The 72,089-nt window shown below is 37.5% G+C and overlaps 2 protein-coding genes and 1 long non-coding RNA gene across 4 annotated transcripts; 1 reads left to right on the forward strand and 2 right to left on the reverse strand.

The window, feature by feature from the left end:
• Positions 1 to 1,679: 1,679 nt before the first annotated feature.
• Positions 1,680 to 18,405, reverse strand: CBX6 (chromobox 6). The gene is made up of 5 exons (XM_039335488.1): positions 18,027 to 18,405; positions 17,852 to 17,895; positions 17,568 to 17,633; positions 17,333 to 17,399; positions 1,680 to 13,410 (listed from the first exon to the last, which is right to left on the reverse strand). The coding sequence occupies exons 1-5, from the start codon at positions 18,093 to 18,095 to the stop codon at positions 12,445 to 12,447; spliced, it is 1,212 nt and encodes a 403-aa protein (XP_039191422.1). The 5' UTR covers positions 18,096 to 18,405; the 3' UTR covers positions 1,680 to 12,444.
• A 180-nt stretch (positions 18,406 to 18,585) lies between these two features.
• On the forward strand, positions 18,586 to 28,756 carry LOC120304656. Its single transcript, XR_005555784.1, has 2 exons — positions 18,586 to 21,791; positions 26,421 to 28,756. It is a non-coding gene; the product is annotated as an uncharacterized LOC120304656 (long non-coding RNA).
• CBX7 (chromobox 7) lies at positions 26,559 to 56,865 on the reverse strand. Of its 2 annotated transcripts, none has more exons than XM_039335491.1 (6): positions 55,892 to 56,865; positions 54,074 to 54,117; positions 37,370 to 37,435; positions 36,469 to 36,535; positions 35,498 to 35,840; positions 26,559 to 32,549 (listed from the first exon to the last, which is right to left on the reverse strand). In XM_039335491.1, the coding sequence occupies exons 1-6, from the start codon at positions 55,958 to 55,960 to the stop codon at positions 32,392 to 32,394; spliced, it is 747 nt and encodes a 248-aa protein (XP_039191425.1). In that variant the 5' UTR covers positions 55,961 to 56,865; the 3' UTR covers positions 26,559 to 32,391. The 2 variants fall into 2 exon arrangements, with proteins under 2 accessions (XP_039191425.1, XP_039191424.1); XM_039335490.1 differs by lacking the exon at positions 55,892 to 56,865 and adding an exon at positions 55,192 to 55,560.
• Between the last annotated feature and the right edge of the window lie 15,224 nt (positions 56,866 to 72,089).

Below are 72,089 nucleotides of genomic sequence, written 5' to 3' on the forward strand. Positions count from 1 at the left end.
AGTTACTCAAGCTGTACAAAGTCATTGGCATGACAATCAGCTTAGGAGAAATTAGTATCATTTCCTATTAATGTAGGTGTACCAGATACTTTCACTCTGTGTCAACATTTACCCTCCAGTTATCCTCTGAAATGAAAGGAAGGCATCTCTCAGGGAAATAGATATTCAGGAATATTAGCCATAGCTAGGCATCATCATCTATCATCAGCACGTAAACACACACTTAGCCTTATGTTATATGTATTTCATTTCAGTCTCTTTGTAACTCACCAAATACTCTGTCTTGGACATATGCAACAGAATAACTATCAAGAATTTTTAAAAAAACCTCACAGTTAATAAAAAATATTCTGCATGGCCACCCAAATCCTTCAATATGGAGTAAAAATATGACAAAAAATGTCATATTACTAGCTTGACAAAATACCAGGAAGGGATAGGGAAAAACCTGTTGGAACTACTGCCATAATGCTAAAGATTCTTGAAATGGTCGTTTTGGCTTATTTATTGCCTATGCTAGACTCACTTCAACATCTCCCAGTAGATTTTTGTTCCAGTTACTTCAATAAGGAAATTGCAATAGCAGGTATTTTGGTGATATACACTGCAGAACAGCATGATTTTAACATGCATCAAACAAGAGAATAAGGAATTTCTTTCAAGAAGATGTCCATAATTAATACTAGGTTCTAGAAGGGTGCAGACTCAAGCAGGATCCAGGGTAGTCTGTTGGAAAATGACTTATTGCAAACATAAAGTACATGAAATACTTCTGCTTTCTGTTAAACAAGGGTGCTATCTCTTACTTGTAATTCTATTATTCTTCACCCTCTGCTCTTATCTATCATTACCGTGATCATCTAATCCAGGGTTGTCAAACTGCTGACCCGCGGGCCAAAAGCGTCATGCCGAAACCGCGCCCACCCTATTGCCAGCAATGGAAAAAAAGCTGCGATATGTTGCAACACATCATGTGACATTGCGAGTTTGACACCCTTGATCTAATCTCTACTGTATTCCTGTACAGCATATGATTTCTCATTCCCTTATTTCTATTTTTCAATCAGTGATCCTATTGTTTCTGCTCTTATTTACTAATGTCTATATTTTTTTTCCCTTAATCTTTGAATGCCATTTATACAGCTGTGCCTACCTCTGGATTATTCTCCCCTTTTATCTTTCTTCCATTTACAATCAAATAGGGTGTTCAGAAAAATAAACCTTTGAAGAGAAACAAGTAAAATTTGAGATGAATTTTCCTTTTTTATAGACAGCTGTTATCTTTATGACACATAATAATCAATACAGGAAAAAAATCTTTGGTTCAAATATCTTACTTCTTCAGTACTGTTAGATTTAAAATTTTACAATCCATCCAAATCGATGATTAAAAAGGTAGTGGATACTTCTGAAAGTGTTCTGAAAACAATAAAATTTGCAAACAAAGCCAAATGGAAATCAATTATTGTTTCATAAGATGGAGGAAGAGGAGGAAAAAAGAATTGCCACTAATTTTACTGAAGTGGCTGTAGGCAAAATAATTATATGTATATTGAAATACGCCTATATGGTAATGGCTGTAGCACAGATTTTGCTACAAGATAATCAGTGAAATCAAGAGATCAGATCTGCCTTTGGTGTAGCAATACAAGATGGTTGAAAAAATTGAGACAAATAGCTTGGAATGTAACAATTTATTGGGGTTTCTCTTTTCAATTTCCCCAGTTCTGGCATTGATACAATATTCAAGAGCAACAGAAAGAACAAATGTACAAGGATACAAGAATAATTAACGTAACTTCCCCCCACCGCAAACTCGAAGCAACCCCCTTCTCTAATAAAAATGTCCATAGGTGATTAAATCACCCACTGTGTAATGCTTCCCAGCCATCCACTCTAGACAGTTTAGCCAGTTGAACACTGGATTTTAAAAAGCAACCAAGCAAATGCAAACACTATATTTAAAAAGTAATTAAGACAACATAATATTAGATAACATTTAATTCGTGTACAACTGTTTTATTAAATGTATTTTTCTCATAATACAAAATAGTCACCAGATATATAGCTCTTGTTTTTAAAGCCTATTTTTATGCCAAGAGGTAAGAACTTAATATATTTAAACTTTAGCTTACTCTTCACCATAAGGCCTCAACTTTGTAAAAACTAAATGCCCAAGCTTATGCAGATTCACTCAAATATCTGAACATTTGTAAGACCCACAGGAATACTCCAAACATGTTACAAAACTCTTATGTGTTATTAAGGACCACAAATCCATTAATTCCCTAAGGGATTTCACCATACACGAGCATCAGTTTTGGCAAGATTGAGACCTGGTCTTGGGAAGCCTAAAAATGTATGCAATAAAGGAATAAGCATCGATTCTATACCTCCCTGTAAATTCTTCATGTGAATGTACAAGATTTTTCTTGAATAGAACCAATAGGACATATTGTGAGATATATTTCAAGCGGTTTGGATATAACATTCAAGAATTTAGGAGGAATAAAACATCAGGAACTTCATTAGAGGTTCTGTTAGCTATATTAATCTCTATGTGGTAGCACTAAGATTATGAAGCAAATCATAAGATTTTTACATATCTTTCCATCATTTTATTCCTGCATTTGCCTGCTCCCATTATTATTATTTTTGCATTCCAGGTCCTATAAACTCTTGGATTTAAAATTATTAGGGCTTGCAGTATTCAGATTCATTTTCAAAAAAGTATTTTGGAGAACATGAGAGTGAAAACATAATCTCTCTACAGCTCTTTAAAGCACCAGTACATCACTGAGATGATGTGGCTGCTTTAAAAAACTGCAGACAAGTGCTACATTCCTGCCCTTATATGCTCCAAAGTGCTGTTTTGGAATTGATCCCAAATGAGGCAACTGTAAAAACATCTTTGTTATCAAATTAGATATCTGCCTTAGTGCTGATAAGATCTTATAAACACCACAGAACTATCTCCCATTACTAACTGCAGCCTGCAAAGACAGATACAGATAATTGTAATATTTATCTGGCTTGACAGAATAATGAAAATGCAGCAGAACCAGGGAGTGCTTTCCTGACCATCAAATGTGAAATGTGGAAAATTTTCCTATTTGGTGAAGTGCCTCAAAATATAACAAAACTAGTAAATACATATAACTATTTCCAAATGCTGCAAAATTAAAGAATCTTAACAGGCTCTCTGCTACAAGCCATTCTTATAAGTAGGAATAGTTAATTATTTGATAGACACAATCAATCACTCTTAGATAAGGGGGGTCCTTTAACATGGCACAAAAAGTTTGCCAATATGATAATGCAGAGTTTAAATTATGTGCTTACAATATTTTTAAGTGCTATATAAACCAGGAACCAGGTTTTTCATGGTTCTAAATGATCTAAATGAATCCAATCAAAGGAATCAGTTTACAATAATCTCCCAAGCAGTTTCACCTCTAAACAATAATTTACTGTCCACTGCAAAGATAAATTCATTTAAAAAACTGTATACTCCTTGGTTTTCTCCTACTTCTCTGTCTTGCCTATTCATATAATACTAGATGTGGTCTCTTTCTCCTAGAGCAGGGGTGCCAAACTCACCACATCACGTGACGTGTCATGACGTATCACGACTTTTTCCCCATTGCCAGAGCTGGGGTGGGCGCGGTTTCAGCATGACGCATCTGGCCTGCGGGCCGGCAGTTTGACACCCGTCCTAGAGTATACTCTTTCTAGTAAGTATTGTAAATAAAACTGCACTGCAACTATCTTCCATCTTCACAAGCAAAGAATGTGACGCCTGTTCAGATGTTCTCTGCAGCCCTTATGGTGCAAGTGCCAGATAAGGACCACTCATTAGGAAATTACGAGAGTCGGGAACCAGACCTCTCCGGGGCATGCTTTTTCCTTGTCAATATTTTAACTGTGATATATAGAAAAATTCAAGTACAGGGAAAAAATTATCCACCCTACTGAAGAATAAAGAATGCAACCAGGTAAATCCCAAGGAACTTAGGAAGTCAGAAGGATTTACATGAGTACTGTAGAGTTTTTGTACTTAAATGAACAATTGTTGGACTACAACTCATTGCAAGACTGACAATGAAGATGCTGTAAGTTACATCTGTCAACCTCTAGAGGAATTTACTTTTCCTAATACCATAACATTACCTTTTCATAATATACAGTAACTGAGATTGCATTGGTTTTGTTCAGCAATTTCCTTAACAATTAAGTCTTATGCATTTCAATGATATTATGTGAGTGCATGTGTACATATGCATTCACAGAACACTTACAGGTATGTATGCAAACGGAATTTTCACAAAAAAGTAATCTAGAGTTTGCAGGATTCTAAGTTATACAAATTAAGAACAATTGCATATATTTATAACAAACAGGGGCTTGAAATACTCAGTTTCAAGTTCACAAGAGTTGTTTCAAATTTAAAATGGATTGCCTGAACTTTTCCAAAATTATTTTGAGCTTGAAACCATTTCAAATTCAAAGAATAAATGTTGAATATCAAAGAGCTCACATTGATTTCAAAATATCTCTGGAATGGTCAGAATTGTTTCATACTTAAAATATTATGAATCTGAAACTTTGTGCATCATCCCTAAAAATAATACATGACACTGAAAATATGCTATCATTACTCAGAATTCTGCTAAGAAGTAATTTTGACATTTTTTCCATCAAGCTTTGCTTATAGTTAGCAATCATTTAAAAAGGAATATAAATAATCCAATGTTTTTAGATGTTGAATATCAATTGTACAATTTACCAATTGTAAAATTACAAACTTGGGGAAGGTTCTGATTCTATGTCAATGTCAAGTCTAGATGCATACGTGCAGGATAACTTCATCTACTTTTCAGTTTTAGAAGTTCCTTCAAAATATATAGTATAAAAAATATTCAGGACTTGGTATAAACAAAGGGACATAAAAATTACACTGGGGCTTGAGCTCAGTCTCAAGCATCACCCACTGAAACTTCTCATCTCAGAGGGATCATGCCTATAAGCCAGACTGAATAAATAGCTAACACAGTGTAAGGCAGTTCCATGTTTTTCACGTCATTTAATCATTCAGAAGTAACCCTGATAAATAATCTTTAAATCAATAAAAACAGATCATGCATAGGTCAGATTAGAGGTTGTATCAAGCTGAAAAAAAGCCACGTTGGGAAGGAGAACTTTCCAATCCCAAACTTCATCTCTTAAGATTTTCAATATGTAAGTTAAGTGAAACCTAATATTTAATTACGGAAATATTAAAAGGAAGTATAAATATTCAGAAGTGTTTATAAGCACTGAGAACAGCAAGCTTCCCTTCTTCTTCTTAAAACCAATTTCAGCTAGAGAAAAAAGGAGATCTCAAAAATAAAACTAAACAGCTTATAAATCACAGCATTCTTTCAGACCACAACTAGATATTCCTAGTTCTCAAAATTATGGTCATACTACTGGCCCAAGCTGTCTTTATTATCACAAAGCATGGTGGAGGGTTAAGTGGAGGATTATTTATTGATATATACATAGTACATATACTTATATTGAAAATATCTCAGCTTTGCACCATCAGCAAACAGTCAAAAAAGCAGCAAAGCAAGCAACACTGGAACGTGAATACATCAGGTAAAAGAGTGCAAGGCCTTGGGGCAAGAAGGAGTATGAACAGAGACACCAGGGCTCCAGTAGTGGAACCTGACCAACTGGAAATACATTCCAAATCTATTACATTACATGACCCGATAGGAATCCTAAAACTGCTGGATCCCAATGTTTTCCAATTTACTTTATAAACGTAACAATTCCCCAATAGGGGCAATATGTGAATTCTCTTGTTTTCCTCTCCGTATCAATTACCCAGAATTAGACTATATAGAAGATGGACAGCAGGAAATGCAGCAAAGAAATCAAATTTCTTCTAAACAGAAAAAGACAAACACTGAACACTCAACTCAGATAATATCCCACCCCTTTTAAATAGAAATTAAAATAGACGGATTATTCTTCTGTAATTTATTTCAGATAATTTATATAGCCACCTATCTGAGAAGCAGCAGCTCTGGGCAGCTAACATCATTTTAAAAATCAATTAAAAACAACTAATCATAATAGTATACAAAGAGAGATAATCTTCAAATGGGCAGGGCTGAGTTATTGAGCAACAAAAGAAATTATCCTCTCGAGAAGGATCAACAGAACCTGAAGAGGGGCTTCTTGTTGCCATACTTTAATCTTTCACAGCCCATTTCATGTATCAAGCCAATCAACAACCTAAGACTGTGCTGTGGTTGTATTTATCTCCAGAAGGCATCTGGGAGCACTCAGGAGTATGAATACAATATCTGTCTGCAACATCATACGGTGGCTGTGTCTTTTTCCAGGATCATGGGAGCTGCCACACGATACTGAGAAACTATACACCTAGTTTAAGGAGACACAGAAAGTTCTATGTGCTGTATAGCCTTCTCTAGTCTTATGCTCTCCAAATAGGTTGACTTACAAGCCTTCTCAGTGTTATACCTATCCAGAGGCTATAAGAAAGTATGATTAGCATGGAGTGAAATAGCAATCTCAGTGGGCAAAGATATTATAGTTCAACTAGTAAAAAATAGCTGAGAAAGCTTTTGTAAGAGTAAATAGATGAAAAAAGTTATCTTTAAAATACAGGCACAAATCTGGCTACATTAGGGAGCAGTACTTTGTTTCCTTGGGAATATATTTAATATTTCTTAAGTAGATGTCAATTTTCCATTAATCCTTGTTGCAGGTTATGAGACATTAAAAATTAAGAGCCAAAATAAAAATGCTAATTTCCATGCAAGCAAAAACATGAAAATTATAACGAATACTATAGCACTACACTAGAATAGTAGAACATAATCATGTTTCAATAAGAACAGCTATCCTTCCCCAGTCTTGTCCAATGCCTGCCCTGTGATTTCCACATCAATGATCTGATCTGTATCTGCCCGTATGACTAACATGGTATTCACACATTTAGATTGCAAGGACAGTAATAGAAAATTGAATATAGGCAATACTGTTACAGTGCCATTGGGTCGTGTGAATTCTTTCCTAGCACTTGCTCACACTCAGCTTCTACAATCATCACTTTATAGGTGATTTTTATGGATAACATAAATACACAATTATCACCTTGGGCAATTGTGACTTACATCATATTATCCTTTCATTATATATCTTCCTTCAATATTTTAAGATTATATTTGATTTGCATGGCTACATTTGCTTTTTTCTTCTCATTTTCCATATGTCTCAGGATGAAAATAATCACCATGGCCCAAACTATCAGAATTAGTTTAGTGCAGTTTTTCCCATCTTGTGGTTCTCCAACATTCTTACTCTAACTACTAAATGACTGGGAATTTTGGGAGTTGCAATTCCAACACATTTGGACTGTGCCAATGTTGGGAAAATTGCTTTAGTTTTTGCTTTCTTCAACAAAGCTCTGATCATATCTCTTAATGTAGGAAAGCTATTACCCACTTGTAAAAATCTTGGTTATACAAGTATGAAAGATGTAATGTGGATTTGGTTAGAAAAAGAATTTCTGGTATACCAATCTCAGTATCAATGAACTGATTTTATCACTGAATGTTTTGCCAGATTATAAGGGCATGTTTCCTTCACAGCTACCAAACACACATACATCTTGCTTGTCAGAGATCCCAGATCTTACTGAAAACCACAAAGCAGCAACATGTCCCATTCAATTCAGCAGATCATCATGAAGTACAACTGATAACTTGCATGAACAAGTTAATAATAAAATGCCACATAGTCCCGCCTGACAAACAGAACAAGGCTAAATTCTGGCTTCATAACTATGGAAGGAGGCATTCTCCCTACTCCTTCAAGTTAAGGGTAACAGAAGGAAGAATTTTCTCTAAGATTTGCTTCCTCAGTTGAGAAGCTGTACCTCTTCTTACATTCTTTGCTCTTCCTTCCCAATTTAAATTATCTGAATGCCATCCTCTCTACCACTCATAAATGTAAAAATACTCTTTTCTTTAAGGACCAGCTAATATCACTACTTTTGTGCAATTACTGCATTTAATATTTTTAAATCTCTATCCTCCTCTGACTGTAAAAATCTTCTCTTTTTTAAAAAAAGAACTTTTCCTTTTTTCTTTTTTTTCTTTTATTTGCAAAACTAGTCTTCTTTCTCAACCCCTACCCCATCAAACTCTCCTAATAATAAAAGTGGCCACAAGCATGGCACAGATACAAAGAAAACCCATACATACAACTCATATGATATCTTTGCACAGACTGTATGTATAGAAGGGCTTTTATCCTTTAACATATAAGGAGAAATTAAGATTCAAGGTAATAAACAAAGCTCAAATCATTAAAACACAACAATAGCTCTATATTACCCTCTAGTGGTTTGACTGCATTATGGAACAAGGTTTTCTTTTAACAGAAAAGATTGACACAATTTGCTTTTATAGAGCATGTGCCAAATTAGGAAGGGAAAAATAATCTAAGGCAAGAATAATATTGCATTCCAGTATTACACACAACTGGTCTCCCCCTGTTCTTAAAAGTGATGATTCTTTCGATGTGAAGAATTTTTCTAGCCCCTGGAAGCAGGCAAGAGCAACTAGATTGGTACGTTGCTGACAGTACAAAACTCCCCAAATTAATTAGAAGCTGCTACAAGGCTATTTTATAGTCCAAACAGCAGGCATTTCTTTGCATCAATCTGGCTCAAATCCCTTATACCTCTGTGAATGAATTACTCTAGTTCACAACGTTAGCTCATTCTTAAAATAGTCTGCTGGTTGTAATGAGATAGGAGCGATAACAACAATACAACTAACAATTAGCACCATAATCTGTTTTACCAAACTAGCTCAATAGCAACCTGCCAGAGATTTCTTACTCAAACACTACTTGTTCAAATATTTTCAGCTAAATCTCCAGTGATCAGCACAAGCAAGGCAAAACTAGACAGATCAACTGACTGCAATTGCTACTACTCCAAAAGATTTAAGGAATAATAATTAAAGAGAAGGAGTGCACAACTTCCATTAATTCAAGAGCTACATCAGATGTAACATGTGACATACAAAAATGGGAAAGGCTAGGCCCCATCTGAAAGGAGGGGTTCAGGAGTACAGTAGGTGCTACATTAGTATGTTGAGTTTTAAAGCAATAGTTGTATTCCTTAAAACACTTAAAATGAAGAACAAGCCCCACAAAGTTATGCTGGAGGGCGACATGCAACTTTTGGATCATAATTTTTCCACCCCTAATTTACTGCTTTCATTTTTAAACACTTGCTACAGTGGCAATTATAGCAGTCGAAGAACTGCTATTCAAGCAGCTTGGGATAAGTCCTAGAGTCTTTGACTTCTCCTCAAGCAGTTTTTCATGTTATGAAAACAAAGAATCCTTATTTGTTTTCCATGTATCATAATAAAGAACAAAATGTACGGAGGAAATTTTATGCCTCAAGAGGCAGTAAACATGTACATGTTAGTTTTAAGCAGATATACCTCCTGAGCAAGTATTTAGTGCATAAAACGTATACCCAATATCTTCACGTTAAAAGAGGAAGGAGAAATCATTTCATCTCCTCCTTTCATTCTCTCCAGTTACACACTCCACTATTTCTAGTAGTTAGTCTCTTTTTGGATGGAATAAAATCAAACAAAACTTGCGACTTGTTTGATGCATTTGGAGGAGCTATATGTTGAAATCGGCCCCTTTGTTAATGACTATTTTTCTTAATACCTCTAAAAAAGTTAAAAACCATATTCTATGGAAACTCACAGAAACTGAAGTGACAAGAGACTCCGAGGAACAAGGGGAAATCGGCCAAGAGATTGTGTGCTAAAGTATCTGAAGAGTTTCCTACTGAAATTCCTTTTTACAATGACTATCTAATTTGTTTCTAACAAAATGCCACAAAAATAAGCAATTGTAGAACAGAATTGACTATTCAATCACCCTTATATTTCCTCTTGAAATTTCATAAAATAATTCTATTTTTCTCTCTTAAAGTCTTTTTTTAATACAAGTCTCCCTGTTCTATCCCTATTATATATCTCTATCCTCAGCCCAGCCCAGCCCAGCCCAGCCCAGCCCACCCACCTTTGAAGCCATTAAAATAAACTCTCATGATAATGCCTCCTATTCTTGAGGCAATGCAATGGAACAGCTTGTTTTACTGATTTCACAAAAAAATTACAAACAGTTAATTCCAAAGCATGCATCTGTGGAATAACAGAAAGCCTTGGAGTTATATATATTAGCGGGAGGAGCATGGAGGTAATAACCCTGCACACCTTGTAGATTTCATTCATTTTTTAAAAAAAATTAACAGACACTAAAGAGAATGCATGACTGGATAACAGCAAAACTTGAATATCTCTTCAATATTCACCACACTCAAACTGTCACAAACAACACAATGCTTAACATCATAAACTTTGCTTTTGGTAGGCATCTATGTATAGACACTAATATTTAGGGCTCTAACACTCATCTGCTCTCAATCTTTTTTCTAACAAAGTTCTGACTTCTTAAGCATGGATATAAACAAATGGAATTCTGCAAAGTCCTCGAAGGAAAGAGAGGAATGTTAAAAAGAAAACACGGGAAGGAAAAGGATGAAAAAGTCCTTTCTAATTGAGAAATTAAACCACTGCTTTTTAAAACCTTCTCAATCAAGCATTAAATGCCACAGTATTTGCAGCACCAGGCTTCACATGTATTGTTAATTAACTTTAAAAAAACAAAAAAAAATGAAACAAAAAAAAATCCCTAAGCAGACTAAAAGACAATTGTTCAGACTGGAACATAGAGAAGAGACATGCCATTAAGAACAAGAGTTAGTTATTTCAGTGACAGCACAGCATGCAGTTGAGCCCTTAAGAATTACCTCAAACACATCCTTCCCATCATAATGTAACAATGTATAAATAGTTTGCTGGACAGCACTACATACATACCCACATATGCCACTATTAACAAATTGGAGGCATAGTATAGGGGAGGAAAAGTTTGCATCAAAGCTAGAACATGTGACAAAAGAACAATGAAGTGGAAATTTGAAGAAATTATTTACTACTTCAGTGAATGTTAGTCATCAATATATGGAGTCAGTGAATGTTAGTCATCAATATATGGAGTCATTGTTCCTAACATTTGTAGGTGGTGGAGGTGGAGGCAATACAGCAAAAACAATTATTTGCTTTCAAGGCAGAGTATTTAGGTTTCAGTATGAATGAATTAAAGGAAAGGAAGGTATTGCAGGCGGGTGGATGGGAGGAAGAGGCAAGCATACACTAAACATACATACTATCTCCCAACAAACATACCAAGATCCAAGAGACATATAATAAATATTGTTTACAATATGTTCTTAGCACCTTTGGTTGGCAACTGTACAGGCAACTTGAAATCTTAGGAACTGCAGAAATGAATGTTCTTCCATCTCTTTTACTGAGAAAAAAATAGAAAGAAGGAAAAGCACAAGCAAGCACCTTTTCCCTACTTCGCTGAAAGAATAGTCGGTTGCATCTCAATGCACTTTTCTAAAGGAGTATTAGGCCCCACTTTTTTTGGGAAATAAGATTTAAAAAAAAATAAAGCTCATGCATCTCATATGTAAAGAAGAATAAATGATGCAAGATAAGACTAACAGCTTCATAAGGCTGAAGCAGCTTTAGCTTAACAGTAAAAAAAATACAAAATGTATTACAATCAGGAACTAATGGAGACATAATTCAAGGCTAATGAAAAGGGGAAAATGGGCCTAAGCCATCTGTAAGTGCTACACAATGACCTTATTTGCACTTCTAATACATGCACAGTGGAACAACATTCAGAAATGCACTGCAGGATTAGGCACACCCAATCCCTATGAAGTTCCATGACAGTTTCTAAGTTCTGTAGCAGTTTCCCATAACAAGGGTGACACTTTCCTTGGATATTGTCAATCCAAATTATCTTTGTCAAATTACAAATATACAGGAAAGGTGACAGGAATAAAGTGGCAATTTATGGAAAATAAACTCCCCACCTTTGAGTTTGGCCAAAGGGTTACTTCTGTTTTTCCTTTGAACATGAGAGGAAAATATATCTTTCACTTAATATACCCACCATTCTCCCAGGCTCTTATTTATCAGGCTCCTGTCAAAAAGATGCAATTTTTGAAGACCTCCAAATATACCCAAAAGGAAAATGTATTTCCCAGCATGAGTCCTAATAGCTGTGACTTTGGAGAATTTCAAACACATCTATTTCCATTCCTCTATCAACTTAATTTCCAAGCAAAGAGAAAGAACAGATGAGAAGGGAGAGAGAGAAGAAAGCAAGCACTCATATCATGCATGGTCTTACAGTATAGCCTCCTTGACCCCTCCCCCAACATTTGTGAAAGAGGAAGACACCTCTTTATTTGCCTCCTCCTCCTCCACCACCTCCGGCTGCTGCCACTTTTTCAAAATCTTCAGCATTGCAGAATTCCTTGATTGTGACCGTTAATAGATTGCTGGTGACATCAGTAACTACCACATTAGAGCATGGAGACATTTCGGGTCGCCAATCACCAGCCTCCTGTTCTGGGTCAGAAGACAATGGAGAGGATGGGATCTGACCTATTCCATTCCCTCTGGAAGGTGACTGCTTACTGGTCACTGCTGACTCAGGTGGAATTGACAGATCGAGGACCTCAGATTCACGCCAGTCAGGAATGGCAGGATTTAGAACCTCAGGGAGCAGCTTTGGTGGGGAATCATCTGGATCAGATGAGGAGTGTGGAGCTGGTGAGGGGCAATCAGAGGAGCTGGAACTGCGGGCATCATAGGCAGAAGAGCCCACGAGTCCACAAGAAGCACCTTGAGAACCTCCTGCCTCTGTCTTCCCCTCTAATGATGGGCATGGAATAGATGGCTTGTTATACAGAGGGAAGTTTCCAAATTTCATGTGGCGGATCTGATTACGAAGCATGCTCTCACTAAACTTCTTGCTCTTACCAATTACACGATTTCGGGAAGGGATCTTAGAACGAGCCAAGTTTCCTCCCCCACTTGCTCCTTTGCCACTTTTATCAATGACTTTCAGATTGAGAATGATACGACTACGCTTGGGCTCACGAGGTTTCACTTTGCGATTGATGATGCGTACAGTCTCTGAGAAAGGAGAGACAGGGGGGCGGATGCCAGTGCTCCCACCCACTCCACTGTTCTGTGGATCCGGGCGGGGCAATGGGCGCCGGGACATACGGTGGCATCTTCGGATGTCCTTCTTGAGCCTGTGCACTGCAGCACTGGAGTGCAGTTTCGGTGAGGATGTGCTAGAACTGGGCTTGACAGAAAAATGTACATCCCCAATGTGTAGGGTATCTGCTTGGGCTCGAGCCTGCAGTGGATGGGATAAAATGAAAAACATGGAGTTAGACTGGAATAAAATATATTCTATGTGCTGAAGTCCAGGATTCTTAAGAGTTGGGAACACAATTCTACAATTCTAAACACAAAGCCAAAAAAGATGAAGTGATGAATGACTCCTGGATTTAAAATACAGCTTCCTTGTAGTTCAAATTAACAAGGAAGTTTTGCCTAAGCTTAGTCTAACCTAAACATGATATGGTTATAAGCAGGACAATCCCAATTATAATTTAGCACACTAGATGTTAAGGAACCAAAGAGCCAAGGGTTTATATTAATTAACAGTGACATTAGATAGTTAACTTTGATACATACATTTGAGCCCAGAATAAAGTACGAATCAGTTTGTCCAAATTTTAAAAACTACAAAGGTAAAGCTTACAAAATTAACAGTTTATAAGTTTCTGTGAACATACTGTTAGCTAAAATATCCTGACATCACTAGAGTTTTCATGCAAACCCTTTTTCAAACCATCCAAATAAATCAGTGTTCTTAACTATTCACTAAAGAAGTGAGACAGGATATAAATATTTTATTTATTTATTTATTTTGCCATCTATCTAGCCACAGGGTTACTCTAGGCAGCCATAGTAATATCTGTTGGAAACAATATCAAATTTGGAAAAAGACACTATTAAACAAGAAGCAGTATTTCAAGTAAAAAATATTTAACCATTAAAATGTAATTTATTTATTTCATACAGAATTGTTAAGAATATAGGCAATTTGTTACAAATGTAAGATCTGGAAACTTTTGATTTTAATAAAGAAAAACATATTTGGACTTTTTGATGCATAGATGACTAGCAACAGCCCATAGATAAATTAAATCTTCTAGACAGTGTCAATTATTATGATGCCTAGGCACTTGAAAATGAATTGACTCCTGCAAAAACAAGCAATGTAATATAATATACTTTTCCAGAATTTGCAAAAATATTATTTCTGATCCTAAAATATTGTAATTTACTTAGCAGCAATAATTTATCTTTTAGATAGACCTTCTCTACTTAATACTATGCTAGAAAAGCCACACATTAGCATATAGAATTAAGATTGAAAAAGCATTCAGTTAATGTTCGGGTTAAATCAATGACTGGTAGTCCTTACTTAGCTACTGTTCAAAGTTATGATGGATCCCCCAAAAGCTAGAAAATCACATACACACACACACAAAAAACCCCAGTTCTGGAGTTTTTATGATGGCATAACCCCCCTCCCCCCAAATATGGTCACATAGTCGCATTTCAGGCACTTGGCAACAGATTCACCTTCACGACTAGTTGTGTACCCTGGTCACATGACTGCAATTTATGGTTTTTGCGAATTTCTGGCTTTTTCAGCCAGTTTCTGGCATAAAAATGCTCATAGGAATGAATGGATTTGCTTAACAATTGTGGCGCTTTTTAAAGGATGGTGTTCACTTAATGACCACTACAAAAGAAATGTGTACAATCAGGTTGGTCACATGGGTGCCTTAATTTTACAACCATCATGATTTACTATGGAAATTCTGGGCTCAATTAGAGTCATAAGTTGAAGGCTACTGTACCATATTAATTAGATACTTATGATTTAAAACCCAAATTAACTATTGTTGTAAATCCTGGAAATATTCATTACATACTTTACAGAGAAAAGGATTACAAATTCCTGTTCAAATTATTAGACTCTGGCATCACATATTAACTATTCAGGTTAATCAGAATTTTTCCAGTTTTAAGAAATACAGAGCCACCTTGTAGGGGAGATGGGCAGCATCAACTTTAATAAATAAAAATATACTTTTGATGCTTAATATCTGTCCAGCCTATAATTGATCTCTTCCTGAACTAAAAATACCAGTTTTCCAACATGAAATAAATCTTTCCTATTTCCCTACTTAGTTTAATTCATATAAACCATTTTAATATTAAAAAAGAGCTGAAAGTATGTAGTAAATCCTTCTGCTTTTCAGGTAGCATTCAGTTCCTTAAAAATATTGAAAGTGATTTTTGTCAGTTCTTCTGAAAAAATAAATTCTTTGGAAAATAGAGGGCTTTTAAGGTTTTTGGATACTACTAACAGTAGCACCTTTAAATAGACTGTCTGGTCCAGAAAGTTTATTTTGCAGGCAGACATACATAAAATTACTATCAAAAACTCCAGAATAAATGGAATTTGCAGAGTTGCTATGTATACCCACACTATTTCTTTACTTTTTTGTCTTAAGAATTCAAACTTTTCAAGCTTTCACACAATCCTTGCAAAAAGAATCATAAATCACTTGTCTGATTTTTATATGAAAAAAATGGTTGACACTTTTATTTCAATATGATAGAAGTATGTTGGAGTCAGAGTAGAGCTGTCCTCTGGTGCTTTGAAAAATAAGTTGACCCTCTCTTCTTTGTGGCAGCCCCTCAAATGCTGGACTACTGCTATCATGTCACCCCTAGTTCTTTTTTTCTTTAGACTAGCAATACCCAAATCCTGCAAGGCCTGTTTTAGTCTCCAGGCCTTTAATCATCTTAATTGCTCTTCTCTGCACTTTTTTTCAAAGTCTCAACATCTTTTTTGTAATGTGGTGACCAAAATGGATGCAGTATTCCAGGTGTGGTCTTACTAAGGTTTTATAAAGCGGTACTAATATTTCATGTGATTTTGATTCCATGCCTCTGTTTATACAATCAAGGATTGTATTAACTTTTTGGGCTGCCGCCGCACACTGCTGGCTCATATTTAAGTGATCGTCCAGTAGGACAGAGTTCCCCACCTTTCCGGCTTTGAGGATCGACCGGGGGGGGGGGGGAGGAATGATTCTGCACAAGTGGCCAGCGAGTGTGCATACGCAGCTCCATTTGCATGAGGGGTGTGCAAGCATGCCCTCCGCTGATGCAAATGCGGCATGCATACATGTGCTCATCCAAGTGGCAATGCGCGCACACACTTGTCCATTCTCACAACCTGACTGCAAACCCTTCACAGCCCAGAGGTTAGGGTCCCTTGCACTAGGATTCAAAGGTCCCTCTAACGTTACTGTTTTTGAGCCAGGTTTTGCCCAATCTGTACTTATATCTTTAGTTTTTCCTGCCTAAGTGTAAAACCTTGCTTTTCTCCACATTAAATTTTATTTTGTTGTATAGGATCCATTGTTCAAGTCTGTCAAGATCCTTTTCCATCCTGAGCTTGTCTTCTGGAGTGTTGTCTATTCCTGCCAGCTTAGTGTCATCTGCAGATTTGATGAGTTTCCTTTCTATTCCCTCATCTAAATCATTTATGAAGATATTGAAGAATACTGGGCCCAAGATGTGGTACTCCACTGCTTACTTCCCTCCATACAGTGTGACAACTTATGAATGTTCAAACATGCAAAGACTTTAACTTATGCTGATCTATGACCATAATAAACCATTGGTTATTTATTTAAATGATTTATAAAGCTGCCCACCTCAGAGTAGTGCCTAAACTAGCATACAATGTCTATGTAATTTTCTTGGTAACAACATAAAAATTATTTACCATTCTACTGACATTTTTAAAAATCTGTGGTTTCTGATGATCTCTCTTCCAATGATAATTGGGAGTAACTTCTTTGGTTTTTTTTTAAAATCAAACAGCTACTATCACATTCAAAATAAGGTCATTTTTTAGAAATCTGACAAATTAAAAAGGATGGCTTATAGCCATTGGTGTATGATTCAATGAAACCAACTTCTCTTTTGTCATCACACTGATCACAACATTTAACAAATGTACATTGTCAGATTTATCAGTTAGAGACTGTATTCAATCATAATGAAGAAGACCAAATAACATTTGATTTTTATCTATTCCTTTCCAATTTCACTTTTTAATATTTAGACAACTGAACCCCAAAACCTTATCACCATCAAGTTATTAAAACAGAAGTTACCTTTAGCAGAAAAGTTTTAGGCTTAGGTCCTCTCTTCTTAGGTCCATAAAGCTCACGCTCACGTTCCCTTGTTGAGGTGGAGAAAAGAAATTAAACTCTTTTTTTTTTTTAAGAAAAAGCCCAAACATGAACAATTAAAAAGAGAACATTCTTCTAAAATAAACATTTTAACTTCTTGACTACAGGAAATAAAGCCACAGCAATTCCTCCTCTGATTTTTCAAGAGGCAACTCACTTTTGCTCGAAGGCTGCAATCAAGCGAGAATCTAGGATGTTTTCCTCGGGTTCCCAAGTGCTGTACCTGCATAGATTCAAGATAAACAGAGCGGGTGACACGGTATTCATGCGCACCGAGGAGTTTGCGAGGGGGGGGGGAGGGAAGGGGAACGGGAGAGGAGACAGCAAACCGCCCCCTGGGTCTGATCTCCAAGAGAGGAGGAAGGCAGAGCGCCAGCCCGGCCAGGCCCCAAGAGGCGGGAACGGGGCTTCGCGCAGAGAGGTTTGGAAGACAGAACTCACTTGATGGCCCAGCCTTTCCATTTCACCAGGTATTCGATGCGTCCCTGCAAAATACGTGGGCGGAAAGGAGGGAGGGTGGGAGAGCGGAAGAGGGAAAAGGAGAAGAAAAGGGAGCGGGTTAGAGAGGTGGCAATGGCAGCGATCCCAAGCCAAGCCCCGCCGGCCCGTAACTCACCTTTCGGATCCGCCGCTTGATGATGGATTCGGCCGCAAAGACCCGCTCGCCCACTGCAGAGAGCTCCATCTTTGCTCAGCCTCAGCAACAGCAGCACCCACAGCCCATAATAATCCCGCCCGCTCCCTCGCCTTCCCTTTCTCCCTCTCAGGGCTGGCTGAGTGACTGACTGAGGCGGGTTGGCGGCGGCGGCGGCGGCGCTGTTCCCGCGACAGGGGCTAGAGCAATTGAATCGCGCACACGCACGCGGGACGAGAATGCGCCGGCGCACGCGTGCATGCCCGTCTTCGCCTCGCGCGCGCGCCTGCCGAACGCACGCGAGCAGGGACGCGGCGGGAGGAAAGGGTACGCGACGGGAGCCAAAAATCTCCCTCACCCCTCCGTTTCACGTTCGCTGCCGCTTGGAGAGTCCGTGCTTCCTTCGCCCCCACCCATCCCGCGCTGGGGAGAAAGGGGAAAAAGCCGGCAGGGCGCAAGCGCGAGCTCTTAAAGGGTCCGCGCTGTTGACTTCCGAGCACAAAAAAGGACGTAGACGTGCGAAGAGCAAGAATAGAAAAGTACAGCGTGGACTCACTCGCAAGGGGAGTGCCCCCTCCTCTTCCCCCCACCCAGTAGGTTTCCTGCTAGTCTTTCCATTTTCTCAGCGAGCGCCTGTCATTATTCACAGCTGTCATTTCCTGCTCCCCCCTCCTCCGTGCAGTGATCTTTCTTCTGTAGCAATTAAAAATAACATATTAATATAAAATACAAATAGGGGTTAAAAAACATAAACTATCACATCTCTGCTTAGAGACACGTAACTTATTCAACCCAGTTAGCTGATATTCAAACCATGATTTCGATTCTCGGGTTGTCTTGCCGTTCAGACTCCCTGCCGGGAGATGAGGTTGTAGTCCAAAACATTTACAAAATCGAAAAAAGTGGCTTCAGCAGCATTTATAATGAGTCTCAAGGATTGTCTGCCGGTTTTATTTATTTAAAATGTGAAATTCACATGTTAAAACTGAACAAACAAAACAAAGACCTCTTAGAAACCTTTATCACAGATATCATAAAAGCAGAATAGCCTTGCTCATATTACGTTGCTATAATAATACATTTTCTCCCTCCTAAATAATATTTCCGCACCACCTATCCTACCTCTGAGCATTTATTTGCTGTATATTTATTTGTTGGGCATTTATTTGCCTTAAAGGCTGCATTGTGGGAAAACAGGAGAAAGGAGAGAACAAAAACAACAAAACAAATGAAGAGTGAAGCTATTCATATTACTTTTCTTTTAGCCATCAATTCATAGTGAGTAAACCAAAACTATTTGTTGTTAAATAGCAAATTCTGTGCTTGTATGCATTAGGAAAATATTGAAAATAAAGCAGTGTAAATAATACCATTATATAAAAATGCAGTGAGTCTATCTTGAATACTGTGTTTAGGTTTCAGTACTGCATCTGAAAAAGGATCTTAGAAAGCTAAAAAAAAAAAAGGAATGATCAACATTTTAGGATGCTCTCTTGTTCCTTGTATACTTTTATTTTTTTTTAATTCTACTGTCTGTACCATATGTGGGTATGTCATTTAGAATTTCTGAACTGGAGCAAAATATACCCTATAAATTACAGGTACAACTTTTAACAAGAAGAAAGGTAAATAAGAGGAAATCTTGGATTTTCTTTTCCTTCTTTCTTTCCTGTTAAAAGCTAGATATCTACACATTTGAGGGGATGCCTTCAACATCTACTATTGTTAAGGAAAAGAACCTATGTTTGATTTTATAATAGAAGTATACAATATTAAATGTCAGAGATTCGTAATTGATAAAAGGTACAACTTATTTACATAATATATAATTAAATGTGGTATGTGCCTCCATCAAATACAGTGATAAATAACAATTTAGACTATTTTAAGGGGAAATTGAACATGTTTTAAAGGTAAATATATGATTAATGGCTTCTAGTATTGATGGCTAATTGTGGCTCCCAAAATTGTTGATAATCTACTTTGTACATCAAATGCTGGAAAGCAAAAGGTTATGACTTTCCTTTTCATGTTTGTGAGCTTCCTGACCTAATTGTCTATACATATTTAAGGTGTGTTTGGGGGTAATATGTAGTAATAAAAAATCAAGCAGCAGTTTCTGATCTATCATATTTGATTGGTGCATGCACTTGATCAGATCCAGCAAGTATTTGCAATCACATGCATCAAACTGGACACATCACATGGTGTATAAAGCTCTTTAAAATCCAATAGGGATCCTGTTGCATAAACTACCATTTGTAATTCAGAAAATGGCACCTAATGCTTAAAATCAGTACAGACTTCTTTATGTATAATGAAGCTATTACTGTCATGATTTGCTCACTTTCTTTACACCATGTATAGCAATTAAATGCTCTGATATGCTTCAAAGATATTTGACTACATTGCCAAAGCAATCAGCACTCTGGAGAGCGCTTGGCACCTTGTTTTGTTTACAATCTGTAAATACTCTAAAAAGAAAGCACAAAAGGAAATTAAACTTGCAATCACTGTAGTATGAAACTAATGAAAGAATTAATGGATAAAGGTTAAAGGAGCTATTTAGGGGTTCATACAAGCCTAGAATAATCTGGAAGGCCTCAGATTCTTCACCTGAGGAAGAATCCATACACAATACATGAATTAAAAAAACCTAAACAAATATGATTTCTTGGACTAAAACAGCAGTCCCAACATTCCAAAAAAAAAGACTCAACAGGGCTCAGCAGGCACACTAAGCCTAACGGAGCCAGGTCTTGAGCATCTTCCAGGTCTTTTGCTGCCATGCATAACTCCAGGGGGATGCTGTTCCAGAGGACGGGAGCTGTAATATATGATTACTGCAGCAAGATTATTATATGTGCAGAGATGGAAAGATCTGCCACTACCCACTATGGGGAAATGGTTGGTGAAATTTACTGATCAAATGGATAGACTTCTTTGATTAGAGAAGATATTATCTATATTTATTGGTGACTGGAAGCCTCTTAATCACTTTTCGCATAAAAATGAACACAGTGAAGTTGTGATTTTGATGATTAGACAGGATAGATTATAGAAAGAATATATTGTAATTTTAGAGAAAGGTTAAAATACTTCTACAATAATCGCTATGAGGAATATTGGAAGCCATTTCATTTTTTTTCTTTTCTATTATTCTTCAACTTTTCTCTTTTCTTGTACTTTTTTCTTTTCCTTTCTTGCTTTATATTTGTTTGTAATAGTTTTATTTATTTATTTATTTATTTGGATTTCCTATTTCTTAACCACCCATCTTTTATGGGGGCCTTTATTTTCTTGTTTAAGTCTTAATAAAAAGTATTTTAATTTTTTAATAAAAATCATTTTTCATAGTGCCTCCCCACTTCAAAAAGTTGATAGCATTTCATCCTTTCCCTCAAAATAATAGCTTTCATTGCTCTCCAGTTTTGTTTAATTCTACAGAATAGCTACATCCCTCATAACAACTTTTTCCTTTCTTATAATAGATCAACAGTGCATTCAAATTATTTTCATTACATTTGATAGCTGACTTAAATGATCGATAACTTCCCGAATTCTGATGTAAAAGATCAGTGATAGTTTTTTTCTACCCATGCCAAAATATATTTTCATTTGTCAGTTTGTTCTAGATCCGCAGGATTAACAAGATACTACAAGGGAAAAGAAAAAAGTTGTTATTGAAAAAAGAAAATTGTACATGTTGCCTGTTTCAGAAAAATATCAAATAGAAAGATGGCTCAGGTAGGTACAATACAATTAATTGGAAATTAATCCATATTTATAGTCTTAGTTTTAGTGACTGGGAGTAAAATAACATGTTTTCCTAATTGGAAGATCAATCTTCCCAAAAAGGAATATATGAAACTATTCGTATGTTTTAATTAATTGGTAGCTAGTTTGATATATATGTGCAAATACTGTGTTTTCTTAATTCCCCCATCCAAAAAAAAAAATTCTTTAGTCTGCTGAATTAATCTGAGATCTCATGAGATTTATAATTATTTTGAAGCAAACATGTACAAAACATTTTTTCCTTTCTGTTCAATCATGTTCAATTATCAGAAACTGCCTGGACAAATCTGCAGAAAATGTGATAGCTCTAAGCTAAAGCATACCTCATGTCCCAGGTTTAATTTTTGCTATTGCCATACGTTTAGAGAAATTCCTGCCTGCTTGTACTTCACATTTTACAAAGATCGCTGACAAAATGTAAAGAGGATAAAGAAAATGATGGGAAGTTCTTTCAACTGTTCTTCATGAAACTGGGTAAATTTAGATTAAAGGAAGATACTGTTGATTTCAAATACATGAAAAATTGTTAATATACAAAAAAAAAAAAATCCAGGAAGTAGATTCTACTTAGAAGTTAGTGAAAACATCAGTGTTAAGAATTGCTTGACAAAAGAATTGATTGTTTTGACATTTAAACAGAGGCTGGGAAGATCTAATGAAGTTGTAATTTCTAGAACTACCACTGTAGCTGCTAGGTTTGAGAGACTTGAGAGATGATTTCTCAAGTTTCTTCCAGTTCTGCAGTTCTATTATAAAGATGCTTAGCGGCCTACCAAACTGTAATCCGTAATTTGCCAGCAACTGCTATCAAAATTGTCATAAGGACAATGAGATTTAACTGCTTCACTTCAGCTTGGGGTATTATCCATTATATTATGTTATCCTATTGTCTCTTCTGTAAACATTTAAAGGCAGAATGTTTCTTTTTATGTGATCAGTAGTCAGATCATCATACTCAAGTTTAAGGTGTCCAATCAATGCTTAATAATGAAGTAGTTCTAAAGACCATCTGTTTAGTCAAATGAGGTAGTCAAATAATTTCAGGTCAAGTTGTATGAGTAAGTGATCCCAATATATTCAGAAAATTATTTTCCAGAAGAGGGACAAAAACCGTATTAGGTTACAGTATTTAATATTTGCACCAACCAGTCATGTAAGCCAAGTTTGAATAGCCATCTGACAGAAATGCCCACAAGAGTTGGGCATTCCATGTTGTTCATTCACTGATAATTGGATGACCTGGTCTGATCTACAGTACTAACTAAATTGGGCTATAGTTAGGCATAGCATAACAATTTAAACCAGAGCAGGCTTTATATTGTAATGGAACATATTAATCAAACTTTGTATTCATGATCGGTAGAAAATTTACTTACCTCCATCATTTATCATCTCACATGGATTGGAGATAAAAGAATCTAGGATTAATTTCCCATTTTAACCTTTAAACAGAGATGGAAAATAAGGGAGATCATAAAATGGGGATAGTTCAGCATCTTCCTTCCCCTTGGTTGTCTTCCACCATCATGCTGATAATAGATATGATCACCAACAGAGTGGCTTTATTTGAAATAGAAGATAAAACAGCAGAAAATGTCAGTTGGCCAGTTATAACTGGTTGAAATATCAATCAAGGCAGAGAATGATTATCAAGCTGTAGCTGACTATGGTTTTGCTTTGTTAATTAGCATACTGTAGAATCAGATTTGTTGAAAAACCAGTTAGGTGTAGTGTTAAGAAATGCAGACCATGAGTTGTCATCTTCCATTAGGATTGAAGTCTGGTGGGTGCCTTTGGGCCATCAGCCTGCCCATCTCACAAAGCTATTGTAGTAGTAAAATAGGTGAAGGAAGGGTTATATATGACATTTTGAGTTGTAAAGAATAAAGGTGAAAAATAAATCTTACAACTCTTGATTTTGTGGATCTAGTGTCCTCCTTTAATTTTGCCTACTTCCCCAGTTTGGACATCAGCATTCATAAGACACCCTTGTTCTTTGTTTAGTCTTGGTTGCCCTCTATCACTGCACATCATTTCATTTATTCTAAAACTTGGACAAATCTGGCAACTGCATAAAATATACATCTGAAATCAGTGCTCTTTTGATGCAACAATTGTTGGCAAATATAGTCTTATCTTTCTGTTGAGGTAGGATGTACCATATTTTCCGGTGTATAAGATGACTTTCTAAACCATGAAAAAGTTGGGGGTCGTCTTATATGCCCAGACGTCTTATACACCGGAAAATATGGTACATCAAAGCAAGCTCCCCCGTATCCTGCGCCTCATGCTCCTCACCCCTTGGCGCAGGGATTGGCTGTCTGGATGAGAGTTTAAGTGTCCCACACAGCCAAATAGCCCTAGAAAAGTGTCCCTCCGAGAAACAGCCGGGAGGAAGGGGTGAGGTTGGAGCATTGGCAGACCAATGGCGGGAGAGGAGCGCTGGCGGAGAGCCAGCCAAGTAAGAATGCCTGTGTTGGGTCAGCGGCGAGAAATGCCCCCACCCCCCTTGCTGCCGAAGTGCTGCTCAGCGCTCGCAGAAGGCCAGCAATTTCATAGAAGCATCCGCCCCTCGGGCGGGGATCCTACCCCTCCCAGTCTATGGCGGTGGAGGGAGATGGTGCGAGTGGGGCTTTTCCTCCCCCAGGGAAACCCCCCCGCCACCAGCCTATGCTCAGGTGGGCGGCAGGAACAGCTGGTGGGAGCTGGCGGGCTGCGTAGAGGGTGCTGCTTCCTCAGGGTTGACTGCACCCAGTGCCGTTGCGCTGAGCGCCAGAAGCCCTGGGACCCCGATGGACGGACGCTCAGCATTTCCTCCTTCGTGCTCGGCCGCTTCTTTGGCAACCTGCCGCCGTGGCTGGTGCTCTCGCTGCACAGATGACAGAGCGATCCGCCCGTGGGGTGTCATCCCGGAAGCGGTCTGGCAGGCGCCTCCACCGACTGACTTTAGGATGCGCTGCTTTTGCCAGCCCCACCCGGCGTGGGCAGCCTTGGGGGTCGGGCAAGTGGGAGTAGAGGGTGTTTTCAGATCTCACGGAGAAAATGGATCCAAAGTCTCTACCTGTTGGACAGTTGGGCTTGGCTAGCGCCGCGACCCGTTTTCCTCCCCCCTCCCACTCTCCTTTAGTCCTCCCTGATCGGCACCTGGAAGAATGACCTCAACTCCACCATGGAGATCAACAGCGCCGGTAGCACGGGGGTGTTCAGCGGCCTCTACAAAACGGCAGTCTCAGCCTCCAACAATCCCATCAGGCCATCCAGCACCAGGGGCCCCAGCCCACCTTTGGCTTAACTGTCAATTAGAACTTCTGGCTCTGCCAGAAGGCCAGGATTGTGTTCTTATGTGTCTGGGGGTGGGGGGAATCTCACCTCTGATGGTAGAATATTCTGGGGGGGGGAACAGCAGAAATCTTCTCCTGGAGCCCAGCAGCAGAAATTCTTTGGCCAGTGGGATCCAAATTAAGCTGCTTCCACTGGAACGAGAGGGGCCAGATAGTCCCATTGGGGTGAGGCAGTTCCTCATATACTGCAAAGCTTCACAAGTGCACCCCCATGCTTATTATGGGATGTTACCCAGCTACATTTGTCTTCAGCAGATCAGGAACAAGCGATGAAATATAATGAAATGCTAATGTGTTTAGGACTTGCATTACTTTTATTAGAAAGTTAAAGTACCCGTAATTTCCAGCGTATAAGATGACTTGCTAAACCATGAAAATCTTTTCAAAAGTTGGGGGTCGTCTTATACGCCCAGTCGTCTTATACACTGGAAAATATGGTAGCTTCCATTTGGCATGTGTCTAAATATCAAAGCAGTTGCCTCCCCATGTGATGGGAATGTTGAAAGAATTGTTCTGTGCATGTCTTAGTGTTCTCAAGAACAGGAACCTGAACTGAACAATGAAGAGCATGTTCTTTGCATGTGTGTGCATGGGAAGAAAGACAAAAGGAAATGTTCTCCAATAAATTATCTCTTACATAAAGAGTAGGCAGAAGAGACAAACCCTTAACTCTTTATCTGTGCCCTACTGCCTCCTTGTGGTTATGAGATGCTGAAGAGTCAGTGCCCTCCCCACCCCCACATTTGGACTTCTAACAAGCAGTAAAAGTCCCAGAATTCTAAGATACTTGCTCATCTTGGAAATTAATGCCAAATAAATAGGTATCACTTGAATGGGAGATTCCTATACAGAGGCTCAGTACTACAAATATTTAGTGTCCAGGGAATTGTTTGGAAATCCATGTTAAAGTAATCCCCTTTACCTTGGTTTTACTCAAAAACTGACATATTTATCCCAGCGTTTTCAACATCTTCTCCCAAAAGCTGAAGTGATTTGCAAGTCCATGACAGTTACCTTTTGCAATTATCATGCCAATCTACCACTTTGGGTTTTTTCTCCATAAATACTTGGAACAGTATTTATACAAATATTTCATACAAATTCACTATAGAGCAGATTGGACTGCAAAAGACTGTAAATGCCATAGCTCTGCACAGGGATTAAACGTATGCTGCTTCGCATCAAACTCTAATACCCTCTAAATACCACATTATATTGTCTTTGCACTATTCCACAGTATGAAGAGAAGACTGAATGGCAGGGAGAGGAAATAGGTATTATACACATACCATCCAAGTCACAGAGGCTTCCAGAAAATTGGCCTAGCAAGGAACTGTAGACAATGGAGATCAAAGGAAGACACAGAAACAGGGTGTTAGCTAAATGTCAGTTCTCATTTAATGCTCTTTGATAGCCTTATTTGCAACATTTACCACATAAATCATCTAAATAAATAGATGTTGTACACTCTTTTAACCATCATCAGTACAAAAATAAAGCAACACATTGCATCAATTAAAATTTGCTCTGTCCTCCTTGTTTGTATTACAATCTCTTTTCGCAGCAAACACTCACAAAAAGGCATTAAAACTGCAATTTCTACATTTTAAAATTTTTGTTTGGAATTTGTTCCCTGAACTCTTCCCTTTCCAATACATTCAATTAGTCTGTACAAAACTCCCAAGAAGCTCATTCTGTGCAAAGGAAGCTTTTGTGTGCAAAGGTAACTTGGGCACTGGGGTCAGGAAAATATCAACTCAAGTACCATGCCATTAATGAGGGGTTAACGTCCCCTCCCAAAATAATACACAGGAAAATAAAACAACACACCTGGTCTGTTTTTCTCCCATCCACCAAATACATTGCCATATCTATCCCAAAGAAAACAAGATTATAGGAATAAGCAATTAATTCAGGCAGTCACTCTGACACATCACACAGTGCAAACAACAAGAACACAACTCAAACCCTCTTAAATGGGATGTTCTTGGCACTAAAATGTTTTCTAAGTTCAGTAGACAATAATAATGCCCTGTTCTGATTTTTTAAATTTTTAATTTTGTGGCATTTTTGACCACACTTTTTCAAAAAAAATATGAAAGACTGTAACAGCCATTAAGAAAAAGCTGCTGAACTATTTATAATCCCATAAAATAGCTGGATGCAGCTCCACATCTCTAATAAGTTATTAAAGTGCAATTTGTTAGGGAAAGATGAACTCTAAAAAATATGCATTAAAATATACATCATATATACAGACATAAATGGAAGAGTGTTACAAGGCTGCGTTTGACTAGCATGCACAAAGCTGCAGGAATCTATCAGAAATAACTTATTGCTGGTATCTGGAAAGTTTTTTGAGTTCAAGGGAAGTTTGGAATTGTTCTAAAGAACAGTCATTCTCTTTTTTCTAAAATGAGGAACATACTGTGCAGTTAGGTCTGAAAGGTCTAATCACAATTTATAAAAGAATTAGCAGCTTGGGGTCTACAATGGCTAACTTTGTATCTTAATAATGCCATTCCTAAATACATGGAAATAAGCATTTAAAGTGCAATCTTACATTCAAAAGGAAGCATCAATGTGCTCACTAATATTTACTCCCAGTAAGATGCATAGGCCTACACCCTTGGTATCAACTTTTATGTATTTAGATTGGTTTTGCCATAATACAAACCTACAAATTGGTTATCAGATGTACAGACATACTACATTACAGCCAAGTAAAACCATTAATGCAAATATACTTTGTATCTCTTCCCACAAGGTATATGTGTGCAAAGTTTACTTGGGCCAATTAAAATATGTATTTTGATACATTAAAATTTTCCTTCCTCCAATGAATTCTGTTCACTGTTAAACTTTAGACTAGTGTGGAGCCCAATATCTATATGGGTCTGAAATTATAAATTGTTCAGGATTCTTCAAATCTGTTTTAAACCTGTACATGTTTAATCTTTAGCTCCAGGAAGTGATAAAAATTTGCCTTTTCATATTAGATTTTTCATACCAGGGGCTGTCTCTTTCAAGAAAGTTTCCTATTAATGAAAAGGAAAACTTAGTACATTTCAACATTTTTAACAAGTTCATATTTCCTAACATTTCTTAAAGAATGCTGTACTGTCTTGTGCAACTGACAGCCCAAGCTGTCAGCTGCTCCTATTTCATTATCAATCTGCATATCAAGCAACAACAACATAACTATACAATAATTTATAATAGTCTTCATAACTATTGCAGTTTTTTTTTCTTTAATCACTCAGTGGCTTAAGGAAAAGAATCTTTTTGGCAAGGAATAGCATCTATTAAAGTGCTATATTACTGGAGGATATCAAATGTACATTTATGTTAGATTTCCTTAATACAGAATTTCATCTATCTCTCTCCCTCTTTTTTTTTTTACATTTATTCATATCTCTGTTGTTATCTAACTTAAGAGCTTACTTTTCCAAATCATGCTGAAAATACAAACATGAAACATCAAATGATCCTACCTTCTCTTTGGCACAAGGCATTACAGCATATGCACAAATAGCATATATACATCTTAGCTGCAGCAAATTTAAAAAAAAATGGCCCTTTCTCTACATACTCCTTCTCACATAAAGTACATGCACACCAAAAATATGAACAGCTCAACTATCTATGCATATAGGAAATATTAAACAAGAAAAAGTACACAGTAATAGGATTAGATTTCAAACTGGACTTGGACTAACTTTATGACTACTGAACAACTTTAAAAACGTTGGTACTATACTAATCACTTTGGCATATTTTTTAAATGGGAGAAACTAAAGGATCAAAAAATCTACAGCCATAATAATGCTACATTTTGCTGAAGCAACAATGTATCTCACCCTGAATAGTATAGCAAAATGTTACTAGAAACGGAGAAGCTACACATTTTCTGTGTCTTAGAAACCAAAGAAAACATTACCAATGTAGTGTAAAATATAATGATACAATATGAAATGTATATTCATTAATCATACACTTACATATGACAATGCTCTTCTTGAAGATCATCTTAAACTCAACTTATACTCAACTTTTTTTAAGCATGAATTAAACTGGATCTTCTGCTCTCTCGAACAAACACCATCCTTTAGCAACTGCGTACTTAGCAAAATTACTGTATTTATTCCCTTAAGTCATTAAATCTATAATAAATTTATGCCATCACATAGTAAGTTTGAGTTGAAGGTGATCAGGTCTTAGAATTTCAGTTTCCAGCTTCACTTACATAACATACAAATGGAGCTTGCTTATCATACTAAGTCATGATTCATTGCCTAAACTCTTTGGGGAAAGCATAGCTTTCATATTTTCTCTGGGACTCATATTAAGAGCTCAGAAGAATTGGGCTCTTACTATGTTAATGCTGCCTGTAATCTAATGTAGAATAAAGGAGGCTAAAATAGTTCAGAAAGGTGGGAATTGAATATACTCCTTCCCCACTTTCAAGAAATCAATATTTCTTTGTCACTGTGAAATAATGTGAACTATCCCAATTTATACCTTCTGACCCATAATGACACCTCTTCCTTTAAAACTTCTGAGAAAGAAAAAACCTGCAGCTGTTGCACTGAGCATCAACAAATAGCTTCTTTGAGTTGGCAAGCAACAACTCAACCCTTCCAGAATTTGACATGAGGTTGGTAGTAAAAGTCTTGATGGAAGATTAGTTGTAGACGCCTCACATGATTTTAACATTTCTATTTTTATAAATCTTAAATTAAATTAGTTCTTAATTAATCAAGAATTTCATCAATCAAAGGGAAAAGCATTTTTGTGGGTTAAAAAGTTGAGATCAGTAAACAAATAAGTGATCAAAAGATGCATTAGAACATGCTATACACGTTCGTTTTTCCTTTCAATCTTTACTCTCTCTCTCTCTTTTTTAAGTAAAGCAAGACATCTTCATTTCAACTGATCTTAAATTCTTTGAAAACTAGGGTTTGGATTGCAGTTCTACCTTCTACCATTCCATTGTCACTTTCCATAGGAAAATTATTTTCTAGAGTTCATCTGTTCAAGCAAACTTAAAAGAAGCACATATGCACAAGAACATATGCTAAAGCTATACAATTCATAGGTACAACAGTTTTTGTAAAACAAAACAAAGCATTCACAAAGAAGTCCAGCACAAATTTCAAGATACTAAAGTGCAAGACAGAGTCCTATATAACTGCAAGCAGCTTCTCCTGGCAGAGATCTTCATAAAATATTTGTACAGAAAAATATACAGAAGTACCAATATGAGGAAGAAATCAAATAGTGTCCTTTGGAGAACAAATTATTAAAATTAGATTTTTGTCTCATACTTATCTTCCAATCCATTTCTCTGCTCTAGTATTTCTCATCCTGTATTGGATCAGTTAGTACAATAAAATCAGTGCCAATGCCACTTTTGATTAAATTTCTAGACAAAACTGATAATTGTTTTGACTCTACTAAAAATCCTTTACTCCATCACTACTTCCACTTTTAACTCATGCAACATTCCCATACTGTAGACGCATGAAGTTAATTTATTAACAATGGTCATGTAATGGAAGTTGAAGCCACAATATCCCACCAACTTGAGTAAGAACAGAATGTTAATGCAGTGTTTCTCAAACCATTTGAAGCCTAGCAAAATATAGTTTCATACACAGAGATACAGAGTCCAAATATCCTTTTAAGTGTACTTAATAGTATCAAACTGACAACCAGATGTCCAATGAGGCTTCCCTAAAAGAGAATCCGTTTCAAAAAAAAAAGTCTCCCAATTATTTACCTGTTTAAAAGGTTAAATATACCAGGCAATTCCTTTTGTGTGTGTCAGGTAATTAACTGCATAGGGAACAAGAAACATATATAAAGCTAATTGAAGGAGCTAAATTCTTGGGTTGTTTTTTGTTTTAGAAACTGGTTGTATCTTTTCCTCTTGGAGTATATTTGGTGTTCCAGAATTTTTTCAGGGATCAACAATGCATATATGCTAAAACATGTCCACTCTCTACATCTATCTACAAACCTGCAAATGGATATAAGCCAAGTCTCCAATAAGCAATTCAAATTTCATATATATCAAGAACCAACTATATATCTAATTAGATAGTAAGCCCTCCTATTGCATATTACAAAGGCATCTGAAGTAAGACAGAATTTTTGGGATCTGTAACAATTCCATCCAAGCCATTGTCATACTCAAGGACACATGGAAACATGTTTATGACTACATACTGTACAGTTGTCAGTGCCAATTACTGAGGCATTCCTATTCTGCTGAAAAGCTGCAGGCTTCCTAGGAAAAGACCATAAAAACTACTTGGCTTACCTCATCAGATAAGTAATAAGCTAGGCTTCTCTTATACTGGTATGCCTGATTATAGCAATACCTTTTTCTTGTGCTCCTGTTATTAATAAACCATAAGCAAAGAAAAAAACCAGCACAATTCTTTGGAAGCCCAAACCCCAAAAGCCAGTATACCAGCTGTAGTTGCTTCTCTAAATTATAGGATCTCTGGAAGCATCATGAATGGCAGCAAGCCCAATCATCAACAGTACTAATAAATGAAAAAGCATTAAGAACTGAAAGGCAGACACCCAAAAGAAAAAGAGGAGTAATGTTTTTATATATGCACCTGGAGGGAAGCAGATCAGGGAAACAGCTTGACCTAGAAAAGTCCACTGAACTTGGAAGAGGTCAGGGATTTTTATATTTGGCCTCTTTCCTATTTCAGACACTGAGCCCTTAATTTTGAGTGCAGAAGGTTTGTGCCATAACTAAGAAATTGACATTTTTCCACAATGCACCATGAATAAGTATCTTTGCCAGTGAAAAAAGCTTCAGTCTCCCAGACAAACAAAGCAACAACAGACAAGTAATATATCTATACACTCTTTTTCTATCTATAGTAACAAATGAAGGGGGGAAAGCACAGGTACTCCTCACATTGCTTTACCTTGGCTTCATGTATTTCAAAGATGAATACAACCAAAAAGAATGTCAGTATGATCACTTGTCCAAAAAATTAAAATGCTCTGTAAACTTTTGTAAAGGGATTCCCCCCCCCCCGCCCCCCGCATTCTCTTTTTCTAAATAATGTCACTGAAAGTGTAATGGAACCTGACTGGGAATGCAAGAATAACTCAAACTCAAAAATTCCCTTAATGAGGAAAGACCAAGAGAGAGAAAGAAAAGTTAACAAACAGCAGATTTAGAATTGGATACTCCGGTCTCGGAAGAAGCCTTCTGCCATCTGAGCTTCTCTGAAAGTCACGGTAATTGAGTTTGCTGTGATGTCTGTAACGGTCACTTCATTTGGGGGCAATGCAGGGGTCCAGGAAAAAGGGACTTCTGCTGTCTCTGGGCCCACTGTGGAAAAGGGAGAGGGTAGAAAAACAAAAACTGTGATGACGAGGAACAAACTGAAGGGGAAAAAAAACCTCCATTGGTATCAAAGATCATTCCTGCTCGTAAAACAGATCAACTCTTGTAGAATAGATACATAACCCTAGGAAGGGAAGAGGTAGCAGGAACACAATCACATGCCTGCACAGATACAACAAATACGTAATTGTGCAAATACTGCTATAATTTCAGCAATTCCAATCAGTGCAAGGATGTACTTACATTAGCATTTATCTATCCCCAGAGAATCTCCAAGACTTTAAAAGAGAATATTGTACAACTGAATTCCGATCCCACATAACTTCTTCCCCAATCCACTGAAGCACTAGCAAAGTACTTTCACTCCAATTCTACTTATACTGTGAAACTAAATACCACAGGGATATTTTCCTCAGTCTTCCATTAATACTTAATACAAGAAAATAGTAATTACACATGAAGATCTAAAAGAAGGACTGTTTTCTACTCTTTACAAAACTCTCAAAATGCTTTCCTTAAATGCAAAGGCATATGAATTAAACAAATTCCTTCAGAGCCACAACAAACTGAATTTACAATTAGTTCTCTAGTCTTCTCTTGTTGGTCTTTTACAAATGAAAATAAGAAAAGAGGAAAGTCCTCATTTTCTGTTCTTTATCCGGATTTCACCATTCAGTTTTACTTGGGGATAGAATAAGAATAAGCATCTTTTAAAAGGATATTTCTGGCTTCTGAATGGATATTTGACTGGGGTCCACTCTACCTAAGATTCTATTTCTATAACTTTCATAGGCCCGTCTTATCCAAATGGCATCCAATGGCATTCCTTAGGTCAACTCATCCATACAGAAAGGTCAATTTAAAGAGATATTTACATATCTCGGATAGTCAACTATATTTTACAGGAGATGCATTGTCTACTGGTTATTTTTTAAAAAGCAAAAGCAACACAGATAGGCTTTATGCACCTGTAAGTCCATTACCCTCAAACCAAAGCCCAGTTCTGCCCACATACATGATATCATATACCACTGCTCTACCTATATTATATACATAGTATAAAACATTAAGCTCTTGAGTTAAAATAGTTGACAATACATAGCAGAACGTGACTGATCTGAGGATCGTATCTTAAAGGCACTTGAATGGGAGACCTTGAAGAAATAGGACTGTAGACCAGATTAGAAATTGAATGAATGCCCGAGAAGAAAATAATGGCAAACGTTTCCCACACAGTTGCCAAGAAAAAAGCACGCTCAAAGGAGACTTTACCTGTCAGTAAATTCTACAGTTAGTACAATTTCAGAAATACACTTCCTATGGATATGAATGCAGACTTTGCAATTTGTGAGTGATATCTGGTAAAGTAATTTAAACTGGGATATGTGTACAGCTTTTAAGCATAAGCAATGAAATGACAATATCCAGAAAGCAACTCTGCTTCATTCATAATATATATACAGTATATAGCACATTATCTTGGCAAACAGTCCAGGTTCTAATATGAATATTCCATTTGAAATCAAAGTTATATGCATACTATAGCTTCACTGGGAGTTAATATACACCAGCTACTCAGTTGTTTCATACTATGCATGCAAGGTAATGTAAACATAAACCTGCCCCAAATATAAAATGTCCTACTAATAAACAATAACATTCATATATACCTACACTAGAAATTTTGTGTGAACCATTTATAATATTCTTGATTCTTCACAAGCATAAACCTATAGTTTTGCAAAAGTCTGACTCAATTATTTCAGCTTGGGGCCCTTCAGATGTGGACATGCTGGCTGTGATATGGGAATTACTGTCCAAAGTTTTTGAGGGCATTCGGTCGGCAGTGTAAATATCTCAGTGTTTACTTCTAGTTTTCTTCATGACTTACAAATCTTTTAAGTTTTATGAGAAAGGAATAACTTCTGTAGCATATGTTAAAGAAGAGCCAGCAAAGAAGATCAGTGTATTTTGTCTGTCATATTAGAAATATTTTAGATAGAAGAATATGGAAGATGGCATTAAGAGCTCCTACCAAAAGTGCAGCCTGAACCATCCATAGGAAAAAGCCTTCGCTCCTGTGATGTCTGTTGGCAAGAACTGCAAGGCTACTCTACAAGTGCACCTAAATTAGCAAGCAACTGGCTTTCCATCAGTCCAACCCTTAATTGACCTGAAGCTTGGATTTAAAGGGCCTACTGCTCAACAATATAGGTAGTCCTTGAATTACAATGGCAAATGGGACCAGAATTTCTGTCACTAAGCGAGGCAGTTGAAAAGCACAACTGCATCACTTAGTGACAACAATCCCTGCAATCCTGGTTACCATTGTTAACTGAATCCTACAGTCTTTAAGCAAGGCAAGTTTCTGCTGGCTTCTCAGAACCAAAGTCAGTGAGGAAGGTGGCAGGAAGTTGCAAATCCTAAGCCAGCATGCAGGTTAGTGGTTACTGCAGATGGGGGAGGGAGCAAGGTGTATATAGAAATGGCAAAGGGGCCAGAGAGGTGTGGTGTTGGAGAGGGTGGATGGGGGTGCAGGAGTGTGTGGGTAGCCAGCACAAGGACAGAGGGGCTGAGGAAGAATGCACAGGTGGGGAAGACTTACCCCAGCAATTTGCAACCTTCCCTGCCAGCTTCCCTATTAACTTTCTAGGAGTGGCATTACTGCAACAGTCAGAACTCTTGAGGACCAGTCATAACTACCATTTCTTCAGTTCTGTCATAACTTTGAACAGTTGCTGACTGAATGTAGTTTGGAATTACCCTTTTAGCTCAAGCTGCCAAAGAACTGTGTATGCCTGAGAGGTATGAATGGCAAATTAAAAATCCCGTCCCCGTGTATATACCCAGAATGCTGCAGTCTAAGAGAAAATCACAAACTGCCCAGCAAGATGAAGTTGGTATGGCAAAGCTGGGGATAGTTCCAGGCTTACCTTCCTTGGTAGCAGGTTGTGTTACATCATCCCAATCATTGGGTGGCTGCCTGTCCTCAAGAACCATGGGTTCCTTCAAGAAAAATTCTCGACGACGATTCCGATTCTCCAGGCTTGACATGCGGGTGAACTTCTTCCGTGAAAGGCGCAGGTACTTCTGGTTCTTGCTCTGTTTCCGAAGAGGAAAGGGCAGGACCGCTCCGCCACTCTTCTCAGACAGTTCTGTCTGCCCTCCCTTGGCCCCTGCCAAGTCGTTTCCTCCTCCCCCAAACCTCCGGGACAGAGAAAAGCAGAGTTTCTCTTTCCCTTTGTGGGCACTCCTCAGGTCCATGCTATATAGTCTCTGAAAATGAAGAAAAGCACTCTCAGCTCAAGAAGTCTGTGATGCAGTGCCCTGTACTTCCAGCTCCCCAAATTCTACTCAGCCAAATGGCCTATAGTCAATATGTACATTTCATGAGTTCTACATGAGCTTATTTCATCAGTAAAATTATTAACGTTTATTTGCACAAGAGCAAAAGCTTCCATTGGACAATGATTGTCACCAATGGAACATATAAAATTGCTCTGAACTATGGGCAAAGCATTTTTTTATAATTAAGATGTAATTCTGATAACTAATTGTCCTTTCACAATATATATGGTAAGAGAGAAAAGGAAGGTTAGATATCCCTAGAAATTGCTGGACTACAGCTCCTATCTTCCCTGTGTATGTTGGTTGAAAGTGAAACAAGTTAAAAGCCTAATATCTGCCAAAAAGAATCTTGTGATGTCCTAATGCATATGCTTTCAGGACTCACAATCTATTACATGAGATACCGGAGGATTCTGTTGCTTATGCTGCAATAAGACTAGCAGATTTCTTTCCAGCCCTTGGAGTCTGGGAATTCAAAACTGGGAGAGGCTGAACTACAATATCAATACTGGGATTCAGGAATAGGCATCAACCTTTAGTATATCTGAAATATTACCTGCAGCAACAGGCGCTTGGGTTTGGGACCTCTCTTTCTGTAACCTGAGGTACGCTCTCGTTCTTCCCTAAAGAGACAGAAAATGCCTAGCAGTTTTGTTTGTTGAAACAGCACAAATCCACAAAGCTTTTTGAACAGATATTCCTTCGTGTTACTTAAACATGCTTCCAAGGAAATGCTGACTCAAATATAGATCAAATTAAGAAGGATTTTGTGTGAATTTGGTTGGTAATTATAGCTTTTAATTTTCTCCATGCAATTGATCACTATAACTAAAAAGTGATACCTAAACATGCACACAAAAAGATCTTCCCTCGTCAACAATTTAAATAAATCTAAAAGTGCTTTGAAGGAAAAGGTTGACTAGTACATTAGCCTTCTTCAATCCAGTGCCATTTACATGTGTTGTATTACAGATTCCAGAATTCCCAGCCAACATGGCCAAAACATAGCAAATTGACATTCTCATCATAGGATAACCTAATAATCTAGGTCAAAATGTTTTTACCTTGCTATCTATTCCGCATGTCATATATAAAAATTTGTAAGCTGAAGGACTCATCTGTAATATGATTTGCTTTTATTATATTCCTTAATGACAGCTAATCTTTTGGAAGCTTTTCACTTCCAAAACCCATTGGAAAACCCTTTGTTAACTAAGCCAAACCAGGAAGTTCATATTTTAGCTAAGTGTGTGACGTAAGTGTGACCTTGCCTTGCCCAGATGAACTTTGAGAAATGGTTTTAGTCCATATGTTGGCTGGGAAATTCTGAGAGTTGATGTCCAGACATCTTAAAGTTGTTCAAAATTGGGAAACCCTAATATAGTCATGCTGCATCCCTTTCCCCCAAAACCTAGAGGTTTTCATTTAATTTTTCCAAAATGGGAAAAAAAACTTACTTTTCTTCATAAGCCATCACCAGACGAGGGTCAAGAATGTGTTCCTCAGGTTCCCACGTGCTGTACCTAAGAGAAAAGTTAGAGAAAGCAATCAAAACATTTTGGGTAAATTTGGGGCTTTTGTTCAAATTACCTACATTCTCCTTATTCATTACATGGAGTTCTGAAATAAATAAGTATTAAAAGCTTTACCGTATACTTTTAAAATGTTTTTCTTTACACCATGGAATGGATCAAGTAAGACTTACCTCTTAGAACAACCACAAAAATAAAATAAAATAAACTTCCCATTCATGGGCTACATTAAGTAACTTACAATACATCCACTTGTAGGTAAGATTTCTCTTTGATTGAAATTAACCTCTGGTACCTACCTGGATATGGACTGACTACGTGGATTTTTTTTCCAAAGCCCCTCCCCCCAATCTAGGCCAAGCCTTGGTATTTTTAAGCAGGCCAAACTTAACTTTCAAGAGTAGCCAAGGTCAATTAGGTTCTCCTACATAATGTAGCCAGGAAAAAAAAAAGCATGTGTTTCCACCCAGACAATCTTTCTTTACATAATAAGCAGGAAGAAACTTATATTTTATTAATAGTTTTTCTTGCCTGCATTAACCAGTATAAAATATAACTCACTACTATTTTTAATTATACAAAGTGTAAAACTGTGAACGTAATGCTCTGAGGTGTATAACATTCTTTTTGATTCCCTATAGCTTCATAGAGGAACAGTTAATACATTGAACATAATAAAGCCACTTTAAAAAGAATACGTATTTTAGGTAGTCCTCGGCTTATAACCATAATTGAGCACAAAAATTCTGTTGCTAAGGTCATAAAAAGAGGCAAAACTCACTTAACTATTTTTAGTTAAGTGAGTTTTGCCTCTTTTTATGACCTTTTATGATCACTGCAGTTGTTAAGTTAGTAACACAACTGTTTAAGTGAATCTGCCTTCCCCACTGACTGTCAGAAGGTCGCAAAAGGGGATCACATGAACCTGAAACACGGCAACAGTCATAAATATAAGTCAGTTGTCAAGCATCTGAATTTTGATCATGAAACCATAGGGATACTGCAGTGATTTAAGAATGAAAAATGGTCATAAGTCATTTTTTTCAGTATTGTTGTAACTTTGAATGGTCACTAAATGAACTGTTGTAAGTCAAGGACTAATTATAGTAAGACTATAGGTAGTCCTCAGGTTACGATCATTTATTCAGTGATCAAAGTTACAATGGCACTGACTTATGACAGGTCCTTGGAATTCCAGCCGTTGCAGTATCTCTGTAGGAATGTGATTGTAATCTGAGCACTTGCACCCAGCTCACAATTACAAAATTGCAGTAAGATATGGTTACATTATTGTAATTTCCAACTTTCCTTGTCAGCATCTCACAAATGAAGTCAATGGGGAAGCTGGCAGGAAGTCAGAATTTTCAATCACATGAAATGTTCATTTAACAATGGCAACTGGGACTGCTGGAATTGCCATTGCTAAGCAATCAGGTCATGTGATGTTATGCTTTATGACCAAGTAGCTTAGCCACAGAATTCCTGTTCCTAATTGCTTTCATAACCTGAGGATTACTTGTAGTCCATCAATCTTGAATATATCAAAGCCTCCCCATCTTTACCCTAAATACAAAGCAATGGGGAGAGGGGGGATTTAATAAAATGAAAATCCTCGGCAGAAAGATCCATAAACAGGATGCCCCTACAGAAAAAAGTATGTGGCCACAGAGGACCCGGAGAGTAATTCAGATTGTCAAAAAATATAAAAGGATATCTTTCTGATTCACATGACTTAGAAGCTTTAAAACAGCCAAATTCACTCTGAATAAATAGATAGAATAGATGAAAACCATCTATAAATGTACATATGCTGAAGATACAAAACCTGAAGTTATTCTCTAAATTAAGAGCAGGCAGATTGTGGACCCGTAAGTCATTTAGCCCCAGGGTACATTTGTATAGCATCTGACTACTTTCCAAAATTCAGTGATAGGATTGCTGAAAATATATGGTGTAAAAAAGTTAAAACTGATAGTGTAATCCTTAAAATGGACTTTATACAATTTGAAAAGCAATAAATCATTTCCCCCTAAATGGGGGAAAATAACTAATAAAGAAAAACCAGTCCCACCCATGCATGTGACATGGCACAATCATTTTGGATGACTCTCTCAAAATATTAAGTGTAGTTCATGATTCAAAAAGTCTCATCAATTATCTTTCAGCTACATTTTTGGCCACTTGATATTATAAACATTCTTCAAACACAATCTTAAGTATAGTATATTATACATGTATACTGTTATTTCATTTACATGCTAATAGTATGCTAATAGAATACAAGTAGCTATAAGCAAAATCCAGAAAAATTAATCAAAACTGGTAAAAGTCTTCCCAAGCCATTTTTGTTACCAGATGAAATTGAAGTGTATTTGATTTAAATTTTCTCTTTTCCTCAAGGCAATATGCATAGCACTTCAATTTTTGCCCCATGCATAATCAGCCCAGCCTCAATTCATAATGCCAATTATTATGGACAAGCATAACTATATATTTTGAGCAACCATATTGCCAGTGAACTGCAATTTCACCTTGTTTACATGAAATTTCTGTTGCAGTCATCCAGATTATTTTTGATCTCAGTCAGAGTGACAAACCTATGACATTTCAAATTTTCTGGATTCCAACATAATCCATAAAATATGGTCACTCAATCACAGTGGGAACTGTAATCTAACTTTTGGACATAAGGTAAGATAGGATAGGATAACCTTTATTGTCATTTTTTTTTTACTGTGGGCACAACGGCACACCTCAAAAATGAAATTTAGTTGCCCGCTCTCAAAGTGAAACACATACATGACACATTAAGTCATTCGAAGTGTTAGTTTTAACCTATTAAACATTTGAAGGCTTAACATGTACTGTAGGTATTTATAGGAATTTCTACTTCAGAGAGATATTTTCTGTCTACTTTGGTGTTTCTCAACCTCAGCAAGTTTAAGCTATGTGGACTTCAACTCTTAGAATTCCCCAGCCATATGGCATTGAGAAAGCTGAAGTTGAGAAACATTGTCCAGCTTATTTAATCTAAACAGGGTTACTGAGAGGGTATCTCTCATGTGAGATCAAAAGAGAGGGTGATGTTTTTAGGGCATCCCTCAATGCTATGAACAGCTTAATTGCAAACCTGAATAGCGCCCTCACCAAAACAATCTTTTGGAGAAAGTTAAAACAGAGCTCTTCCCCATAATTTTTAATCAATAAAGAACATTTAAAAAACTGTTTAATAGAGGTCAGATATGCACATATATACATATAGAAATACAGAAATAAATTTCAATTCCTCAGATACTTAACCCCATATTCATGAACTTGCTTATTGCAGAAGTTCATAGACATGATCTAGATAGATCAGTTGCTTCACTGTAGATGAAATGAAGTCATATAGAGAGAAATCAGTGTGTGTGTATACATACATACATACATACATACATACATACATAGCAATAGCACTTAGACATAGGGGGACATGATAGCAGTGTTCAAATATTTCAGGGGCTGCCACAAAGAAGAGGGAGTCGAGCTATTTTCTTTTTTTATTATTATTATAAATTTTTACAATTTTACAATAAAAACCCCTTCCCCGATCCCTCCCAACCCACCCCAAAACCCTCCCCCATTCTTCCCAGAGCTGAATACAGGGTTAACTATAACTTATAAGAAGAAACTTTTAAACCCAAATAAACCTCAAACAAGTATAATTACATTCAGTAAACAAATTATTAAATACTTTAACTCCATTATATATAAAAAACAGAAAGAGAAAAAGAAGAAAAGAAAAAAATAAAGATAATAATAATAATAATAATAATATAAAAAAACCAAAAAAACCCAAAAAAACCCAAAACAAAACTATTCTACACTTCTAAATAATATCTTAAACTTTAAATATAAATTATTCAAAAGCTAAATGATATTTTCTTAAATCATACTTATATTGTATAAAATTTATCCATCTTTTCCACACCAAGAGATACTTCTCTTGCGATTGATCTTTCAAATAAGCCGAAATTTTTGCCATTTCAGCTAAATAAGAAACTTTAAAAAACCATTCCTGCAAAGTAGGCAAAGATTCCTTCTTCCAATATTGCCCTATTAACAACCTTGCCACTGTAATTAAATTTAACATTAAAATAATCTCTTTGTCATTACAATCAGAAACAATACCCAACAAAAACAGTTGTGGGCTAAATTTTATCCTTCTTTTGAAAATTCTTTGAATATTCCACCATATCTTAATCCAAAAGACTTTTATGCTTTTACATGACCACCAGATATGATAATACGTTGCATCCAAGCAACCACATCTCCAACATTTAGACTGCAAATTTGAATACATACGAGACATTTTTTGTGGATCAAGGTGCCATCTATAAAACATTTTATAAAAATTTTCCCGTAAATTTTGTGCTTGTATAAATTTGACATTCCTCACCCAAATAATCTCCCATGTATCTAATAAAATCGGTTCATCAAAATTTTGAGCCCATTTAACCATACAATCTTTAACTAATTCTGCTTCTGAATCCAATTTACACCATAAATTCTTTTTATGTGGGTTCGGCTTTGATCTCTAGTTTGTTTTAGCAAATTCTCATCCTCTCTAAGCAAACCCACTTTATAATCTATCTTCCACCTTTCCAATAATTGTCTGTACTGAAACCATGAATAGTTAATATTTTCTTGTGCTAATTCATCTATGGATTTTAATTGCCAATTTTTACCATCCCACTTAAGTAATTGTGTATAAGAAATACTATCCATCTTAACTCCTTTCCGTATTCCTTCTATTGCATGCCATGGAATAGCCCATAATGGAATTCTTGAATCAATTCTATAATATTTCTTCCAAACCCGAAGTAAAGAAGTTCTTAAAATATGATACTTAAAAACCCTATCAACTTTTTTATTATAAATTAAGTAGGCATGCCATCCATATAATAAATCCCACCCCTCCAAAAGGAGTATATCTACATTTGTTAAATTGACCCAATCACTAATTAATGTTAAAACCACAGCATCATAATACAATTTCAAATTCGGTACCTGGAGTCCACCTCTCTCTCGTATATCTTGTATAAATTTAAGTTTTACTCTTGGTTTTTTCCCTGCCCAGATAAATTTATTGATACCTTTCTGCCATTCATCTAGATTTGCTTCTTTTTTTAAAATAGGTATCATTTGAAATAAAAAAAGAAACTTTGGCAAGACATTCATTTTAATCACTGCTATTCTCCCCAATAGAGACAATTGCAGCTTTTTCCAATTCTCTAAATCCTTTTGTATTTTAAACCACAGCCTTTCATAATTATTTTTATACAGTTTTGCATTGGAAGCAGATAAGATAACCCCCAAATATTTTACCTTATTAACAACCTCGAAACCTGTCAATCTAACTAAAATCTCCTTATCCAAGTTAGTCATATTTTTTGACAATATTTTAGTCTTATTATTATTGATCTTGAAACCTGAAACTTGTCCAAACTGATTTATCAATTGTAATAACTCCATTACAGAATGAATTGGTTGGGACAAAGTAACAACCAAATCATCTGCCAAGGCCCTTAATTTATAATCATTTTTATTGATTTCTATTCCTTTTATATTAGGTGATTCACGAATTTTGATCAGCAAAATTTCCAAGGTTAAAACAAACAACGAAGGCGACAATGGACAACCCTGTCTAGTCCCCTTTTCAATTGGAAATACCTCTGATAAACCTTCATTAACTATAAGTTGTGCCGTTTGTTTTGATAAATGGCTCGAAGAGCCTGTAAAATTCTATCTCCAAAATTCATTTCCTCAACCAATCTTAACATAAATTGCCAATTTAACTGATCAAAAGCTTTTTCAGCATCTAAAAATATCAATCCTGCAGAAATCTGGTTGTTCTTATCCAAATATTCTATTAAATTAATAATTTGTCTAACATTATTTTTCATATATCTTCCAGTTATAAAACCAGTTTGATCCATATGTATCAATTGATTCAACATAGTCATAAGTCTAATAGTCTATCTCTAATCCCTGTAATATATTATTAAAAAGTTCCCTTACAGGTTCTATCATCTCATCTATCAAAGTCTTATAATAAATTGATGTCAATCCATCAGTACCTATCAATCCATCAGTACCCGGTGCTTTGCCTACTTTTAATTGTTTAATTGCTGTAACAATTTCCTCTATAGTAACCAATCCATTGATTTCTTGTTTCTGATCTTCTGTTAACTTAGGAAAATGAGCATCTTGTAAATATTTATCTATATCTAAAGCTTGTACTTTCCTACCCATATATAATTTTGTATAATAATCTAAAAAAGATTTCTTAATCAATTCCTTCTGATATACCAATTTACCATTATGATTTATTTTATCTATAATTCTCAACTTCTGTTTCTTTCGCAATTGATAAGCCAGCCATCTCCCTGGCTTATTAGCATTACAAAATGTATTATGTTTCATATAAAGTAAATTGTTGCAGTCTGATCCGCCATTAACATATTAAATTGCGATTTAAGCAATTTTATAGATTCCTTAACCTTCTCATCTGTAGGATTCAAAATTAAAACTTTTTCTTTTAATTTAATCTCATCTTCCAACTCCTTACGTTTTTGCACCTGTTTCTGTCTATAAGCCTTATTCATTTGTATCAAAACCCCACGCATATAAGCTTTACTTGCATCCCATACCATTGCCATTGAAGTTCCCTTATGCATATTTAAAACAAAATTTTCCTTTAAATGCTCTTTAAGTTTCTGAACATTCATTTCTTGTCTAAGTAAATTTTCATTCAACCTCCAAGATCTCCTCTCCTCTTTTTCAGTAGCCAGTTCCATCCACACTGGGCTGTGATCTGTCAATGTCCTTGGAAATATCTTTACATTCTTTACCCTAAAATATAAATCCGTTGTAATAAAAAAAAAAAAGTCAATTCTTGAAAAAGATTGATGTCTATCCAAGAAAAAGGTGAAGTCTCTCTCTTCCATATTATGTTCTCGCCAATAATCTCGCAACTCCCAGTCCTCTTTCAAATCAAAAAAGGCCTTAGATAATTTGGCCTGTTTAAAAGAAGTAGAAAATCCTTTTTTATCTCTATATGTGTCTAAAACTCCATTCCAATCTCCCATTAATATAACAGATCTATAATCCAATAAAGTCAATTTTTGATGTAACAACCTATAAAATTGTTCCTGTTGTTGATTTGGTGCATACAAACCTACTATAAGTATTTTCTTGCCATACAATCCCACTTCAATCATTACATATCTCCCTTGAGGATCAGAATCTACTAAACAAACTGATAAATTTTGCTTAACATAGATAACTACACCCCCTTTTTTCCCAAGAGCAAAGGATACAAAATGAGATCCCAATCGAGCATTAACTAAATATTTTTGATCCTTAGAAATAATATGCGTTTCCTGCAAACAAATAATGTCATTATTATGTTGCTTCAGATAGTGAAATATTTTCTTTCTCTTCTGAGGGGAATTGAGGCCATTAACATTCCATGTCAGGAGCTTTACCATCTCCATCATCCAATAGCCTAGAGAAGACTGCTTGAAGATCTGCCATTGAGGATTGCACCGAAGATCTCTTAGGTCTTGCTCCTCCCACAGGCTCAGAAACAAATTCTTGTGAGACTTCTTTAACCTCTTTCTTCTGTTGTTCCTTTTCCTTACGTTTATGTGCAGCTCGAGTCATTCTCTGCTCTTTCATCTCAACTTGTTGAAACCACTCAGCCTGTGGTTTTCCAGCTTTCATCAATACAGCTTCTTCAGACTGCTATTCTACCACCTTCCCATCCAAAGCTTTAAACATTATAGGTGGTGATGAGCGTGCTCCCAGGACCGAAGTATAAAACTCCTTTGCTTTAAAAACAGTATTAAGTCTATAACGTGTCCCCGCTAGCTCACCACTATTCCAATCGGAATATCCCATCTAAATGACATCTGCCTCTTTTTAAGTTCATCTGCTAAAAAAGCAAACTCTTTTCTTCTTAAAATTTTAGATGGGATCTCCTTTAAAGTTATAACATCTTGTGCAGCAATCTGAAACCTATTATAAAAAGCTTGTATGATTTCATTACGTAGAGATCTTTTCCCAAAGTAAATTACCACATCTCTTGGCAGATTTCTTTGCTTTGCAATCCAAGAGTTGACTCTGAATATTTTTTCAATTTCTCTGGATATTTCCTCTTTTTCTCTGTCCAGAATCACAGCAAAATCATTTACTACCATCTCTCTCAAGTCTTGTTGCATATTCTCTCTCAGACCTCTAATTCTTAAAGCAAATTCCATCTCTCTATATTGAGACATAACAATTTCATCTTGTGAAGTTTCCACCTTTTTTTCCATTCCTTCAAATTTTTCCTCCAACACCTCCACTTTATCTGCAACTTCTTCAACACGAGAATCCAATTTTTCAACCACAGAAGCAAGTCCTTTTAAAGCCAAAACTATATCTTGCCTCAAGATACTATTGTTCTCCGCTAAAAGCTCTTTCACTTCACCTCTAATTTGAGATATAACATTTCCCATTATATCTTGCAAGTCTTTTACCGTTATTGGTTGCAAAGGAGGAGAAGATGGTGGCGTGGCTTTAGGTTGTTGTGCTGGTAGTATCGCAGGAGAAGAAGCCACCTTAGGTACTGTAGAAGTTACTTGGCGCTTTGAAGCCATCTTTTTTTTTTTAAAAAAAAATTATTTCTTCTTTCCTCCTCCTTAAAAAATACAAAAAAAAATCCCTTAAAAAAATAAAAAAAAATTTAAACAGAGAGGGAAAATAATCCTCCTAAAACCCAAATCCTCCTTCAAAAAATCATTATAAAAAAAAAGTAATTAAGTAACCAAGTCCGTTCCGTTCCATTCCCTTAAAAAAAGAAAAAACTGCCAATCGCCATTTTACTTTCCCTCTCAACAAAAGAAAAAAAAATAAAAATAAATCTTTAAAATTAAAGTCCAAATAAAATCAAAAAATAAAATCCTCTGTTCAGCTCTGTCCACTTTTTAAATAACTCACCAGTTCTCTTTAGTCGCGGAGGTGGGAGCAGCATCTTGCTTTGTCCCCAACAGCGAGAGACAAAGACAGCTGAGAAGTGGAGACACCCTGAACTCCGTGGGAGCACTCTTTTCACCCCCCCAAAAAAGATTCTTTTGGGGATTTCAGAGGCTCTACCACTATTCAGGTGGTACTCCCCTCCCTCCCTTTGCCCGGGAAGGAGGTTTTAAACCGCAGAACAGCTGATGCCTGCTGTTCTCAGCGGTTCTAACACTTTCTCAGGAGGATGGCTACAAAGTAGCCGCCATCACCAGCGCAGCGCCACCGGAAGCCCCTCGAGCTATTTTCCAAAGCGCCTAAAGGCAGGACAAGAAGCAACGGATGGAAACTAATCAAGGAGACAAGTAACCTAGAACTAAGGAGAAATTTCCTGACAGTTAGAACAATTAACCAGTGGAACAATCTGCCTCCAGAAGTGGTGAATGCTCCAACACTGGAAGTTTTTAAGAAGAGACTGGACAGCCATTTGTCCAAAATGGTATGGGGTTACCTGCCTGAGCAAGGGGTTGGACTTGATGACCTCCAAGGTCCCTTCCAACTTTTTTATCATCATCATCATCATCATATTTACTGTTTCACAGTACTTTACAGCCCTCTCTAAGTTGTTTACAGAGTCAGCATATTGCCCCCCACAATTTGGGTCCTCATTTTACTGACCTCGAAAGGATGGAAGCTGAATCAACCTTGAGCCATTCAGAATCAAACTCCTGGTAGTCAGCAGAATTAGCCTGCAATACTACATTCCAATTACTGTGTCACCAAAGCTCTAATACCATATATCCATCTCTAACCCTTTTTTATTTGAAAATTTTAAAATGTATGTTTTTAATTTTAGGATAAAGATATAGACTGATACAATCTATAATCAATTTACTGAATGTGTCTGACAATCATAAGCCTACTAAGAAATAAATCCATGACTAACTAATTTATTTCTGGGTCAGTTGCACTTCTAGATTGCACTTCTAATAAGGTGAGTGGAAAAAAGCAAAATTTTACTCTGTGTATTGAGAATTCAATAACAATAGTTGAAATGGGCTATGATCTAAGAAAATTTCAATTTCCAACTCAATTAATTATTTAGTATGTTCACAAACATACAATATCAAAATAAAAATCACAGGTTAGGTTGACTGAGACAATTGATGTATTCTACCAATAAAAAATTGAAAATTGATTTAGAAGAAAGAAATTGAATTTTTTTGTAAAATTCTTATATTATTCAGTCCATGGATGGATTTAAATACTAGCATTACAAAAGAATAACACATTCTACTTTCTCAGCAATATCCATAGTCATTGTAAGCTGCCGAAAGTCACTTTAGACCAGTGGTTCTCAACCTTTTTAATGCCGCGACCCCCCAACCGGTCGTAAGTCGAGGACTACTCAAGTGGTACAGCACCATTTGCAGAATGGGACTTTTGGCGGGCTCAGCAGAGCAGAGACAGCCTGGACAATTCCTATTGGCTTTTGAAAGCCAATAGAATTAGACTCTATTCAAGAGAGTCTATTCTATTGGCTGTCAAAAGCCAATAGAATAAAAGGGAGTAGCACAGCTAAGGAAAAGGGGAAAAAAATGGCGGACTGCATTGTTTGGCGACCCCCGTGAAATGGTTGTTCGACCCCAAATGGGGTCCCGACCCACAGGTTAAGAACCACTGCTTTAGACAGCAAGATGGGTTACATATAAATTTAATAAATAAATAAAATAAAATTCCTTTACAGAGAAGGGTAAGATAGTGAAATGATAACAATCTACTTGAGGATCTTAAACAAGGATTCCCATATTCATGAGTTTAATAATCTAAAATTATTCCTTCAACCACCTACATAATATTATTGAAATGAGCAAGTAAAGGGGATAAGCAAAAGTTGATTTGAGGAAAAAATTGTGAGCGCTACTCAATTTCTGACCTCTTTTGTATTAATATCTAAGATTCTTTACTCCTATTTTCTCCACAACAATCCTGTGAGGGTGAGTTGGACTGAGAGTGAGTGGTCCAACATTGTTCTGGATCATCATCTGCAGACATCACACATGCAGTGTATGAGAATTTTTGCCTACTGAATCTTAGTCTTCAACTGATCCAACATTGACTGGTTCTTCTTATTATAACAGTATCCTGATCCATAATTCAAAGACATCTATTTTCTTTCGTTATTCGGTGTCCAGCATATTCTGATCTTTTTGTCCTAAAAGTATTCCCCTTATTCATAACCTTATCAAAATTCTTTGCTGTACATTATAGGATTAGTTTTCAATTTTTCATCTTTATTCATTATTAAGCCTAAGAAAAGTAACCTGTATATTATCATCATTTCTTTATATCGTTCACTAACAATGCCCATTGATATTATAGTCAGTCTTCGTTTTATAGAATCTTGGCTTAGCACACAGGTCGGCAACCTGCGGCTCCGGAGCCGCATGTGGCTCTTTGAGCCTTCCCCTGCAGCTCCCAGCCTCCTCTGCCATTTGCAGAGACAGAGAAAGAGAGAGGCACTTGCCCTTCCCTTCCCTCCCTCCCTCCCTCTCTCTCTCTCTCTCTGTGTGTGTGTGTGTGTGAAAAAGAGAGAGTGGACTCACGGTGTTTTCCAAGAGCTGAAAAGCTTACTGGGCAGAGCTCCTCCCTTTGCTGCATTTCTGCAGGAAGCAGGAAGGGCAGGAGAGAGCTAGCTAGTCCAGCTATGCTGGCTCAGGAATTTTGGGAGTGAAGTCCATGAGTCATAAAAGAGCCAGGGTTGCCTACCCCTGAGCTTGTTGGAGAACACCTTGAAGCCAGCTTGCCAGGTGAGCAGAAGATTGGAGAGAGGGAGAGGGAGAGAAAGGGGGGGGAGAAAGAGAGAGGGAGGGAGAGAAAGACAGAAGAAAGAGAGAGAAAGAAAGAGAGTGGGGGAAGAGGACTGGCAGACCAAGGGGAGAAAGAGAGGGGGGGAGGGAGGAAAGGAGAAAGAGGGAGAGAGAGAGAGAGGGGGACAGAGAGACCCTTTTGACATCTAAAATGAAGATAACACTGCATATACCCTTTTCACCTTTATGAGAGATATGTATGTATGTATGTATGTATGTATGTATGTATATGTATATATATGTATGTGTGTGTATATCTATATATAATGGTAAAAAAGGATATATGCAGTGTTAGCTTCATTTTAGATATCAAAATGGTTTTGCGGTTCCCAGTGTTTTGTTTTTGGTGGGAAACGGGTCCAAGTGGCTCTTTTGAGTGTTTTGGGTTGCCTACCCCTGGTTTAGCAGGACAGACTGTTTTTCCTCCAAATATCTCCCTGAAATAATGGGCAAAATCTACTGTATCTGAAATAATCTGGATGACTAATATAAATTATGTGATTTGTGTCAATGATGTGTGTCATTTGCATAATAACATAATTACTCAAATGACATTATTTATACAATTTAATCCAAATATAAATTAATGCCAATGATGTAAATTCAGATTTAATGATATTTAGATTTAACATAATGCCTTTTCCACCAAAATGGCTCATTAAACTCAGGATTTATTGTGTTCTTTATATTTAACCTATATTTTGTATTTTTTTTAACATTTACTTTCATAGTAAACTCTTCCAAATCTATCTTAGTTTTCAGCTAACAAAGTGGTGCTATCTGCATAACTGTTACTGTTTTGGCCTAATATTTTGATTCCATCCATTCTCTCTTATAGTGCCTACAGAGACAATATGCATCTTTGTTTCATTTCTTTTCCTATCCTGAAATAGTCTTTTTCAAATTCAGTTTTTACAATAGCTTCTTGTTCATTGAAAGAGTTTCACAGAATAATCATGTACTCTGTCATATCAGTTAGCTTTTATAATACCCACAGTGTAGCATGAGCTATAGAATTGTTTTTCAGCATCTTTTTCTCATATTTTCTTTTAGATAAATATACTGAATCCTGCTCATTTTTTTTTCTATTCAATCATGTCCAATTCTTGGAAACTGGACAAGTCCTGCAGGTTTCTTAGCAAGGTTTTCCAGAAGTGGTCTGCCGTTGCCTCCTTCTTAGAGTGGAGAGAAAGTGACTGGCTCAAAGTCACCCAGCTGGTTTTATGCCGGCAGGATTAGAACTCAGTCTTCCAGTTTCTAGCCTGATGCATTAACGATTACAAACTGGCTCTCATACTCATCTTACAGTCTAGCTCTGTATCATTCAGGTCCAATATTGTTGGCATACTTGTGCTCTTTATTTTTCTAGGCTTATCCAGTATACTTGATACTTATTCCTGGTCCCCATAATCTATAGCTGGAAGTGTCTCAGCTGCCTGAACTGCACTTCTCCATCTTCTGTTTCTTATTATATAGTTGATTCGATTCTGTTGTTGTGTAACCAGTGACGTCCAGTTATAAAGCCTATGTTTTTCTAATAGTTAAAGGAGTATTTTTGACTGGAGTGGGAGAGTGATGGGACCCATACTTAAATAGTTCAATCAATGTCATATTGTTTTCTTGGCAGAACTATTGGTGTTGCTGTTGCTTTTTTCCATATTTGATTTTGGGCTTTATCTCTCCTAAGTGTTTTTGTCTTATTGTTTTCTAGCATCTGCAGAACCTCACCTGCCTTCTCCCTTGGGGATTTTACTTAGGCTTCCCTCTCCAGTTGGATCTCCAATTCCCATTAATCCTAGCCAACCTGGTCAATGGCAAGGAGCTACTGGATTTAGGAAATAAATTTCAGGGCTTTAGATTGTCTACCCTCTGATGTAGGTTTAAATTCCAATCTTACAAAATCTTAAGCAGGTTCTTTCTTTTATTTGTGAATGTTTTGCTAAACAGAATGGTGGAAAATCATGTTATGAAATAAAATATTCCAGCTCATTGCCTATGATATGAAATAGAAAAATAACAAATTTTACACATGTCTGACTAGAAGACAAATGCAGCAAGAAAACTGTTTTACCTGCTTTGAGGCAGAGGGAAAGAGATGTGATGTTAAGTCAATATTTACTTTAAAAGATGCCTTTCAGATTCTGCCCATAGGAGAAAGACAAGGTTAAAAATAGTTATATCTTCAGCTTCATTTTCATTCATTTATATTCTGTTCCCCTTATTAATGAGCCTTTTAAAATCCCTTTCTCCCTCATCTCTCTTTTTGTGCCAATGTCTACAATGAAAAGCGATTAAACCCAAAAATGCCATTTGAACAAATGGTAATTTTGCTTCCTTCCTTTTTGCTGGGGAAGATTTTGGCAGCACTTTTAATCAGTGAATAAAGAGCAAGCTAAGAATTCCTGGGAGGAAAAAGGAGGCAGCATTGGGCAGTGGGGGGAACCCTAGATCAGAATTTTTAATAAATATCCTATGGGTGTTGCCCATTCCTCTGCAGTTCAGTTTCTTGCTTGACTGCAGTAAGAAAACACTGCATATAGGAACACAGTGCAGTTCGCCACACAAGACAAACGCATACACCACCACCACACAAACAGAAAGGACCAGACTGCAGCAGAACTGCAGACCACGCATTCTGGAAAATACAAGTCATATGATCACTTCTCTCCTCCCCCCTCCCTTCTTCTAACTCAAGTTGTAAACAAGCTTGCAGCTGACTCAGAGCTGTAACCAGATTCTTGGCTCTTGGCTCTGATGGGTGGGGCATGAAGGCAAGTTTTCAGAAAGGCAAAGGGGGGGGGGGAGGAGAAGAGAGGAAAAAGTCACAAACACCCCTCCCCCAAATTCTTGATCTGCAGCCATTTGCCTCCTATCTTGTAGAATGAAATACTGTAGACATTTATAGGCACCAACAGAAATTAATTCCCTCATAAAATTAATCTAAAATAGAGCCCAGAACAATGCATTTTTAATGTTCGAAGTCCTATGTCAAAAAAGGGCAATCAAAGGGGGGAAAAACTGTGATCTGTAAGAGAGTTTCTAACAAAAACCAATGGTTGGTTTTAAGGCTAGTTTCTAATTGATTTGGCAGTTCTAAATAGCCATTTCAGGGTTTTTTTTTTCCAACAGAAAAGCTAAAAGTTTTTTTTTTTTCAACAGAAAAGCTAAAAGACCCTAACCTATCCTTATTTGGAGCTTATTTTATTAAAGTGAATAGGAATGAAAAGATACTCTGGTGGAGTTTTTGCTGCTTTCTGAAACTATAAAATTTAGAAATATTTCTGATATAGTGGAGGAATATTATGAATTAAGAAATAATAGAATGAATTTATCAGAGTAGTCTCTATAATGCACAAAATTAAACCAGGTTTCACTCTGATGTTTAAAGGGAGGCTGAAAATCCCAAGAGGCATAATCCCAACACATGTGATGGGAAACTTATTTAATACTTTCATGATTACACTCAAGAAGCACTATTAGCACTGATAATAGAGAGCATATTTTGGATATCTTCCTTTCTGTTCAAGATCTGATGCCCATTCAGAATCTGAACTCCAGGATTAGCAGGAAGCCAATAATATCCTGGCAGATGATTTGCCTACAGCTGTGTTCAGTGGTGATATGAGAGCAAGATTAGGGAACCAGAACCCAGGGCCTTGATGAGCAGCAAAGTTTCTAAACACAGAAGGCTCTGTTCACTTCAAAATTACTAATACATCCTTCATCAATGAAACTGTGCCATCTGTAATCTAAAATCAATTGTGCCAATCACTGGCATTAGGCCCATTTTAATTTCCAATGAAATATATAAGTTATTATATTTACAATATAATTTGTATAACGAAGATTTTCCTATGGCTTGGATTAACAGGAATACTTTTTTTTACATAAATGATTTTATTGCTTCACACTATAGCATATTGCAAAGCAAATTACTACTCTGCCTGCTGAAATGTAATTAACTCTTGGAAAGCACAGCATGGCTAGAAACACCAAGCAACTATCTTGTAGCTGCTTAAACAATATAATTTTATTTGAATGGATGCTACATACTTTACATGCTAGGAAGAAATAATGTGGCTGAGCCTATGCTATTTGAATTAGAAAGAAAAAGGCATTAAGTTGCCAGATATCTAAGGGTAAAATAAAGTTGGGCATTAACCGATTTGCCATCTTGCCAGGGATACCTATGCACACAAGCTTCTGGTGAACCACAGAGAAACAGAAACTTTTCTAAACTGTACAAAAGAGACCTCTACTGTTCTCCATATCACACACAATAAGTGGACCTGCTTATTTTTTCTTCGTCACTCTCTGCCAATCTCCACTTACAACCACTTCAAATAATGGACAAGTCACTAGCAAATTTTTATTTATTGTTCAATTAGCAAACTCATAATCTGCTCCTTACTCATTCCATTTGGACCCCATATTATCTCCAAGAATTTAATAACTCTTTTTATATAATTACACCAATTATAATCTTTTATTTTTAAAATATATGCTTCATTTGGGATGGTGGACTTCTATTCTTGAACTATTTTCCACAACACCATAAGAAAACATTTTTTTAAAAAGCTTATCAGTTGTACTCAATTCAAAAAGATGAGGGAAAACATAAGTAGATCCTTCTCTTGAAGCTGAGGCCAAAAGGAAAAAATAAATAAATACAAGACAGGTCATGTTTACAATGTTTTCAAATATAATCCAAACTTACTTGGGGGGCCATCCTTTCCATTTCACCAGATATTCCACCTTACCCTATAGAAAAAGAGAAAAGAAAGGAAGTAAAATCAGTAGTTCCGTCAAGCCCCACAAACAGTTCTATAAAATATTCTAACAAACAGCACCCTTCAATTTGCCCATTTTTCTGCATTTATATATTTAAACCTTTCCACCACTGAGCTGCAATTCCTGGGCTTGCCCTGGAGGCATATCCAAAGGCTTCCAGGGCGTATAAAGAAACTGCAAAGCACCACAAAGGCAACAAAACAACCCATCTATAAGATTAAGAAGGAATGTTTAGAAATTGGGAGAAAAAAAATCCTGCCTGCTAGATAGGATGGATTGATTTGAGCAACTTGCTACTTTCATCCCCTTGCCTGCAAGTGCTTCTGGTACATCACACAGGAGCTCTGCTTATAGCAGATTACATATAATTATGCAATAGTCTGAACACTGGGCTATAGGAATGTTTCTCAGATTATCTAAACTAGTGCAGATAATTGCTGGAATTGCTGCACAAAATTCTCAGCATCCTCCCAATCTATAAATACACTCATTGGTTCACAGTACAGAATGCCAGCCTACTTCTATCAATTGAACACAAGAAATCATGGAGAAAAGGGCATACATGATAGCTTGTGTTTAATTGATAGGAAATAAGGAGTGAAGTGATGGTTTAATTCTCCCACAATGGAAGGCCATCAGCATAGGGGTTTTTTTTCCCAGCAAACAAACATGAAGACAGTTTAAGAGGTTTGAGCTAATAAGATCTGATATACTACTTTCCATTTTATTAATAAGCATTTGATAAACTGTTGAGTGAATTCTCATCTCCTAAAATTACCAATATTGTGCTTCATGTTACCAAAAAAATCCATTTTTTAAAAAAAAGATGTTATAGCCTTGCAATCCTCATTTCATACAATGTTATTTTTCATTTCAAAGAAACTCACTGATCAGCACAAATTACCTCTGAAAGGCAGCTAAATCAGCCGATGGTGAGTATTTATGGCTTAAATAACTTGATAAAGATTAAACAAAACCCCAAATAATCATCAGATCATCTTAGAACCATCTCAAATTTCACTAAAGCTGCTGGAAATAGCTAACCTTCTTCCAAAAGATACAATTCCAACTTCTCTGTTCATCAGGATATGGGAAGCAAAAAAATGATCCAATCTGAGAGGCAGAGTTTTTAAAAAAATATGACATCCACCCATTTTGGCATATTTGTTCTTCCTCTAGCAGAAACGTCTGCCCTACTCTAACAGACCCACTCTGCAGCAATTTTAAATTTGCAATCCAATTTGCAATCCAAGATACATTAGTTGTCTGGGGCTGAGATCTATTAAACTCAAGACATTTACACGAGTCGTCAGACCTAGCACTTGCTCTGGGGAACGCTGCAACCCCTGTGCACATTCCAACGGGGATATCACCACGTGACAAACGTGCAACAACCATCGTTTCTCTGCACTCTTGCGAATCAGCCCTCTCTTGGGCTTCACTGGCGCCCCCTCCTGGCAGGAAAATGAGAAGTTCCGCCACGCCCCCCTACTCGCACTACGGCGTGTGTACAAACTGGGGGGAGAGAGGATGAGGTACTCCACTTCGCTCGCCGTACCGCGCGGTGTTTTTTGCGCTGGGAATCAGCAGAGCAGCTACTGCTAGAATAACGGTTTGTAATTAAAGGTCCGAAGAGGAGGCTTAGCCATGGAAGAAATCCCGCCTTCTAGATTCTTCTTCCCTAAAATGCCGTTTGCAGCCCTGCAGAATAAATGCGAAGTCGCCGCAGGGAAACAGCACCCACCTTTCTTACGCGCTTCTTCCTGATGCTCTCCACAGCAAACACCTGCTCCCCAATAGCGGAAAGCTCCATACAGGGAGGAAGAAGGAGGTGGCAAAGGCAGCGGCTGCTCGCAGATTGAGGGAAGTATCCGACTGCGTGCCGGCTATAGCTGTTTGTTCTCGCTCTTACTTACTCCGAGCCCCCACTCCAGAGCTCAATCACGCCGCCGCTAACGTTCCATTTTAGAACCTGCGTAACATTTTCCCAAGCGCGCGCGAGAGAAGAGCGAGCGAGCCCCCGCCCTCCCCTTCTGGCGAGCGCTAGTTTGTCAGCGGAGCCGGGCGCACGGAAACCGCTCCTGCTTTAGACCTGCTCCACCCCCAAGGAACCTGCGCGAGCGTGAGACAAGTCCCGATTCGCACCGCAGGCCTAACAAAGGCCAGCCTTGGATTTGGGGGGGGGGGTGAACTCCAGGGAAATAGGATTGAATTAAGCAACGAAAAGAGAGACATTGGAGAAAAAGGCTTCGTTCTTTTACGGCTGGTGTTTTACCCACTGATGTTCGGAGTTGGCGCAGTACAGAGATCAGCCCTGGAGCGATGGCATGACAATTCCCACAAAAAGAGCGAAATCGCTGCAGGTTTTGTGCACACATTTTCCTGGGAGTACTCCTTATTGCACTGAGTTCTCCTTTTGAGGAAGGAAAAATGCGTAGTAGGAGCGCCCTGCAAAAACAGTTGCATCAATGACAGGCACCTTATTCATGAAATCCCATGGCTCTCCAAAGTGAACGCGCTTTTCCATAAAAGCGCATTCTGTCTCAAAATGAATTTTGTGTTTTGCTCCGCAGAGGATAGCGAATCACCCATTCTTTAAACCAAACCTTATTCTGATATCGGTATAATCGGCATCCGCAAGGTGGTAGTCGTGGGAAGTTTCTAGAACAGCAATATTCAAAAATGAAGCCAAAAGGAATATCGTCTGTCAAGTAGGAGCTGCAAAAAAGGTACTCTCCCTGCAGTGCACCAACTCCGTTAACTCCAGTCAGAAATCAAACATTTCTGCCCCTCATTTTCCTCCTGTCATGTGTTCTTGCACGACTTTTTCTTCAGTTAAAGACGGGCAGAATTTCACGCCCGAGTTCTCACATTGGTGGGAAAATTTGAACAGTGCAGTCTTAATGTAGGTTTACTTGGAGGGAAGTTCGATTAAATTCAAAGAATTTAGATATGAAAAGGATCGGTCCTAAATGTGTATCAGTATCTGCAATTTTGTTTGCCCTGTCGGCATTTATTCACATTCGTCATAAGCCTAGGTGAATAACATGGGTGAAAAATAAATGCAGTTTCTGCAGCGGGCGATTGTTTTCATGAGATCGCCCATCATATGCCTTTTTCAGAAGATACAGGGTTTGTTTGTTTTTTAAAATAAAAGGCTTACAGTAAACGCCTTAAAGGCATCCTGCGATGTTTAAAGTCGGAACTTTCGTTTTCAACATATCCATTTGCGTGCCCTTATTGGCCCTTTGTTACCCAGAGGCCTGCCTTCCTAAGCCATCATTGGCCTCGAGCTACGTTTGTTTCCTTCCTTTGCACTGTAATTGGTCACAGACTAATTATTTTGGTTTAATTGAAAAATCCTCGACAGATGAACTCGGGATGAAAGTCAGGTCTGGCGTCAAGGCCAAGGAAGATGACGAGTGTCTCCTGGCTGGAGGGAGCTTGTCCTCTGTGAAAAAGACTGAGTTTATATGCATCACATTAAAGCAAACTCTATTGCTTAATGTGATGACAAAAGACTTGCCTCTAAAAGCAGGCTTCTGATTGTTAATCATAATACTCTGAATCTTCGGTCTCCAACTCTGAAGCCATTCTGTTTCTTCTAACCAATTTCTCCTGCCTCTTTCTGGCCTCAATAAAAATTGTAGTTACTAAAAAAGCCCCGTTCCATTGCATTTGATGGAAGTGTATTTGTATTAATTTTATATGAAAATGTTTTGGTTTAACACATATTCCAGGAATCTTGTGCTTGTTTCATGTGATAAACTCCTTTGCGAATGTAATTTTTTGTATTGTTTATGGTTGGAATATGCTCAGCCAGGAATAGAGGAGAAGTGAGAATGCGGATAATTTTTTTTATTGCTTGTTTGAATTTTCACAGGCATCCTAAAAGAAAAACCCATGCAGAATTGACATTGACTAATCAACTGTATATTAAAAAGCCACAAGCAAGACATGAATGCCATAGTTTAATGTGCTATGAGAGGATATGGGTAAATTGGGAGGATTATCAATGATTTATTCAAAGTGTTGCATTCACATGCAGTTCCTGTGATGAAATCAGCACCAAGCATCCTGGGGGAGTTGCTAGAGCTCAAGCATCATATCAAAGCCTACTGCTGATGTTTGTTCTGGAATAATCCAGTCAACCCAGCACTTTTAAGAGAGCCAACAGCTGGATTTTAGTTTTCTCAAATGCCCTTAAACCTTATTGTGTATAAAACATGTAGCCTGCATGACTGATTATGTGCCATCAAGACATTGATTCCTAGCAACCACATAGATAGATGTTCTCTATGACAATCTGTCCTTAAACTGGTCTTTCAGGTCTCCCAAGAGTGCACTAATAGCCATTGAAACTGATTTCATCCACTTTGCTGCTGTTTGTCCTCTTCTATTTCCTTCCAGCTTTCCCAACTTTTCCAGAGAGCTATGTATTCAAAGCAGTATAATTTGAGCCTGGTTATTTGTGTTGATACGTTCAATGATCCACTGGTTTAATTTCTTGGCTATCCATTGTATTCTCAGGAGTCTTTTCCAACATCAAAGTTCAAAAGGGCAGTACTCTTTGTATCTTGCTTCTTTAAAGTCCAACTTTCACTTACATATAATGTTACAGGAATATCATGGCTTGCAGAAGTCTGATCTTTGCAGATATAAACACATCACAGCATTTAAATATCTTTTTCTCTTTCATGGCTGATATGATTATGTTAAGGGCTCCATTATTTATTTAATAGTCTAGTTTTCTGGGTTCATACAATACATCTGGCAAAAATGTATCTGACAAGTTTGAGGCTCTCTTTAATGTGCAAGTACACCTTATGGAAAGGAATGTACAAAACTAATAGTTTGATCTATGTGGCTAGTGCTACTGGAGCGTGCCCTTTTATTGTAAAGTTCAAGTGTCTCACTAAAGGGTGTGCTAGAATGCAAATCTAGTTTCAGAACCATCAACTGTATCAGTGATGGTGAACCTTTTAGAGAGAGAGTGCCCCAAAACTGGCCCCACCCCCACCCTGCCCCCACCCCGCCTGCCCGCAGGGCCACTCACCGCCTCCAGATCCCACTGCAGATCGCCCAGCAGCGCCATGGCAGCCACGCCCTCTGCCCGCACCTCGCAGCATTAACTGCACGATGGAGCGTGAGGGCAGAGTCTTGTCTACTCTGTCTGGCTGCCATGTCCTTGGCTGCACTGCTCCGTGTGGCCCACGCTCGGCGACTCTCCTCCAGGGGGGTCGTGAGGGAGGCAAGGCTGGGGCAACAGCACGTGTGCCCACAGAGAAGGCTCTGAGTGCTGCCTGTGGCACCCGTGCCATAGGTTCGCCACCACTGAACTATATTATACACCTCTAGATTGCCTGGTAAGAGTGGGCATTGCAGACAATTTTTGCAGTGATCCCAGTTCTTTCTGTTGTGCCATGTTCAGAAAATAGTGCTGAAAGAAGGCAGCTGCTGACTTACATTGCCTTTCAGGGTTTCATCATGTTTCCCTTTCTGTTCAACATTTTGATTGAACCATTTGGGAAGGTCATCCAGACTTTTGGGGTGCTCCTTACTACCCATCTCTAAGGAAGTAGCCAGAAAGTTTGAAAGTTGCCTTAGTTTGAGAATGGGCTGGATGAAGAAGCTAAAATTAAATCAAGAACAAGATGCTAATCATAAGGTTGTGTTTAGAAAGTTCCTTAGTTGTTATTGGATTGCAGAAAGCTGTGCCAAGAAAGCTTGGAAGAATTATTCTTGGTACGCCAGTTGAAAACCCTCCTGAGCTCCTCAGATATGGCAGTGTGTTGGTTTATCTCATCTTCTGCAACATGCTCTGCATGGGGACGCCAAAGAAAGTATCTGAAAACTGCAGCTGGTACAAAATACTTCTGGTAACCTTATAATTGGCCTCATGTGATGCAAAGATTTGCCCTGATTGCCAGGGCACATAATTACTTATGGGTCACAATTGAAGGTGTTGATTCTGAACATGAAGGGTCTTTAGCTTACTGGCATTTCAAGCCCTAAATAGTGTAGAAACTGATTGAAAGATTTTCAACTTCTATCCATTGTTAGTAGTCCATCTTTCTGGCAGACCAGAAAGGTTTTGTTCTGAGTTGCTCCTATGCCATGGAACACACCAGTTTTTACCCTCCCTTCTCAGCATTTTGGAAATGTATAAAGTCATATATCTCTTTTGCTAAATTTTGAATGATTGAGCTATTTTAGATCAAAGTATTAATGCTTTTGTTTGGTTTTTTAAAATGTTGGTAATCTTGAGAACCTGCCAGAATAGAAGAGTGGGGTATAAATAAACAGTTGTGGTATATTCAATAAAGCATCATTAAATAATGTTTGGCTTAGTGAGATATTTGAACCCAGCCCCAATCAGCCTAGCTAAAACGATTGTTTCTTTCTTTCTTTCTTTCTTTCTTTCTTTCTTTCTTTCTCTCTCTCTCTCTCTCTCTCTCTCACACACGCACACACACACACACACACACGAGTATATATATATATATATATATATATATATATATATATATATATATATATATATATATATATATATATTCTAATAGAACACCTTTAATTCTTTGTCGGCATAAAATCTAAATTTAACATATATATATTTAACATATATATATATATGTTAAATATATATGTGTTAAATTTAGATACAGGCAAAAGAAAAGAAAAAGAAAGAAGATTTCTTTCTCCCATATTTGGGCTGACAGGGTGTACATTCAAGGTAAAAATCTCCTCCCCCTGTCTCTCTCCTGATAGCTAACAGAGTGGGAGAGAGCCTGTGGCTTAGAGGTTATAACAACTGCCTAACATGCAGATAAGCCCAGGTTCGAATCTCAGAAGAGTAAGTCTGGCTGAAGAGAGTTAATGGAACTCGAAATAGCTATACCAGTTCTCTCTTTATTCTTTGTTAGCAACCTAAAAAAATATATATACACACATCGCCAAGACACTTCCAATTTTACGTGGGAGAAAACCTGAAAAACCAAAGACCTACACACACACACACACACACACACACACATATATATATATATATTCTGAGGTTTTGGCGGGTGTTTGTATGTAGGTCTTTGGTTGTTCGGGTTTTCTCCTGTGTAAAATTGGAAGTGTCTTGGCGACGTTTCGACGAAGTCCCATTCGCCATCTTCAGGCTGGTGTTTTCAGCTTCGTGCTTCGAGGAGCAATGTATGGTCTTAGCTGTTTCTTCCTTTTAACTGCCAGTGGGGGTATGAACTGATTGGGTGGGAGCTTGGCTGTGTTCTGATTGGGTAGAGGTGTGTTCTGATTGGTTAGGGGCTTGGCTGTGGTCTGATTGGCTGGGGGGTTGGCTGTGGTCTGATTGGCTGGGGGGTTGGCTGTGCTCTGATTGGCTGGGGGAGTGTTCTGTTTGGGTGGGGGCTTTGTTGTGCTCAGGTTAGTCTGAGTTGCAGGGAGGTTTAAGATGGTGGGTTGCCTTGCTATTTTTTGGTTTCGCATTCGTGGTCGTGCCTCATCTTCATGGAGGGTGTCAGTTTGCTTCATGTATGATTGGAGGGGTTTAAAGTGGCTAATGATGCAGCTGTTGTCTGGCTTCTGGTTTGTGGTCATGCCTCATCATCAGTGTGGCTTTGGGTTTGCTTTTTGCGTGGATGTGTGGTGGTGACATCCTGTGTGGTTTTTGTGAGTGTGGGTCTGGTGTCATTTTTTGTGTTAGGGAGTCGTTTGTCAATAAGGGCGGGTTTTCAAATGGCTGGTAGCCGGGACGTATCATCTCGTTTGTTCATGCTGTGTGGGCGTTTTTCTATCTCGATGGCTTCTCTGATTATTCTGTTATTAAAATGTTCAGTTTTGGCGATAGTTCTGGTATTTTTAAAGTCAATTTCATGTCCTGTGGCTTTAAGGTGTTGGACCAGGGAAGATGTTGGTTCCTCTTTTTTGACTGAGTTCTTATGTTCTTCAATGCGTGCACTTACTCTTCTGTTGGTTTGTCCGATGTATGTGTTGGGACAAGCAGTGCATGGGATTTCATATACTCCTTGATTTTCTAACTCAATTTTATCTTTGGGGTTTCTAAGGATGTTGGATATTTTTCTGTTTGTGCAGAATGCTGTTTTGATGTTGTGTTTATGGAGGATCTTACTGATTCTGTCTGTGGTGCCTTTTATGTATGGGAGGAAGGCTTTGCCGTTTTCTTGTTCTCTGTCTTGGATTTTAGTGGGGGTTTCTTTTTGGATTAGGTTTGCAATCTTACTTCTTTGGAATCCATTAGATGTTAGGACATTTCAAGTTTGTTAATAAGACAATGTTTATGAAGGAGGTCCCCAGCATATACAGAAGGAGCTCTCTAGGTTCTTGTCCTACATCGTTTAGGCTTTTATTTCTGTGCAATGATTTTTACATGCTGGAAGAGGGGTAGGTTGAATAATAAATGATTGTTTGGTTTAATATTCAGCCAGCTGAAAGTTTAAATCTTGTTTATTAGGGCTGTGCAAACTTCGAAACTGGCTTGGGAGATCTTGATTCTTCAAGCATAGTACTTTTTACTTATTCCTTACAACAGTCACCTCTTTTTTTTTTTTTTTTTGCACAAGCCTGAAATAAAATTCTACTTCTTTCAGTGTTTCATGATAGATCATCTGTCTTAATAACTCAATTCATTAAAGCAGTGGCTTCTTTTTTAGGCTCCTGCAGAAGTAAAAAAAAAAAAATTGGGCTACTTTAAGGAACAGCACAGAAGGGTTGCCTTATATGCATGTGAGGTCTGAAGTATTTTTTCAAAATCATTTTGAAACCCTGCATAACTATAAGATTTATTATGTTGTTCTTAGGTTGATAGTAATACAGTTTGTAACTAAATAAGATTTCTAAGTCATAATTATGGTTTGACATGGTATGTGAATCCATCCAGTTATGGTTTTTGAATAAGTCAGGGTTAAGCAACCCATGGCTTAGTGTGATTAACCAAGTTGCAAGATTATTTATCCACTCATTCATTGTTTGTATTGACTGCTCAATCCCTATGGACTCTTGGTGATTTGCAAGATACAGTTCCTGAAAAATCATGTTTGAGTAATGTATTCCCTTGCCCACTAGATGGTACTTTATCCCTTAGTGTGGCAGAGAGGCAGCAGATCTCTTCCTTATGTTTGTTCTGGTAGTGGCTGCTTTTGTTTGTGCAGAAGCTTCCAGAGATGGCACCATTTGCTTACATCCAAATGCCATCCCTGCATAATACTGCACATCATCAAGAGGGAGAGGAGAAGAAGAGAAAGTGATTGTCATTTTCACTTTTCATAATGGGTGCAGAAAACTCTGTAAATAGAATACAGCCAGAGTTTCAAAGAGAAGAACTAGGTGTTCCAGGCAGAAAGCACTTCAGGCTTATACAAAGACATTGTTAATTTATTCTGCAATTCCAGGCTACTTTTGCATGACTGTTTCTCTAGTTCCATTACAAAGATTACAGAATACCAACAGGACATTCCGTAGCCTTATCTAGCCTAAATATTGTTTTGCATTCTTAAAAGAAATAATGATTCCTTCAAGTCAAGATTGACGCCTGGTGATTTCATGAATGCACGAAGTATTTTTAGCAACAAAAGGGAGATGGTTTGCCTGTGCCCTGTTTGGGAATGTTTTTCAAGTGTGTCTTGCCGATCTTGGAGGTCGCCCAATTCTATCTTAACCTCCAAGCCCAGATGTGATCACATGGGTGCTAGCACTTTTTAGAGAACAACAAAAACAGCCATTGAGAAGATGAGTAGTGCAGTTTTCAAAGTATGAAAGAAAAAAGAATGCAAATACATTCGTAAAATGGTTTGTGATTTCTGTGCTCTATGTTCTATGGAGTCTATGTTCAGACTCCAGCTGGGTTTAAAAACAAGGAGCGGGATGACCAGGCCCTGATCTTATGTATTAGAAAAATACAAATGGAGGTAAGAGGTCCTTGGTGCTCTCTTGAGTTTGGTTGTTTCCTTGCAGACGCTTCATTACCTAAACTTGGTAACATCATCAGTGCTGGCAAGAAAGCAACCAAGCATCTGCAGAAAACAACTAAGCTCAGAGCACCAAGGACTCCTCATTTCAACCCTGAACTACAATTATTCTCCTTTATTGGTACAATTAAGGTGCTAACAAGCTGAGGCTTATGAGAGTTGCACAAACACATTCCTCACAATGAGCTATATCCAAAGTTGAATGAATAGATTCCTGGGAACATAGCAGGAATTCCTTTGCTTTCCCTGTCCCTGGACCTGCTCGGGTCTAAATATGCTCTATTTCTACAAGGACTATAACTCCTTCGAGAACATTTGAAGCACACCCTTTCATGAATGCATGAATTGGGATTAAAAATCTAATCTGCAGAATGTCAAATTGAATATAACAAAATAAAAATGAATACAAAAATAGTCACATTAAATACACAAACACACACACAAACCAATTGGGTGTAGTTTGGTTTGGTTTAGCTTATTGTGGGAACCTGGTCATTTAATGTTTCTATATGTGTGAATTCAGTCTTTGGCTTGCAAAAGAGGTCTAAAACAAAAATTAGTGCAATATATGAGTCCAGCATACAATTTTGAGAAAAGGCAACACTGCTAAACTCAGAACTCCATTATATATGAAAATGTTTGGTAGTCCTCAACTTATGACCAATTGTTTAGCAACTGTTCAATTACAAAAGATCCCCCCCCCCACAAGCCACTTATCACTCAGTTTCAAAGTTACAGCTGTGGCAGCACCCCCACAGTCATTCACTACAGAGACACTACAGTGAGGCCCTCCCACCTATCTCCCCCTCATCCCCCTCCACCAGGTCCTACAGACCTTGGGCCTGCTTTCCCCTAAGGGTCCCTGCAGGGCTTGGGCCCCTTCCCTATCCACCATCACCCATTATGCACTTATCTTTTGAAAATCTCCAAAGCTCTGGCCCTCATGTTGGGGAAGAAGGGCAGGCCACTCTGTCCTTCAGCATCCCTGGGTTACACAGCTGTGACATGGAAATTGTAAATGGCTGGTCCACAGAAAGGAGTCAAACAGGGACTGTTAGTCTAGAATCCCTATGTGGGCACAAGAGGGCAAAGTCTGACACACACACACACACACACACACACACACACACACACACCCCGAATGTTGTTGAATCGCATCTGGTCTTACCCAGGTGCAAACCATCAGTCTGAGAAGATTCCGATAGGCTTCAGCAATAAATCAGCTAATTGATTTCTCCATGTGTGGAGCAGGTTGTTTGTGTCTGACAGAAACCTTAGGTAATTGTGTGATGCATAATGGGGGTGGGAGAAGGCCCAAGTTCGACGGACCCAGTAGGGGATGGAAGCCTGTAGGGACCTGATAGGGGTAGGAAAGCAGTCTCAAGGGCTGTGAGAATCCTAAGCAAGAAGCAGAGCACGGGGGCTCTTAGAGGGTGGGACAGGCTTGGGAGGCCTGGGATAGACTGCATTAGGGAGAGCAAGGAATGGCGTGATTAAGAGAGGTGCTCACTTAATGACCATTTCGACAGGTGACCATAACAGGCATAACATTACATCATAGGTAGAGGAATACCTATAACAATGTTTGTTATAACAATTATGTGGTTAAAAATAATTTATTCTGCAAAGGAAATTCCCTTATCATGAGACAGAACTTTGCAACCAGTCTCTCTGCTTACAACATAATTTTGCAAATCTTAGTTCCCCTTTGGTGGTTTGTTTGTTGCTATTTATTTACCATACTATTTAATCACTCTTCCTCAAGCAACCCCAGAGCATTCTCCAAGTGATCTCCAGTCCACATGCTCAGAGAACGTGGCTTGAATTTGAATAGAATCATTGTTTTCTTTGAATTTCTAACACATGGATATGACTTAGGGGGGAGGTATAGGACAGGGGTAGGCAACCTTGGCTCTTTTATAACTGGTGGACCTCAACTCTCAGAATTCCTGAGTCAGCAAAGCATACTCAGGAATTCTGGGAGTTGAAATCCACAAGCCAAGGTTGCCTACCCCTATAGGATATCTAGTTATTTACATAATTATTAAACATTGCATATTTATTTATTCAATTTGTATCTCCCTCAAATCCAGAGATTCTCAGTGGTAATAACAGGACTCAAGTGACATTATTGTGGCTTCTACCAGGAACTCATGATCTAACATCCACCTTTTTTTCCAAATTAGAAAATATTCTGTTTTATCAGCTAGGACATCTGCACCTTCCTTCCATTCCATTTTCTGTGTTATGCTGGATATAGATTTGTAGCATATTCTTTATTTAATGCATATTTATATTGCTTCCTATGCAAATACATCTCAAAGTGGTTTACCAACTATAGAATCCAACCATAAAAACAGTCAATGGAAGGAATATGTCCAGTAAAATGTATTCAACAAAAAGGAAAGAAAATCAAAAGACACATTCGTGTTGGCATCCCATTCATGTGGGGAAAATCCCAATGAAGAGACAGGTATTTAGTAGGTGCCTAAATAATAAAGAACCACTCACCTATCATTTCAGAGGGAATTTATATTCCCGAATATAAGTGCCCCAATGAACTAGACCCACAAGTACCAGTTAGTTGTAGAAGACACGTGAAATGGGCAGGGCTTCAATTGTGCATTTGCCATCTTTAATTTTTTGATATTTCCTTGCCTCTCTGATGCCTCTGGTCTACATGGAGGGACAGAAAGCCTGAGAGGAAGCTTTCCCATGTAGTCCTTTCATCTGTCCCTGATCTACAGTCTCAGAGCTGGAGTTTAGACATGTCTGATATACATATGACTCTTCAGACAATGCAGATAGTCCTTGACTTAACAACCACAATTGAGCCCAAATTTTCCATTGCTAAGCAAGACAGTTAAATGAGTTGCACCCCATTTTATGATCTTTTTGCTACAGTGGTTCAGCAAATCACTGCAGTTGTTAAGCAAATCTAACTTCTTCCATAGACTTTGCTGGTAGGAAGCCAGCTGGGTAGGTTACAAATGGTGATCACAGGGAAGTGCAATTATCATAAATACATGCCAATTGCCAAGTGCCCGAATTTTGATCATGTGACCATGGGGATGCTGTAACAACAGTCATAAGTGTGAAAACTGGTCATAAGTCACTTTTTGCACTGCCATCGTGACTTTGAACAGTCACTAAATGAATGGTGGTAAATTAAGGACTATCTGTATATCCATTTCCTGCTTTGGGGCAATCGTATCTGCTTATTGTTTTCAATTCTGATTCATTCTTCTTCAGTTAGCCCCATCTTGAGTCTCTTGACCTCTAGTCCAACAAATGCATGGTGGCTGGCAGGGTAAGGAAAAGGAAGACTTGAATGGTGCATTGTAATAGGTTGGGACATGAAAATATTTCATCTGCATGTGTGGGAAAGTTTTTTGTTTGGTTTAGGAAGCAATTAGGACTAAAAACGTTACCATATTCTGAGCCATGTGTGTCTTTCTCTCTGTGTGTCTGTGTAAATATAAAGTATAAGTGCAAAGTCAGACTTTTTATGATATTTTATCACAATCAACAGTTCTTGTTGTTTTCCTCCATGTGCTGACATGTCTCAGGGAGGATATTTGATTGTACTCTTTAACTTTTAAGCAAAAATTCAGTCATTTATAAAAGACAGAAATGGAAAAAAAAGGAAATCCAGTTTTCATAATGAGAAAAGTGAAGTTGGGTGCCAAATGGATTTATTCATAAGCATTGTTAGGCAAGAGAATAGAAATTGTTATGTTTTCTGAATGGGAAATCATGCCTATCTACATGATTCTTTATAAATGGGGTAATGTTATAGCATTACAGCCATTAAGGGGATGGGTCCTTGGTGGAAAAAACAAAAACAAAATATGGAACTAGCATTTTATTAGATCCAACAAAAATACAAAAAATTGTGCAAGCTTTTGAGGTTCAAGAATTCCACACACGCATCAAAAAAAGAGGCGAAAGAAAATCTATGAATTTAAAGCTCTGTCTGCCCAGAGAGCTTTCATTCTGAGTCTTAACCAAGTGGTATTAGATTATGATAAAAAAATTCTAGGAAGAAACAACAAAGAAATGAAATTAAAATAGTGTTTTAAGAACTCCTAATGCTATAACAGATAGATTACAGCCTATAAGTTTGCAATCACAATTCTGAGAAAACAATTTGAAGGATCTAGAAAGGAGAATCAAGTATAGTAAAGAACAGTAAAACTGCATTAATCAAAAGTAGACTTTCAATGTTCTAACAGACTCTAGTTCATTAATATAACTGAGGAAGCCCACTGTTGTACTGGAGCACGTTCTTCTACTTTGCATCTTTAATCACTTTCCCAATTTAGTATACTGGTTAAGCTGTTTATCTTTGATTGGGGCGTTTCAGGTACAGCCTTCCAGAATTTTTTTTTTTAGTGGGGGGAGAAGATGAAAGAAGATATCCTATAAGCCGCTTTGAGCGCCTGGAGGAAAGATAAAATGTAAACCTAATTAATAAAGAAATGATGCATGCATTCATACATGCATGCAGTACAGGTGAAACAGTCGTCGTTGGCTGTAGAGTTATTGCAGATTTTCAATAAGCCTTGCTAGATTCCAGTAGAATAGAACTTGTAGTCTGGTCCATAAGAAATAGGTGAACATGTTATATTCTTGAATTCCTCAAGTAAAATCCTGACATTTACAAGTCAGTTCTGCTTGGGATGACATACACTCTCCTAATTGCTCCTGCATGTAAATAGCCTTAGTATAAAATTTTCTCTCAGTGTTAACGCAGCCTTTTATTTTAAGACCTAACTATCCCCCTTGTTTCTTTGCCACAATTTTTAAATAATAGATTTAATGTTTCTTTTTTTTTCATCTACCTATTGTATTAAAATAGCTGATACAATAGATTTTCTGGAACAGACATTTCTGTTGAACAGCTTTTAGCTTGCTGTCTGGATCTTGCAAGTCTAAATGACCTCCAAATTTGTATTAAAGATACCCAGTCTAGGTTCTGCAATTGATATCATCTTCCTCTCTCCCTGTTTCAGTTAGTATGTCAGGTACTTTACTAGTCAAGCCATAGGTTACGAATCAAATACTGGCACTCCAAATTGCAGAGAGAATCTGATTTAAAACAGATTATAAGTCATATTCCAAAGACTTACAGCAAAGCTGTTCAGTGGCATCTTCAGATAATTTGCTGCTTAGACTAAGCAATTAACTCAGATCCTTATAAATAGAGCAAGGCACAAAATGGCCTTCCAAAATTCTCCACCAAACTTGCAAAGAATTTGGGTGGATGATTTCTTAGAATTTCTCCAACAATTTCTCAAGGGTAGGAATGCTATTGATTGCAATAAAACTGTGAAATCTCCACTCCTAACATTCCTTGCTATTAAGCAGGATGGGTGGGATGGCTGTTGTAAGATGTGACAATACTTAAAGGGTCACAGATTTTATAACTAGTGTTCTTGTCTTAAAAGTCTTTTCTGTTGTATCCAGCCAAATAGTCACTTTCAGAACTCAAGTTAGAAAGCTATGGCTCCATGCACAGATGCATTGTGTAGTAGTTTACTGATTTCCACTGATGATAAACTACCGGTAGCCTTACTACAGCTTGCTTATTAGGTCTAATTTCAGACCTACTGCCATCCAGCATTTGAGCAAGACATTGGTCAATGTGTGGGTCTCCAGAAACTGTTCAACTTTAAAACTCACTAGTTTGAAATGCCACATGTTGCTCATCCTGAGAAAAATATGACTGATCATAGACAGCAGACAACAGGGAACATGTGTAAAGCCTTGACTTCGGCATAGATGCAACATTATAGAACAGGTTTGCCAACTAGACTGGTATAGACTATTCTAATATATATGACTCCTTAGTTTCAGTATGGCATCACAGAGCTCCCCAAAATACCTGTTAAATTGACATCATACTAAGAGACCTGAATATATAGAGTTTAGCCTTTGTTTCTCAAAATAATCTCTTCCATATAATCTTATATAAATAAAGACAGAACTGGTAGAAACCAGCTTTCTGGTTCACTGTTTAGATCCAGGATATCATATATTTTCACTTATTCCTCCCTTTCCTTCTGTAAAACTGAATGTAAGAGTTCAAGGAGAAAAGAGGAAGAGGAGGCAGTAGTCTATGGATGAACATCCAAACAAGACTCCTAGGACAAAGATGTCACAAAATGGAAAGTGTGTTTTGTTCCAGACATTCTGCCAAAATCTTCTGGATTATATATGGTTTACCAAGAACAAAACCTGGAACATTTTAATGTTTGGGATTTTAACCATAATAAAGCCTACAGGAGTCTTATAGTGATTTTATGAGGAAGGTAGGATAAGGCAGATATGGATTACTTTTTTTCCCCTCTTTCCTGCTCAGGAGCTTTCAGTACCATAATATCATACCCCAGAGTTCATTTGCCCTTCAGTCTGTTGGTTCCCTTTTTAGCCCTCTGTCAAGACTTTTGAAGTAGTCAGAGTCAAGAAACGACATTGCAGAGATTTCAGAAATGTGACTTTTTTTGTTACGAGATCTATTACAGAATCTTGAAAGCCTCCCTCAAAATTTCATTGCCTCTTTTTAAGGAGACCAATTTTACAGCAGAGCTGTTCAAACTGTTTGTGCTTTCTACTCTGTTTTACATCCCTATCCCAATTGAACTCACTCCACCTATCATTTCTGCAATTAATGTTATACTGAAACACCAATGCTTATTCAAAGAGTAGTAATTCTCAGAAAGATAATAAATCTATCTAATACTAGACAACCCTTGGCCCATTGGGTCATCCTTTCAAATATATTTCCTTACCCAATGCATTGCCCAATGCATTCAACAAAAGAACTTCCAGTATGTAGCTTTTATTGGGAATATTATGCAAATAACTAGATATGCTATACCTCCCTCCCCCCAAGACATATCCCTGTGTTAGAAATTCAAAGAAAACAATGATTCTATTCAAGAGATGCAGCTGCCTTGAAAATAGCCCATGTTGAACTATATAGCAGAGTTAAACATCAGGTCAGAAAATGTTTTATGACATTTTGTATTACACCATAAACTGTTTTATGATAATTTTTTCTAATAAAATATTTTATAAAATTTCCAAAAATCAAACCCATGGGAATCATGGGTCCTAGATTTTGGATACATTTGGTATATTAGTCCATTTTGAGTTACTTTCGTTCAGAAACTTGTCCAGTGATGTCCCATTTCACCCCATTTCAAAGGTTACAGAAACCAGAGTTTTAGTAGTATTTATATAATTTCATTTTTACAGTGTGCAATTCTGACTTACAAAGATATAAAGTATAAGATATAATTTATAAGTTATAATGACTTATGAAGATATAAATGACCTAGGAATCCTAGTGGACGATTACTTAAATATGAGCCAGCAGTGTGTGCCAGCAGCCGAAAAAGCTAATACAATCCTTGATTGTATAAACAGAAGCATAGAGTCAAAATCACATGAAGTATTAGTAATGCTTTATAAAGCCTTAGTAAGGCCACATTTGGAACACTGCCTCCAGTTTTGGTCACCAAATTACAAAAAAGATGTTGAGACTTTGGAAAAAGTGCAGAGAGGAATAACTAAGATGATTAAAGGCCCGGGAGATTAAAACGTATAAAGAACAATTGCAGGATTTGGGTATGGCCAGTCTAGAGAAAAGAAGGACTGGGGGGGACATGATAGCAGTATTCCAGTATTTGAGAGGTTTGCCACAAAGAGGAGATGGTCATCTTATTTTCCAAAGCATCAGAGGGCAGGACAAGAAACAATGGATGGAAACTAATCAAGGAGAGAAGCAACCTGGAATTAAGGAGAAACTTCCTAACAGTGAGGACAATTAACCAATGGAAAGCTTGCCGTCAGAAGTTATGGGTGCTTCACCACTGGAAGTTTTTAAGAAGAGATGAGGCAGCCACTTGTCTGAAATGATATAGGGTCTCCTGCTTGAGCAGCGAG

This window comes from Crotalus tigris, unplaced genomic scaffold (assembly GCF_016545835.1).
Source record: "Crotalus tigris isolate CLP2741 ecotype Arizona unplaced genomic scaffold, ASM1654583v1 scf7180000017644.4837335, whole genome shotgun sequence".
NCBI classification, from domain to species: Eukaryota; Metazoa; Chordata; class Lepidosauria; order Squamata; family Viperidae; genus Crotalus; species Crotalus tigris.

Coding starts and splice junctions, on each gene's coding strand:
- CBX6 (XM_039335488.1), bottom strand. CDS start 18,095: ATGGAGCTCTCTGCAGTGGGCGAGCGGGTCTTTGCGGCCGAATCCATC. Junction 17,896..18,026: donor TCAAGCGGCGGATCCGAAAG/GTGAGTTACGGG, acceptor CGTATTTTGCAG/GGACGCATCGAATACCTGGT. Junction 17,634..17,851: donor TGGAAAGGCTGGGCCATCAA/GTGAGTTCTGTC, acceptor GAATCTATGCAG/GTACAGCACTTGGGAACCCG.
- CBX7 (XM_039335490.1), bottom strand. CDS start 55,545: ATGGTTGTTGCACGTTTGTCACGTGGTGATATCCCCGTTGGAATGTGC. Junction 54,118..55,191: donor ATTGTATCTTTTGGAAGAAG/GTTAGCTATTTC, acceptor CTTTTTCTATAG/GGTAAGGTGGAATATCTGGT. Junction 32,550..35,497: donor ACAACCTGCTACCAAGGAAG/GTAAGCCTGGAA, acceptor CCTTTTCCACAG/TGGGCCCAGAGACAGCAGAA.